General features: G+C 43.0%; 1 long non-coding RNA gene across 1 annotated transcript; it reads left to right on the top strand.

Annotated features, from left to right (window-relative positions):
- Positions 1-24,952: 24,952 nt before the first annotated feature.
- On the top strand, positions 24,953-47,407 carry LOC308422799. The gene is made up of 6 exons (XR_013975087.1): positions 24,953-25,045; positions 28,874-28,983; positions 31,949-32,405; positions 32,488-32,803; positions 42,603-42,728; positions 43,120-47,407. It is a non-coding gene; the product is annotated as an uncharacterized lncRNA (long non-coding RNA).
- Positions 47,408-72,089: the final 24,682 nt, after the last annotated feature.

Here is a 72,089-nt window from a genome sequence, read left to right as displayed (position 1 = left end):
CAGATACTATGGAGGACGTATTAAAAGTTGGAATCAACTAGAATCAGTCTTGGGCCTCCCATTTAACTAGCTAGTCAGGAGCTACAGTTCTCCGAGCATGCTTCTTCATTTATAAAAGAGGATCAAACCCAGTGGGTGTGATGGGGATACACTTCCAACCACAGGCTTCCGAAGACTGAGTAGAAGGGTCAGATCTCAAGTTTGAGGCCAGCGTGGATTTTATAGTGAGGTACTGTCTCAAGGAGCTAAAATAAAACAGGAGAAAACTCAAGTTTGAGATCATCGCAATGATAATAAGAAGGGTCTTAAAGGTTATTATGGTCATTGTAAGTTAACATTAACTTTTGACTCTGTTCCTGTATTTACACATGTATAGGTGTAAGTCGAAGTCAGAAGTCCATGTCTTGTGTCTTCCTTGATTCCTCTCTCTGCCCCAGGTTTTGAGACAAGGGTCTCATGTGGAGTCTATATCTTGCCAATTTGAATTAGATTGGCTAGCCACCATGTCTCCGAAGATCTTCCTGTTTCTGCCTTCTTGGCTTTGGGATTATAGATGCATGCTGCTATTCTGTGTGTGTTGTATGTGTGTGCGTGTGTGTATTGTGTATTGTGTGTTATGGTATGGTGTGTGTGGGGGGGGGGTGGCATGGTGTGTGTGTGTGGTGTGTATGTGTGTATGCTCCATCCAGCCATCAGATGGAGGCTCTCATCCCTCCATGACCCCAATTCTTCATTTTATATTTGAAGACTCACTTTCCATCAAGGTGTCTTTTGTCAAGTTTAATGACAGGGCTCAAAAAAGAAAGAAAGAAAGGAAGAAAGAAAGAAAGAAAGAAAGAAAGAAAGAAAGAAAAGAAAAGAAAAGAAAAGAAAAAGAAAAAGAAAAAGAAAAAAAAGAAAACAACCAAATATGCAAACACAAATCTTGTTCTTTTTCCACCCTGACTAGAGTGAATGTGAATCTCTGAGGCCAAGGTCTTAGCATCTGGGGATGTATATCCCGAAGATATGTCACCCTACGTGTAGGTAAACACTTGAACTAACGTGCATAGAACATTATTTTATTGCTATGAAAAGTAAAATCCAAGCACACAATAGAAAAGGCCTAATTAGAAAATTCTAAGTCCTACTAGTTCATCTAGGAATTGACTTTTGGTTCATTGCTGTTGTTTGATTCAGACTCATGGATCCAGAAACAAGAAGTAACCATGGCAGTTGCAGAGAGAACAGCTCTGGGAGTGTCTCTAGCTTAAGCTCAAACAGAAGGAAAAAAAAAATCTAAAAAACTCTCAGATACGTTAGTGTGTATTATGTAAGAGCAAATAAACTAACAAAGATAATTAATAGAAATACAGTTCACCTAATATAGTCAGAATTCTGTTTCTATAACAAAATACCTGAGACAATTTATGAAGAGAAAATGGGTTTATTGAATCCACAGTTTTGGGGGCTCAAAAACATGGTGCTTATATGTGCCCAGTCGTGGTACACCACCTGACGGTAGCATACTGGGATGGTAGCATGTGTAAAAGGTAAAATGGGTGCATCTCAGACTAGAGGAGGAACAAGGACACCAATGGGGTGGGAAGAGAGGGGTAAAAAAGATAGGGAAGAGAGAATGAGACCCCACCACCCAATAATCTTCATGGGCAAGCCCAATGACCTGAGACCCTTCCATAAGATAGGACTGTCTGAGGTTGTCTCTACCTCCCAGAAGCACTACCTGGAGAACAAACTTTTAATTCATGGGCCTTAGAGGGATCATCACAATCCAAACTAGTCATTGAATAGCACCAGCTGTTTGTTGAAAATCATCACCCTTCCCTGCCCTCACACAGGCCACTTCTCTGAAACAGCCTCTTGATGTAGTCCTGGCTAAAGGAAAGTAAGATGACAGACATGCCAACGTCTACAGCTCAGTATTGCACTTGCTCCAGAAAGTTCTGCGTGGTCTATATTTTGTGTCTGACACATTTGCTAACCAGGTATTTGTTTTCCTTTCCCCAAATCATTTTTGCTTAATGAGATTCTTACTCTAGCCAAGACTATAGGCTGTTGTTCGCAAACTGACAGCAAGGTAGGTCCCGTTGCTGCAGAAAAACTCACATGATTCATCAAACATAAAGAGGCTGAGCCGGTGCCCACAGAGAACCTTTCTTCCTATGTTCTAGTGTCTAAGACATGGAAAGGTATTCCACATACTACCAAAAGAGGAAAGTAAACACAACCACAAAGCCTTTGATCTACAAGCTATCCAGCCTGCAGAAAAACTAGGGCAACAGGGGCACATATATCATGAGAGCAACCAACCGATGTCTGACTTGACTTAAGGCCCACTCCAAGAGATGGAACCTGTACCTGGCTCTGCTTAGGTGGCCAAGAAGCAGAGTTTAGACTCAGAAACCTGGGGTAAAATAAAATACTACTGCTCTAAAAAAATAGTAACAATAAAATTACCATACACACACACACACACACACACACACACACACACACACACACACATAGATCAGTGCCTTGCTCAGAGGCTTCCTCCTGCAGTCAATGGAAACAAATACAGAGACCCACAGCCAGATATTGCACAGAGAGTGAGAGACCTTGGGCTCAGTTGTAGTATACTATCTGATGGTGATGCTTTGTGATAGTAGAATGTGTCAGAGTGAAATGGTCACATCTCAGACTAGAGGAGGAATAGTGATGCAAATGTGATGGGAGAACACATTGTTTGGCTCTAAACAAAAGGTGTCCTGCTGAAGAGGAGGAAAGAACATAGGAGCCAGTGGGTGGATGGAGGACACCAGGAAAATAAAGTTCTCTAAAACAATTGAGCAAACTTTGTACAAACTCACAAACACTGAGGCAGCAATCACAGGCCCTGCACAGGTCTGTCCCAAGTCCCCTGCTTCTACATCCTAGCTGTCAGTTCAGTGTTTTCATGAGATTCCTGAATGTTGAAATGAGCAGGTCTCTGGTTTTTGTGCCTTCTCCTGGGGATCTTTTATTTTTCTCTTGGATTGGCTTGTCTAACCCCAAAGTGACAGTTTTGTTTTCTCTTAGTATATTTTATTTTGACACTTTTGTTGTTATCTCCTTAAAGAGAGAGAGAAAGGGAGTGGACCCGACGGGAGGTGAAGGGAGAGAAACTCTATTCAGATTATGTTGTATGAGGAAATACAGCATATGTTTAATAAAAGAGAACAATACCAAAAAAAAGATGGTTAACAATTTCTAGCATAAGACACAGAATAAATAAGTGAACTCATAACAGAAAGATTTTTATCAAGTTAACATTTCTTAAGCTCTACACTTTCTTGGTCAGGCTACTATATTTTTTTCTCTACTAGGAATCACTAATGTAGTCTAGATAATCAAAAGTTAGCCAAAACAACTTTGATTTCTTTGGTGGGAGGAGCAGGAGTAGAGGAAGGAATCTGCAGAGAAGACTAGAGGAGCTGTAGAGGCCTTTGGCTCACTTTAAACTCTTAAGTAGAGAGAGAGAGGCTGTAGGCATTGCTCAGTGGTTAGAGACTCTGACTGGTCTCACAGAGGAACTGGGTTTGATTCCCAGCACCCACATGATGGCTCATCATTACCTGTATCTGCATTGCCAGGTGACTCTGAGTCCTCTCTTGTCTTCCAAGGTCATTGATCACACTTTGCACAGATATACACACAGGCAAAACACCCACGCACATAAAGTAAAAATTAATCAAGACAAATAAAAAATTAGGTAAAAAATTACAACTTGGATTAACAAATAGAAAACTTTGTAAGGACATATCACGAAAGAAATTGAGGTAGTTCCAAGGGCGCTCAAGGAAAAGACAAGATCAGTAGAGGAAGGAGTTCTGAAGGAAGAAAAGGCAGGAGGGCAGATGAGGTGGCACCCTCTGTTGCACTCTCTGCCAAACCATCCCATGTCCCACCACACCTAAGACTCACTTCTAAGCAAAAAATTCCAGACTTCATGGTGGCAGCTTAACAATATAAAATGAGATGGATTTCTTTTCAACTTGTTAAGATGGTCCTTTTCCATCCGTGGAGCAGTTCCCCTCCTCCTTTCTTTCTGAAATACCATCACACCTAACTCACCCATTTTGTTAAGCATTGTCAGTTTAGCTAAAGCCCAGAAGCTGATCATGAGCTTGAGCGTTTGCACATAAAGAGAGGGGTGTGAGGCCAGCTATCATTTCTGTCTCGGGATTAAAACTGCAAGGAAGCAATTCTTATACTGCAAAAACAAGATTACTTTTTGGCTTACACCTTATTATTACTATTTGAAGCTTAATTACTCTGTGTAAGTATTCCTGCTAAGTTATTTGCTCTTTTTTCATGTTGGACAGTACATGTGTGAAGACACATAATTTCCTCATTAAAGGCTCTTTCTAGTTGTGTCTGTGTTACCAAGTTTGTGTCACCAAGTTTGTATCACCAACTTTGTGTCACCAAGTAGAAATGCCTTTGGCCAACTGAAGGTGCATTTAGTTCTTTCGAGATTCTGACAGATCACACTTCCAAAACAAGACACAGTTTTACTCCTGCATGGAGGATGACCGAGAAATCAGGTAACACTACAAGGGGGGAAATGGTCTATGTATCTTATAATCACAGTGGAGGGAAATGGTGACATGGTTTTAGAACATTAACTATTTTCTTGTGAAGATTTCTTTCACCCCGGACATGTGCCAGTAACCTAAAGATGGGCAAAGCATATCACTCATCGGTGCTGACTTCCCCAGGGTAAAAACATTGACACAACTGAAAAGTAACAGTCATGGTAAGAAATGGCACTGGTGTCATCAGAAGACATAGCATTGTCTCAGCCAGTGAAGGACTGCGTACACAGTGGTAGACCGCTAAGACTAGACAGAAACTAGGAAACTCTTGGAACCTCATGACACAAATAGTCCACTGTAGTATATCATGCATGTTTGTGACCATGCTTGTGTGAACTAAACCACCCATCTGGCAGTTATGCCAATGTACACCATAAAAATTACACACATACAAAAATACATGATAATGATGATGTTAATCACTTCGGGGAAGTCGTGACAGGAACTCACACAGATAACCACATCACAGCCACAGCTGAAGACAGACCGAATCTCATCCCCACATCCCACCTGCTTACTCATGCTCAGATAGCTTTTTTTACTACTTGTCGGTTCAGGGCTAAGCCTATGAAATGGTCTTACTTGTATTCAGGGCAGACCTTCCCACTTCTGTTAATAATCAAATACAAGTCCCCCACAAACATGACCACAGGCCAAACTAGTCTAGATAATTCCTCATTAAGACTCTCTTCCCAGGTGATCCTAGGTTTAAGAAGATAGCTAAAACTGACCAGCACAATTTATCTTATTTAGCAGGGGTGGGGATGGAGGGGTGTGGGGAGAGAGCTTACTGTAAACATGCTATGTGGCCCTCCAGTGGACCCTTTCATTCTGCATTTATGTTTATAGTGCGTGTTGTTAGCATCCGTTCTCTGGTGCTTGATTTAATCTCAGGTTTTTGTTCATCATGGGCCCTAAATATAAAAATCCACTGCTAATGGTTACTAGCAAGAGGTCGCATGGAGTAGTTGACCTGGAAATGAAATATCATGTGATTAAGGGCTATGGAGGTAGAAAATCGATGATGGTTATTGCTGTCCAATCAAGCATGCCCCCGTTTGCAGCTACGGTCTTGAAAAATGTGTACAAGGGGATCGAAGCTGTTTAAGGATCTGATTTGTGAAAGACCATAGAGAGAAAGCTGGGGGTAGTAATCCTAATACTTGGAAGATAGACAAAAGTATTCAAAAGTGTAGCATCATCCTTAGCAACGGAGTTAAAGGCCAACCCGCACTCTCTGAACCACTAATTACTAGAAACTAAAAACTGCCTAGATGAGGCTCTGTAAGATCTGGAGGAGCCTCCAATGGCCTGGATCAAAGACCGTACAGAACTACAATGTATCTCATCCGCAAGACAATCGGGACTACTTGCTAAGTGGAAACTCGGCCCACCCACACTGCTGAGGCTCCAGGTGGTTTGAGCTAGTCAGGGACTGTTACTTTGTTGCTCAATGTAAGAATGAATAATGGGTCTCCCAGGGCTGGTGGTGGGAGGGAGCTACCTGTAGAACAAGACCGTCAGTATGGATGACACCTCTCTGCTCTGCAAATGGAGACCTGAAAGCAGTCCCATCCGTAGAGAGGTAGAGTTAGTGGTCACTTCACGGCTTTAAGGCAAGGCGAGAGTCTTCTGTAAAAGCAGTGTTGGTACAGGGCTGTAGATCAAGGCCCTTTGCGACCTGGCATGTGGCATGGTGAGGACCCCAGGAACTCCCAGCATGGCCTTCCAGTATGTCAATATGCATACTAACGGTGGCCTGCAGGAATAGAGAGAGGGCAAAGGTAATCCAACTCTGCGCCCTGGTATCCCACCGACTTGCTATGCCAGAACAAGACCATTTGGAAAACATAGTTTTTGATGTTTTGTTTGTGTAGCTGTTTGTATGCAAGTTGACTCAATGATGTCCTGGTGATGCATTTCAAACTCAGGGACATGTGGCTGTACTCTGGGCCTGCACCATTCTTTGTATCTATCCACACCTGTGAGGTGTGGGCAATCATTTTATATGTGAGCTAACTGAGGCACAGAGGGTTTAAGACATGGCTAATCAATGTCAGAACACAGGGAGTCCAGCTCCACGCGCTCATGAATATATAGCCTTTTGATCATGGTGCCTTCCATTTGAAGTTTGCCAACAGGTCTAAACGCTACTTTAGAAACTGCTGGTGGCACACTTGAGCTTGCTTCTAGAGCTTCGTTTGAGCCAGAACTTCACTCATCCACGCTGTGCTAGGTTGCTTCCCAGCATCTGCACACCCCCTGAAAGTTTATAACGGACTCGGCCACTTGAATCGGTTACTGTCAACTCCCATCAGCGTTCTGCCCCGAAATGCCCACGTGACACCGTGCCGGGCTCTCAGCCACCCAAGGCGTGTATTATCTGAGCTAGAGCTGCCTTCGTGCCTTCCCTTCACACCCGTCCGCCTCATTTGTCTGATCTCCTAACTCACCGATTCATAGGGCTGCTGTGGGCTCCTGAAGCCTCTCCAGAATGATCTGATCGCTGTCTCTTCCTTAAGCTTGGCCCATTTGCCAGGGCTTATTATGCGAAGGCCGGTGCTGTTTTTAGTACAGTGCCCATCTCAGAAACTCCCCGAAGGATCGGAGGAGTGGCATGTTTATGAAAATCTTTCTCCATACATCACCGATCTGAGGCATAATCTGTAAGCACACACGTACAATGCCTGCAGCGGTCACATGTTCCTCCTCCCACTTCTGGAAAAAATATTCAGAACCCGAGCTGGGTTCTTGCTGGTGACGCAGAAGATTTCAGGTGAGCAGTGGATGCAGTGACCTCTGTGCTTTGCAGTGTTTTCATTCTGCAGCTTGCGCAGCAGGGACCCTGACACCAAAAGCTCTGATGGCCCGAGGCTGTGTTGGAAAGAAAAAGAAATAAAGACAGCCTGCCCTACTTCCAGCTTGTCTAGTAATCCATGTGCAGTAAGGAACATGGGTTGGGCGAGTCTGTGTGGATGAGCGACCTCTAGTGGTTGCAATTGGGAAGTGCTTCCCTGGCTTTGAAGGCTGCAAGATAGGTTTGCGTCTACCCTCAGTTGCTTGGTAGGAGGATTTAGATGAAATATAAACATGCAAACTTGAGGAGCTTATCCATCAGCCCGAGGAAGTCTGAAGAACACACAGCTTCTCTACTGAGTTGATGGTATAGGAACTTACAAGAATGCTAAGTAGGTAAATCAGGAAGCTGAGCCCAGAGGGACAAAGAAACTTTAGAAAACAATTGGAAGTCCGTCTTTGGATGAGAGAATAGCCCAAAGCAGGCAGGAGAGGGAAAGAATCCCTGATGATGTAAAAAAGAGATTTTAAATGAAAAGGATCAAGTCATCTGAGGTATATTGTGTTGTCTGAGCTGGGGAAACAGTTCTCACTGTGTGTGTGTGTGTGTGTGTGTGTGTGTGTGTGTGTGTGTGTGTGTGTGTGCCTGTGTGTCTTTGTGTGCCCATGTATATGAACGTGTGTCTGTGTGTGTGAATGTATAAGTCTATGTGTGTGTGTGCCTGTGTGTCTGTGTGTGCGTGTCTGTGTGTGTTTCTGTCTGTATGTCTTTGTCTGTATTTCTCTGTGTACCTATATGTGTACCTGTGTGTCTCTGTGTGTGAATGTTTGTGTCTATATGTGAGTGTATGTGTCTGTGTGTGTATGTATTTATGTGCCTGTGCATGTGTCTGTGTGTTTTTAAGTGTATCTGTGTGTCTGTGTACATCTGTGTGTCTGTGTCTGTGTGTTTCTATGTACCTGTGTGTGTGAATTTGTATGTTTGTGTGTGAGTGTGGGTCTCCATGTGTGAATGTATAACTCTATGTCTTGTGTGCCTGTGTGTTTGTGTGTGTCTGGCTGGCTGTGTGTCTTTGTCTGTGTGACTCTGTGTGCCTGTATGTGTGTCTGTGTGTCTCTCTGTGTGAATGTGTGTATCTATGTGTGAGTGTGTGTCTCTGTGTGTGAATGTATGTATCTATGTGTGAGTGTGTGTCTCTGTGTGTGAATGTGTGTATCTATGTGTGAGTGTATGTGTGTATCCGTGTCTTATGTGCCTGTCATGTGTCTGCGCATGTGTCTGTGTCTGTTTATGTAATTGTATGTATGAGTCACACACACACACACACACACACACACATACATGCTCAGCAGCATGCTTATGGAGATCAGAAGATAAATTATAGGAGTTGGTTCTCTTAGTTCTGAAGCAAGTCCATGGAATTAAACTCGGGTCATCAGGCTTGGTAACAAGGACCGTGACCCCCACAGCCACCCCACTCATTGGCTCCACCTATTAGAAGGTGACATACCCTTCTTAGATTGCCCCTGTGGAAAACTATCTCATCTCCTAGCTCAGGTAAGTTCTTTATTTCAAATGTATGTGTGGCACATTTTGTTCCAATGACAAAAACATCAGGGGTTGTAAGCTCAACCTCATCATGGCTGAATAGTTAACACGGGTGAGTGAAATAGAGTGCAGGGAAGATTCTGGCATTCCAAGGATGCTGATTTTAATTTTCAGCTTTTAGTAACGTTGGCCAGCCTAGAGTAATGAGTAGAGATGGGAAGAATAGAGTTTATGAAATAAAAAGAAGTAAAATCTGTGGAGGCAGGGGAGTCCCTAAAATAACCCAAAAATAAGACAAGAATGAAACTAAGTTCAGTGCAATTCAGCATCCAAAATTTGAGAGTCTGGCCCCAGTTGGTTTATTTAAGGACAGCACACTTTTGGGGAAAATTCTTTCTGATAACAATTAACTCAATCCAAAGTATAGAACAAACTTAAGGCATGTTTACTTTGAGATTCTTTACAAAATGTATCTGGCTTCTTTCACAAAGATGGATACTGTTGACTGAGAGATAGTGCCCAAGATTCAGGATCTGTGGAGAATGACTTTTACATAACGCCTGTGGGTGTCAGGATTGGACTGGCCCTAAGACAACACAGAAGCCACTTAGGCTGTTGTAAAGCACACATATTGTCTCTCATAAGAATGGGTTTTATGTCCTGGAAGCAGTGATCAAGATTTAGGAGGGTATGGGTCTGGGATAGCAAAACATGAATTCTAGAGGATATGGGTAAAGCCTGGCTCAAAAGATACCAAAGGGTCTCCGGGTTGTAAACCACAAGCTTTCCTCCCAGCATTCTCGGAGAACAGTGAAGCGTCTTCTTCCTTTGAAGAGCTAAGCCGCCTGTTTAACTTTCCCCAGCTTCTCCGGTGCTTATCTGTAAATGGACGTTTTTGCCCTCTGCAAAAAATGCCTGTCCAGTGGTCAGCAGTTCTGGGGAACTGTTATAATCAAGATCACAGATCTGGACTAGTGAGATGGCTCGGTCCACACAGGCGCTCGTGGCCAAAGCTGATGATTTGAGTTTGATTCTTGGAACCCACTTGGTAGAAGGAGAAAACCAACTCCAGAAAGTTGTCTTTTGACCTCCATACAAACACCATGGCACATGTCCACCCACATATGTACCCCATCCCCAAATAAACAAACAAATAAATAAAGGTAAAATTATTTTAAAAAATATAAGAAGCACAGGTGTACTACCAAATGACTCACATCTTACCAGCAGTGTGGTCTCATGAGAAATTCCGCCATGTTGAAAGAATGGCCAATCATTTTTTAAATAAAACATGTGTGTGTACAGTGAACTATTTGGCCTTACGTCCCCACTTTATAAACTGAGATCCAGGTTGGCCAAGTTTAATTTGAGTGCTTTAGATTGAGAAACCATTTCTGACAATTCTCGGGGTTTGAGGATGCCTCCTGGCTTTGGTTTCTGTACTTATCTCTTGTTTATCTCTTCTTAGGTGTATGGGTGTTTTGCATGCATTTAGATCTGCTTACAACATGTGTGTGTGATGCTGGTGGAGGCCAGAAAAGGGCAGATTTACAGGTAGATGGGTTGTGAACTGTAAGGCATGTGATGGGAATCCTGCCAGAGTCCTTTGGAAGAACAGCCAGTGCTCCTAACTGTTGAGCCATCGCTCCAGCCTTTTTTTTTTTTTTTTTTTTTTTTTTTTTTTTTTTTTTTTTAATGAGAACTGTTTATGAGACTGTGTTGTATAATGGCCACACTGGGAAAAGCCCAGAAATTTTTGCTCCCACTCTATTGTTCCTGATGTGGGGGGTTTATTATTCACATCAATGTAATTCTCAACTGTATGAGGGTCTGTTGGGCTCAGATGTAGCACCTCGCTCTAGAACTCTGCGATTCCTTCCCCCCCCCATGAGAGAAGATTCCTGTTCACCTATCCTCCCTCTGCTCTGACGGAGCTTCTTCTATGGGCTAGCAGCCTGTGAGCCCCCAGGGCAGGTGCAGGACCGTTGTGAAGCTTAGCCACACAGCAGAACAAACTGGTCACTTTTGCAACAACAGTCATGTCAGGCCATCCAGCCTCATTTTAATGACCCCAGGAATGGTCACAGAGGCACAAAGTTCTAAGATGGTGGGACAACTGAAAACCACTAGTGTCTGTAGTGGCAGGTTTGTGAGATGTGAACAGTGGCAAGCTAAGCCACAGAGGAATTGAGACCCACACACATCACGTATAGACTTATCAAGACATCTTTCCCCATTTCCAACAAACCAAAGAAAGCCAGAAGCCTGGACAATATAAAAAGGTTGTGTTGCCCAACATATCTAAATGCTATCACCGGGCCTCATCAGCTTAGCTGGAAACCCAATATTTCTGTGATAATCAGGCACCATGGGCTAACGGAACAGGATGACTCCCACTGCACAATAATACACAGTCCAAAATCTAACCCACGACAACTCCGTCTCTATTTCACATAATTTTATATCTCACCTTTCATATTCATTCATCATGAACATCACTACCTTAATTTTTTCTTTCTCAAATATTGAATTTACATCTTGTACCTTGAGTCCTGGATTTGGGGCTGATTTCTTTGATTTGGTACCCAAGACAAGTGCCTCATTTTATCCTACTTATTCTAGTCTTGGAAGGGAATGCAAGTGCTCTCTCTGCTTGGGTAAGTGAGTTATCTACGTTGAGCCTTCAGTCTCTCATGGGATAAGATGTGATTGATTGCCAGTGCCTCTCTTTAGCTTATGATTAAATGAGGTCAGGTAGTGAAGTTCATAGCACAGAGTGGATACTTAGTAGATGCTAACATGGGCTGGCAACTATTTCATACCAAAAAAAAAAAAAAAAAAAAAAAACCAAAACAAAACTGTAACAGTTGCCATGGTTTCCATTTGTTGACTAATTTCAAGAAAGCTTGGATTTAAAGGTTGGGGTGTGTGTCAAGGATTAGAATCATACACAATCTTTAACTAGGGTTCTAGGTTACAGGTGTTAAGTCTCTTATCTAAACCTCAATCTAAAATATTCATGTATTATCACTGTCTGTTGATTACAGGTGGTGTGTGTGTAAGAAAGAGACAGAGACAGTGACACAGAGAGAAACAGACAGATAAAGAGAAAGAGACAGACAGTGAGACAGAGAGAGACAGACAGTGAAACAGAGAGAGACAGACAAAGACACACACACACACACAGAGAGAGAGAGAGAGAGAGAGAGAGAGAGAGAGAGAGAGAGAGAGAGAGAGACCTGGTGTGTATTGTTGCTAATGGGTTTGAAGAAAGCGACCTACAGATTTAAAGCAATAGATCACTCTTCTGGACAGAATTTTAATGACAGTGAGGTGGGGCTGGATTCTGATAAATGAGAGCAGCAGGGAAGCACCTCTTTCTCCATTTGGATAAAGCTTTCAAACAGGGCTGGGTAAGGGCATGAGCTGGTGTCTTAATGAATAAAGTTCTTACCATGCAAGACTGAAGGCCATTGTTTAGACCCCCAGAACCAACAAAAAACAACCAAACAACGAGGCCAATGGGCTTAGCAGTCTGTACTCCTACTGCTTGGGAGAAAGTCCAAAGCAATCTGGTGACTAGATCACCCAAGTCAGTGAACTTTGGGTTCAGGAGAGAGACATTCTCAATAATAAGGTAGAAATCAATTGAGAAAGACACAAAATGTCAGCCTCTGGCCTACATACACATGCGTGTACATACACATGCCAATAAAATAATAATACTGAATGTATAATAAAATATAATGGGCCTAATGCAAAACTGAAAGCTCGGGACCTCTTGTTAAACTAAATAGTTATCAATAATTTTAAGACAACAAAGTACTAGGCCAAATGTGGAGTCCTTCTGAGCACAAGACGCGATTTCTTACATGGAGCATGTAATCAGGAAGCTCACCCTACTCTCAGAACAGGCCTAGACTGTGGGCCCATGGCCCTATCTCAAGTAATGTTTTGCCAAGTTAAATTATTGGTGTTAGTGGGACCATTTGGTGTCTGTGCTGTTTGTAATGAAAGCCAGTGGATTACCTATGACCACTGAGCCCTCAAGTTGTGGGTACCGTGACTAAATCTAAAGTTTGGCTTATCTGTAGTTAAAATTTTAGTGTCCCATGTGTCTCCCAGATTTCATATTGCCTGGCACAAGTTGGGTGTCAACTTTGCCCAGCAGGACCTATTGCTGCTTTAGTCATTTCTCAGCTTCTGAGCCGAGGGAGAGCTTTACACGCAACAGATATCAGGGCAGCTCTTTCTTATGCTTTAATCAGCCTATTTAAATGTTTCTTCAAGCTGACAGGTAATGCTGCTCCAAGTAGTTTCATGAAAAAGACATGGCCCAATCTGGCAGATATGTATTTTTTTTTTACATTAAAGCAATTCTTTTTAATTGCCTCTAAGCTATATTGGCAACTCATAAGTTAAAAGTTTTCTTTTTCTCCTTTCATAGGGGGTGATTGACAGATGGCTTTTAGGTGCTGTCTGGGTCTTCTCAACCAAAGTGACTCTTGCCTTCCAGCAGACTAGTGCTTCCTTACAGCTTGCTCTCCCTACTGGCAAAGCTTCAGGTGTCTGGCTTCTCCTCGAGCAGTTAACCCTCGGTATGAAGACATCGTGATTTGGGTTGCTGGAAGGAGCCTGAACGGCAAGCAAAGACTTAAAGCTGAGCCACCAGGCTGCAATTATGAAACAGAGGATCTCCACCCTCCACCCCCTGCCCTTGTTCTGGATTTGGGCTGAGTGAAAGATCCACATTGTGAGTCTCCAGAGGGCGTCTTCTGAGTTCTACATGTTACTGTTTGGTTTTGAAGCAGAATTCTTAGGGCATTTGGTGAGAGAGAAAGACAATAAGAAAAATAGACAAGGAGAGAAAAGGAGATGTTCAGAAAGTGGTGGGAAATGAAAAGAAGAGTAAGAAATAAAAGGAGAGAGGGAGAGAGACAGATAGACAGACAGAGAGAGACAGAGAAAGACTTTAAAATCTGGTCTCTGCATTTAATAAGGAGAAATGAGGTGACACCAGGAGGTCAGGGGATGAGGAATACAAAAAGAGCTACATTAAGACAAATAGCCCCTGAACCAAACCCCAAAATTCCACCTTAAAAGAATTTATAAATGCCAGAGAGAACAACCCACGGTTTTCAGGAGTGTTTTTATTCCTCTGGGTCTGCAGTTGGTTCATGACTCTTGACATGAAAGCTCAGTGCCCAGAAAGGATTAAACATACTCCAAATGGGACACCCCATGGCACACTGGAAACAGACCCTGGACTCTCTGTGATGTTAGTGGAGCAGAGGGGACAGTGGGTGAAAGGTGGGGCCAGACATGGGTATGAGATCAACTTGTCAGACATTCTGGTGAGAACCGATTTTTATCCTCTGCAAATAAATCCCAGACAGAAGAAACTTTTGTGTTAAGAGCAAACAAAACCCCAGACTCTAAAAGTGTTGGGGCAAGGGCCAACTTTCCAGGTCAGGAGGACAATGTGTGCTCAAATTGACCAAGCACTGCTAAGCCATCTTCTCGGATGGCTGTACTTCCCTCTGCCAGTCCAAGGTGGTTCAGTGTCTACATATCTGTAACAGACTCTGTACTGTCCGATACCATTCTAAGGAGACATGCAGTGTTGTTTCATTACTGCTTTAAAATGCATTCCTCCAAGTAATGAAGGAGTCTGAAGATCTCTCCATGAGTTTGCTAGTTTGGAACAGTCCAATTCTCATAAAAATCAGGCTTATATCCACTTTCTGATTTCTTGGAGGTTTTTCTGGGTTTTTAATTGGTTAGAAAAATCACTTTTGTATTTTCAATATTGGACACTTGCTGGTTCATCCTTGTCCCAATTGATACTGTCTATGTCTGTCTTTGATGAAAAGTCCTTCTCCTCCTTGATACAACTAAGCTCCTCTCCCAAAGGCCCACAGGCAGACAGTGTGTTGGCTGTGGAGATGAGGAGATAGTGAGAAAATACCCATCCCTAGAAGATTAGATTAGTAGAGTGTGACAGACAAGGGGAACTATTTTAGTCATGTTCTCACTGTTGAGACACTGCTGGAGAGAAGCAACCAAAGAGAAGAGAGCTTTATTTTAGCTCATGGACTTGAACAATAGGAATAGTTCCTATCTCAGTGGCCAATCAGAAAGCAGAGTCCCTAGACTGGAGCCAAGGTTGGATGGATAACCCTCCAGTGCCACTCTACGACACTGCTATGTCTACTAGCTAGGCCCCATGTCCAGAGGATTCCATTGCCTCCCCAATTAGCACCAGTAGGACAGGGACCAAGTAAGCAGACACATGACCATGTGGGGGACTCTTCACTTTCAAACTGCAATAAGTAGTAAGTCAAGGTCAGGAACAATGGACTCCGTGCACACAGAGTGTTAGGGGTAGGCCTTGACTATCCTCTGAGAGGCTGCACCCAGCAGCTGACTCACCCAGATATAGACACCCACAGCCAAACAGTGGACAGAGCTTGGGGATTATTATGGAAGAATATGAAGAAGGATTGCAGCCCCTAAGGGGATAGAAACTCCACCAGAAGACTAACGGAGTCAACTGATCTAGAACCTTGGGACTCTCAGAGACTAAAACACCAACCAAAGAACATACACAAGCTGAACCTACGCCTCCCTTCACATATGTAGTTAGATATGCAGCCTGGTTTTCATGTAGGTTCCAAACAACTGGAGTGGAGCTATCCCAAAAGCTATTGCCTGCGTAGGGAATATGTTCTTCTAGCTGGGCTGCCTTGTTTCACTCCAACAAGGCCATAGTGTCACTCCCTGGGCCAAGCATATACAAACCATCACAAATGCCAAAGATAATCAAGATACACACCAGTGAGTGAACTGATGAAGAAAGTGTGAAATTGTGTGTGTGCATGTGTGTGTCTGTGTGTATCTGTGTGTGTCTGTGTGTACATGTCTGTGTGTCTGTGTGTGCATGTCTGTGTGTGCAGGTGTGTGTATCTGTATCTGTATGTGTCTGTGTATACATGTCTGTGTGTACATGTCTGTATATCTGTGTCTGTGTGTCTCTGTGTACATGTCTGGGTGTCTGTGTGTGTCTGTGTCCATGCATGTACACAAGTATACCATGGCATATCTCACTTTGTTGTTTGTAGCTAATCCCTGTGTAATCTAGGCTAATTGTCCCTAAGTACATGAAAATTCTCTTATCTCACAAGCCATCTTGCCATAGAAGGACAAGAATGACAGACACAAGGCTTTACATAGGTCATACAGGTGGGGGTTGGGGTCTGAACTTAGGTCCTCAGCTTGTATGTCTTCCCTAGTTCGTAGCATTTGAACCAGACAGTAGCACATATCACAAATGAATAACCACCTCTAGTTCTTCACCTACTCTGAGACAGGAGGTCTTCGTCACCCTCACTGAACCAGTTGGCCCATAGCATTATTGGAAGTTGTGTGAAGTATCTCACCGAGTGCTTGCCTGATTTGAAGCATTATGTAAACACTACCTGCTGTTCTTGTAATGAGGGCCCTCAGACCCATGCTGTTCAGCAGTAACAGGCCTAACTCCACTCCTTTCTCCCCATCCATCATGAGAGTTTGGGGGTCCTGGGATCCCCAGCACAGTAGAGCTGCATACTCCTTGGGCATTTTTCCTTTCTCTTGCTTGGATTCTCTCTACATAGGTCTTGTATCTTGAGACTGAGAACCTCAATGACGTAATCCCCTGGATAACCCTGAATGACCCATCCTGCATTCACCCATCCTTAGTGAATGGAGAATTTTTGGTGGAGGAGCTCAGTCCCAGCTGAGCACTGCCTGCCAGCCAGGCTCGGGACAAAGCTTCTCCAGGTTCTAAGCATCTGCTTTGGAGAGAACTGGACAAAGAGGGGGTGGGACTTCAGATGATGAAGAGCTTTGGGTTCTTGCTCCTGTTCTCTTCGGAAAGAGAGTTGTGTGTTTCTGGCACTAGGCAATTATCATTTGTGAATGCTTTTTTTTTCCCTCTTGTGTCATGTCAGAGGAGCACACACACAAGCCTTGCTAGCAAAGACTGTATTTGGGAACTACAGGCGCGAGTCAATCTAGTTTTTAAAATGATGTTGCCATCTAAATTCTATTAACCCTACAATGCAATCTCCCTTTGACCAAAATATTGCAATTTCCTTCTCTTTTCACTTTCTTTTTCTCCAGCGTAATTTGATTTCTGCTCTCTTTGGAAGATATACAGTAATCAGGTTAGGCCATGGCCTTCTTCAGCCTGCCCCTACAGCGTGCTCCCTTTCTATGTCAGACCATTCTCTACTTCTTCCTTAATCCACTTTCTGCCCAGTGAATATCCCAAGAAGAACTGGACAGAGATAAATCATTTCGCCTCAGAAACTTATCAGGCTGTGGGGGGAAAAGGCAACCACCTTCCAGAACTCAGGAAATTATGTTAGCCTGAGGTACTGGGTCTGTTTATTTCCTTTATCTCAGGGATAAATTTCATTGTGAAGGCTGGGTCTGACTGAATGGCCCAAGAAATCCTGAACATGAAGAAAGTGCCAGAAATAATAAAGGAATGTGTTTGCTATTGCAATAGTCCAAACTGGGTTTTATAAGAAATTATATTTGGTTTTTATTTGTGGGGAGGGAAAAATGTGAATCATATAGGTTTTAAATAACGATTCTGCCACCTCAGCTTCTTCTTTGCCATACAGACTTCTTTGCCAACTTCAGAAAGCCCAGAGAGTAATTGATTTAACAAGACTGAAGTAATATTGCTTTATCTGCAACTTAAGATGTAAACAAATATTTCTTCTTAAAACACTTTTGATGTTTGGTCTAATAACATGCATCAGATTGCATAAAAACAGACACACCCATGAAAAAACTCTGGCTTGCTTTGTTCTTTCTTTTTCAATGTCTAAGAAAATGAAGAATAGAATGATGAACCAGAATGGAGTGAGTGATGGAGACCAGGTGGAATGCTTATTTTTCTTCCTTCCCTCCTTCCATCCTTCCTTCCTTTCTTCTTTCCTTTCTCCCTCCCTCCCTTCCTTCCTTCCTTCCTTTCTCCCTCCCTCCCTTCCTTCATCCTTCCTTCTGTTCTTCCTTTCTATCTTTTTTCTATCTTTCTCTCTTTCTTTCTTGTGTGTATATGACTATGTGCCCATGTATGTGTGTGTACGTGTGTGTATGTATGTATGTAAGTGTGTGTGTGTATGTTCACACATGCATGCATGAATGAAGGCTTTAGGTGTTCTTTCTCAGGAGCCACCTGCTTTTGTTTGTTTGAGGGAAAGTTATGGAGCTCACACATTAGGTAAGGGTAGCTGGTCAGTAAACTCCAGGGATCCTTCTGATTCTGTCTTCATTCCCAGATCTGAAATTTCAAGTGCACACTGTCATGTCTAACTTTCTATGTCTTCACACTTGTGCAGCAAATGATTTACTGTTAAGCTGTCTACACAGCCTTCTTTCTTATGCACTCTGGTGACACCTTGACTTGAAAGAAAGGGCTGTAAGATGATGCCTTTATGTAGAAAGGTAGGTTCTAGATAAAATGAGGACTGTCATTGGATGAGAAGGAAGGATGTGCAGGAACAAAGTTTTAGAAAGAGAGAAGGAGCCGGAGTGAGGAGAAGGAGTGGGAAGCAACATGGTGGCAGATGTTAAGATTTTTCTCTGAGTATAAACACGGGTCACTATGAAAGCAGTGAGGATCACCCAAATCAGAGAGTACCTTCAGTGTCAGTGTGGGGCCACTGAGATAAATTCACACAAGTTCCTACGGCCCGACAGAGCCAGAACTAGCATGGGAGCAACCACCTGGGTCAGGGGGAGCCAGGAAAATCGTGGAGCAGTATGTGTAGGAACTGGTAACTCCACTTTTTTAATATCTACCCCCAACAAAGGGCTTCTAACTCGTACACACACACACAAAACATAGATAGATAGATAGATAGATAGATAGATAGATAGATAGATAGACAGACAGACATGAAGGAATAAAGGATGATAGAAAGAAAGAGAAAAATAAGAAAGATCTAGTTAACGGGGCTGTGTTTATCCTTTAGGAAAGAAAGATGTAGAATAGCAGATAAACTTTTTATTCTGGCAAGTCTAGCCCATACATGGTCGGGTAAGGGAAGGGGAGCACTATTGTCTAGAATTATTCAAGGAGCTGTTGATTGAGAAATGCTGTGATACTTTGTGTATGCTTGGCCCAGGAAGTGGCACTATAAGGAGGTGTGACCTTGTTGGAGTAGGCATGGCCCTGTTGGATTAGGTGTGTCACTGTGGGTGTGAACTTAAGACCCTCATCCTAGCTGCCTGGAAGCCAGTGTTCTGCTAGCAGCCTTCAGATGAAGACGTAGAACTCTCAGCTCCTCCTGCACCATGCCTGCCTGGGTGCTGCCATGTTCCTGCCTTGATGATAATGGACTGAACCTCTAAATGTGTAAGCTAACCCCAATCAAATGTTGTCCTTAAAAGAGTTGCATGGGTCATAATGTCTCTTCACAGCAGTAAAACCCGAACTAAGACAAATTCCATCTCCAATCTCGGGCATCCTGAGCTATTCACTGGCTTCACAACCTGGTCAGCTTACTAACTTCTGCAACCTGACTTCACACCCTGCCATCCTTATCCACTGGAGCCCCACTATGCCTGAAAAGATGCACTTAAAACTGGATGACCATGAAGGATATCTTTCTGATAGAAAATAGATTACAAACTCCCTCACTGAGAGTCCAGGAGGTATGGCTCCCTGTGATTCAAATGTGGAGTCTCTGTTCATCTCAAGAACAGCCATGGGCTAAAACAGTCATATAGTCCCTTCAGCAGAACATTTTACCTCCTTGCTAGTATTAAATTTAAGCCTGCTGTTGACATGATAAGTAAATCTGCCTAAGCTTAGCATAAGCCAACATTAACCATCTTTCTGGATAAGTATGTATATAAGTATGTATGCTTGTATGTATGTATGAATGCACACATGTATCTCTCTCTATCCATCTATGTATTTATCTATCATATATCTAATCTGTCTGAATAGCTATTGTCTGTATCTATTGTCTGCCTGTCATCTATCATACATATATCAGTCAACTATTTACTTTCTATCTATCTACCTATTTATCTATCTATCTATTGTGATACATAGATCCAGCTACTACATTTTGCTGGCATTTACCCTGTATTTACATACTTTATCATAGCACAATACTGCAGGATATTTGATCTCACCATTTTAGATGGGCAGGATTGCTACAATAAAATGTATCTTCAACCATAGCCACTTAGTCTGTGTGGCTGTGGAGACCTGAGCATTGGAAGCTGGGCGGAGCGGGAACTTCTACACTTTGCAAAACAGGCTTGAACACTGGGAGACTGTGCCTCAGACTGCAGGTGATGCCTTTGGACGGTTGTCAAGCTGTAAAAATGAGAGTGTGAGGATGCCTGTGGAGGGAGCAGACCAGTGTTAGAGAATGGAGGAAGCCGAGAGCAAGGGTGGCATGGTAATGGAAACACCATCTCAGTGCAGGCATTCTCGGTGCAAATGCAACAATGGGAAGGGTATCTCAGAAGCAGGTAATTCTTCCTGTCCTTCTTACCCCAGCACTCATACTGCCGACCTCTTGTTATTTTAAACTAGAAATTTTCTTTCCTCCCTGCTTTTAGCATTTATGTCTGAACACTGGGGTGCTGTAATAATGCACTTGGACAATGGGCTACAATGGAGGCATGGGGAGCCTGCTTCCTTGATCACAAAGGCTATTTTGAGATCTTTTATATAACTAGAATCACAATGTGCGGCATACAATGTTGCTATGACTGGCTGTTTTATTTATTATTTACCTTAAGAAGTTTGACTGCCTTTGTTTAATAAGTGTCCATCTATTTACTTGTTCAGATTTAAAAAAATGATTTTGTTACCAAAATGATATAAAACCAGAGTCAGTCACTCAAAGGCCCATGTGGAATCTTCTCTCCATTATCCATCCCTACAGTGACGGAAGAGGACTTGAGTCCTCATGCTCTTACTAGTTGTGAAATAAGCCTGGGGAAAAACCTTGGCTGAAGTGAGATGACATAGTGCTGGAAGGAGTTTGACCTAAGTCCAGAGCTGGCCTTTGCCTTCTTAGATCTTGCAATACACAGAAGAGGATAACATAGGCACACATTGATGGTATCCTACCTTGGTTTCCTTCTGGGGAGAAAAGAATCAGACACAATGAGAAGATCTACCTATAAAAAAAGAAAAGAAAACCACAGAGAGAGAACCATGGAATGCTAAGAGAAGTTCCCATCCTCCTGCCTAGAAACCTAATTCTGGGGTAATAGGCAGATCGCTTTCTCCCTTGGCTTTCAATACATGCAAGTCTATTTCGATTTGCACTATTCAATTTGTACACCCGTGAACCCATGTACATGCATACATGTTTGCACCTCTGCCCTCATCTCTAGATAAGCAAGAAAGAAAAGAGAAGAGAAACTGGGGGGAGATAAGGCAAGGAGGAAGGAATGGGAAACTGAGAAGCTACTGGAAACAGAATGCAAGAAAGACACAGTAAGGTACAATGACCCAGAGGCTGTGGGCCACCATGGTTTGAATATGAAAGACTCCTAAAAGCTTGTGTGTTCCAACACATGTTCCCAAGCTGGTGGCACTCGCTATGGAACCTTTAGAAAACATCCTTGGAGGAGGGAGTACGTCATGAAGGAAGGGCTTTGAGGGTTTTATAGCCTGGCCCCACTTCCTGTTTTCTTTTTCTACTTCCTGTTGGGATGTAATACAATCAGTCTACTTCTTGTTCTTGCCATCATGGATTCCCTGGTTATTGCCTTGTCTTCTCTACCCTGATGGGACTATTTCTCTGGGTCTATGAGCCAAAGTAAACCCTTCCGTCCCTAAATTGCTTCTTGTCATGGCATCAGGAAGAAAACCAGGACAGTAATGAAGCATAGAAGACACAGAGGGAGATTCTCGTCCTATCTGTCTTTCTGCCTGTTTGCTGTTTCCTGTTCAGACCAGGATTTGCTTCGCTATTTTTGGTGGGAATTGTCACATAGTCCTGGAGTTGAGTGAAACAAACTCTGGGGAAGAAATATAAAAGAAGAGAATAAGGCAGGGAGAGAAAAGTCTGCTACCATTCCTTGTCCTGGCCCCCTTGTTTTACCCCTGCACGGGATGCCACAGTGCCAGAGAGAACTGCGCTTTATCACCCACTTCATAAAGATTGAAATTACCCACCTTTGGAAAAAAATACATTTGTGATAGAGAAAAAAAATGGTTGTGTTCATTCATTGGGGTCTGCTCTGCAATAAATTTCCATCTGGTTAACTTCTAAATAACAATACATGCTGCAATGAAGGCTGAAGGGTACTTGAGATTGGCTCCTGTGATACAAAAAGTATCAGGATCCACACTTCTATTAAACCTGGAAGGAGGCTGCTGATATAAAGAAATAGCAAATGCTGGCAGTGGTCCTTTATCTGTGTGCACAAATATTTGGAAAATCAGCGACAGGATATGAAAATATAAAGACTGGCGTAAAAAGAAAAGGCATATTGAAAACATAAGTAGGAATTATGTGACACTGAGTCAGGATGAAGATGTCCTAAGGACTTGAGGAAAGTATGCCACACCCCCTCTTAGCAAGGGATATGATGACCAGATTTCAAACCCTATACCACTGAAAGTTCTCACCTAATTTGGATCCTATGTTGAATAACCTCTCTGTGATTCTTTGGCTTCCCAGATGGCTGTGCTAACAGAGGCAAGAAGGCATTTATCAGATCAGGGCCAATGCCTGAACTATTTAAAGTTAAGCTTTCTTCTGCTGCCAAATAATACAGTTGGATTTTATGGATTTGTTTTAATATTCTAATTTTTTTTTAAATCTCATGTCTTTGAATTAAGGAATTTAAAATGCCTTTTCTTGGGGCTCGGTAAAGTGCTCGCCGTGTAAGCAAGGGGGCCTGGGTTCAGAACCCCAGCACCTATGTACAAAGACAGACGTGGTGGTGTGTGCCCACACCCTCAGTTGTGTGGAGGTGGAGGCAGGATGTTGAGCCAAGTGGCCAGGCAGCCTGGTAGAACTGGGTAGCTCCAGACCAGTTAGAGACCTTGCCTCAAACACAGAGGCAGAGAGCAATGGAGGAAGATGTCTTCCACCTGTCCTATTAGTGGATGCTCATTCCTGCTCAGTGGTCATTCTTCATGTTTTGACCAATGTAAAGACCTACTGGTAAGAAGTGTCACCCATCCCTTTATCATTTCCCTCTTATGTCCCCTTGAGCGATGTGTCCGTTACAACCTATTGAGCTGACACAATGTCTTCTTCACAATCTATCTTCTTCTTCCTCTGAACACAGTCCTACCATCTCTCAAGTCTGCCAAGAACATCTGTTGTTCTCTCTTTACATAGCACTTGGTACTTTAGTCTACAAGGCCCAGGATGGGTTGCTTCAGCCCCATCTTCCTGTTAGACATAAATGAGTTCTACAAGGGCAGGCAACATGTCTCTATATTATCCATGATCCAACTGAATGGAGTGTACATTTGTGCCCTGCACACAAATGGAAACCTGTGGGAAGGAACAAATCAATGAATTTTTCAGTTTGCCCTGTTTAGTGTCCTTATTACGAATTAGCGGGTAGGGTTGTAGAACCAGTGTATAAGAGAAGAAAGGTTCATGGAGAACCAGTTGCCTTTCTTCTCCCTGTCCTCATGGTTGTCTAAATACCTATACTCAAAACCTTACCAGTGAGGACAGGACAGGACCAGGGAAACAATGTGGCTTCTGATGCCTCCATCAGGTGACTCAGGGACTTCAAAGGATTCCAACAAGGTTTTTCTTGGACTCTGGGCCAGGTTGGGGAAACATGGAGAGATGGTGAGTGAAATGGATGAGGCAGCTCCTCACAGTTTACCAGGAAAGCTGGGGCTCGTAAGAGGTAACAAGTGTGCAAAAGGAACGTGGTGGGAAGAGATGCAGGCTCGGGCCAGGAGAAGCCAGCCTTCCTGTTTGCTGAGGGCTACCAACAACTGGCTACACAAATGTCCCAACCTGATCCACCCTTGCCTGGTTATGTGTTTCCACAGAAGCAACAAAAGTCCAAAGCACTTGAAGGTTCTTGAATGAACAGGGGCTAAGAAAAAGCAAATTTTCATCATTTTTATTACAAGGAACTTGCTCTAGACAGAAACAGACACCGCAATGCCGAGTTTCTTAAAAAAATAAATAACTATCCTGCTGTCACATTAGAAGCCAACTGGCTGTTAGATCCTCTTAGGTAATTTGGCAGCTGTAGCACAGTGCATGTTGAGGAAGGTGAGTGTTTTTCCACTCTTCTAGAAGGTTGGAAGCAGAAACAGCAACACTTTTTTTTCCATCCATCTTTCCATCCTGCCCATCAAATTACGCTTGCAATTCAATGCTGGACAAAACATCCTGAGGATGGTGAAGACAGAGAACGGGGTGAGCATCTGCAAGGCGAGCATCTTGAAAGGGCTTAAAGGAGGCATGTGCGAGGTCCACATGAATGCTGTAGTCATCAGAAAACGCAGCACATTTAAAAAAAAAAACGCAAAATAAACACCAGCCCGTGAACTTCCTCTGTGCCTTCATTTTACTGGTCCAAAGGGAATTTGTGTTTTAGCTGCAAGATGCGCTGTCATAGCAGTCTCGGCAGGGCTGACAGTGCCAGGGAAAGGAGAAGGAGTTAGCTGAACACCATGTGCTCGCTCTGTGACAAACCAGGGCATTTCTGCAAGCAGCGAAAACTTATACAATAGCTCTGTCCATCAAACAGGTCAGCTATTCATGCCAACCATTAGCACAAGGCAAGCAAGACCCGCTACATTTGCCAGGGTTTCGGACCAAGGGCATAGCTAGGCGAGAGGAAGTAGTGGCGTCTAGCCACAGACTTAGCCACTGCTATGAGATTGGCTATTAATAGTTGTGTTTATACCAGGGAGAATTGAAGCCGCAGCAGAAGGGGAAACCAGAGACATCACATTGTAGTGGAGCTAATTTTGGAAGAACGGAGCAAATGCCGGGGAAGCAAAGCAGGATAAAGCTATTGAGGAGAGAGCCGCAGAGGAAATAGAAAGTGTTCACAGGTAAATTAATGCATGGCCAACAGCATGAGAGCTGCTCGGTCATAAATATCCCAGCAGAGGGAGAGAGAGCGAATGCGGATTAGGGAGGGAAATCAATGGTTAGAGAAACAGGCATTGTAGAGCACAAATTTGTGGGAGGATAGGAAAACCAGGACTGACAAAATGCTCTTTTGAGCATTGACAAATGGAAATAGAAATGCCCAAAGACAATCCTTTTGCTGAGCAAACGGCTCTGTTTATGCTTCCCTCCTGGGGCCTGTCAGCCCTTAAAGAGTCTGCTCTGTGCTTATGTGTCTGCTGTCCACTTCGGTTCCCCGGACTCACCTCATGCTTTCCTGTGTGTACTCTTGACTGAAGGTGGGACATTGCTTTATCTCAGGTTAGTAAGATGGAGCAGAGGGGAGACCCACTTCAGAAAGTTACTGAAGATGTAGGTAGCCGGCTTCCTCGCCTGTTTTCATGCCCTCCTCGTGAGAACAAGAAACAAGGGGGTGGGGGGTGTCTGAAGTTACTAAGTTCTTCTTATATACAACACCAGGCCACTAACCATGTTCCTCAGCTTTACGTTGCTGTAACAAAACACCTGAGATAATCAACTTAAAAGAAGGAAAGATTTATTTAGGCTTTCAGTTTCAGAGTCTTCAGTTCCTGCTCACACAGTGAATTATGGCAGAAGCACAGAGAGGAGGTCTGTTTGCCTCCTGGAGGCAGGAAGAAGAAAAGAGAGAGGAGAAAGGACCAGGATCCCGAGTCCCCTTTCAAGGGAACACCTGCAAAGTAACTAGGTCCAATTAGTACCCTGGTTTGTGGATTAAGGTCTCAAAACAAGCCTTGGGAGGACATTCAGGATCCAAACCAGACACTGGCAGAAGGACAAGTGGGTTTGTTTGCCTTGGTGAGCCCTCAGAGGCTCCTCCTGAGTAAGTGAGCTAAAGGCCAGGCGTCCTCCTGTGACTGTACGCAGAGAGAGAAGGCACCACGCAACCACCAGCACTGAGACCTGGCTCCTAGTAGGTGAGGCAAGGGGAACACTGAAAACTAAAAATGAGAATTAGGAAAATTAAAAAAAAAACTTACAGCCCAGGGCTAAAGCTCTAGGTAGCATAGCAAAACAGGAGAATAATTATAAACTGTCTACTGGTTCACAGAAATCAAATACTTTAACCAACAAACACAAATGCCCTGCGACCCCTACAGAGAGCACTAATTGTAAGGGCTCATCTTTATGAAACTCAGGAATGTCAGGATCTATACATGCTGGAGAGCTCTCTTTTTCTTCTCCCTGCCCCCCAGGGAGGATTTTATTTGTTTGTTCGTTTGTTTACTCTTTTGAGAATTTCATGCCTGAGTACTGTGCTCACGTTGTTTCAGGCCCTCCCTCTCCATCCTCCCAACTCTTTCTATGTCTTCCCCGTCCTCCCTCTTCCCCTGTCCTGACCTCTTCTTACTTAAGTGTCATTGTTATACACACATGTGCATACACACATACATACATGTAAATCAACCATCTGAGCCTATTGAGCTCGTGTGTGTGTGTGTGTGTGTGTGTGTGTGTGTGTGTGTGTGTGTGTGTGTGTGTGTGTGTTTAGGGCTGATCATCTGGGATTGGATTACCTGTCAGGGGGCTGGTCCCTGAAGGAGGCAGAGACTCCATCTCTCAGCAGCTGTTCATTGCCCATAGCTCTTAATCCTTTATTACCAGAGCTCAGGAAAATTATTTTTAGGATTTATAGTTACTAATTCTCTACCTCTCCATCTAGAGGCCGGGATAGGAACTACTGGCATGTAGGGACTCCCATAAGCTCCACTGTGCTTGGAAAAGAGCACCATAACTGATTGGAATTTTGTGATCCAGATGGGTACGTTTCCTCGTCAAGAAATCTGATGCCTAAGATCCCAGAACGGAATCCAAATCCTAAACCAGTGTGAAGACTAAAAACAGTAAGGTGACTCCGATTCTGGTGAAAAAAAGACCATCTCTAGATTTGAGGGTGTCAATGATTGGAATAAAGACAAGGACTTGATTTAAATGATGTCTTCCCTGACACAAATGTCCGTCCAGTGCCTCAGAATGTACTCTTAGGTCAAATGAGGTTGTTTTACACATAATTAGTTAGAATGAGCTCATGATGCCCAAAAATTGGCCCTAAAGTTTGTACCTGGTATTCTTACATAAAGGCCAGATAAGAACAAGGAGACTGACACCCCCAGCAAGGAAGAAAAGATCACAGAGAGACAGAACAGAAATAAGAAGGTTGTAACCACAAGCCAAATGGTTCTAAGGAACACCGAAGGTCACCACAGCTAACAAGGCCAGGGAAGAGGTCTACCATGGAGCCCTCAGGAAAGTCTGGCCCTGCTGGGAACTCAATATCAAAGAGGGCCATAGCTATCTTGCTTTTCTTTGAGGAGGTCGGACTCCTTCTTTCATCCTCTTGGTCCTTAGCTTTGTGTATCCTGGTGCTTCACCGAATCAAGAAGGCTCAGGAGCTCTCTGTGTTGGTTTCACTCAAACTCCTCCACATCTCCTTTTCCTGTGTGTGTGTGTGTGTGTGTGTGTGTGTGTGTGTGTGTGTGTGTGTTTCTGAGTGTCTGTGTGTATGTGTGTCTGTGTGTGTGTTGGAGAAAGAGGATCTTTGTGTACATGTTTATGTGCATGTGTGTATAGAGGCCAGAGATATATGTTAAAGGTTATTCCCAGTGTCTCTCCATTTTATTTGTTTGCTTGTTTGTTTGTTTTGAGGCATAGTCTCTCACCTAACCTGGAGCTCACCTATGAGACTTGACTGATTGATTGGCTGAATAACTGACTGACTGATTGATTGATTGATTGGTTGACTGGCTGACTGACTGATTGATTGATTGACTGACTGACTGACTGACTGACTGACTGACTGACTGATTGATTGATTGATTGATTTTGAGACAGTCTATCATTGAGCCTCAACTTCCATGAGGCTAGATTTCCGGGCCATCAAGCTTTAGGGATCCTCCTGTGTCCACCCACCTAGCATGGAAATTACACCTGGGCACCACTGTACCTGCCTTTTTATATGGTTTCTGGGAATCAGATCTCAGCTCCTTACCTCTATGCATCAAGCACTTCATTTAACTGAGTCTTCTTCCCAATCCTCCTTTCTATTTTCACAAGGACCCATGACATCTAAGTCTTTCTCTACTGTCCTGATGACAGTATGATGATACGTATATTTCTATATACATGCCACATACATCTTTTATTCTTTCTGGGACCAGGACATATCATTTTTCTCATCTAATGGTGCCTGTTACCTTTAGTAGCAACCCTATCCTGTACATTACTTTCTAAAAGGTTCTGGGAGAAACACATGGCATTTAGTGGATCTCCCAATGTCTGTAGCCTGGCTTTTGATTCTACCATTAGCCTAAAGCCATCTTTGCCAAGATGGCTGCCATGTGCAATAGACTTTCTGCTCCTTATTTTGCTCAACCACATTATGATCTCTGGTACCATCTCTTCCTTTGAAATTCTATTCTTCCTTGACTTAACTGACATTGGGAACACTCTGTCTAAATTGCATCAAGAATACCTAATGCATGCTGTCCCAGACAGACATCTAAATCTCTGCTCTTTCTCCTTGTACTCACATCCCACAGAGACTCCTAATTTAACAACCTCCAATATAAACTATCAGCTCTTCTATATGAAATGCTAAGTCAAACTGACAAGTCAGCTCTTTCTCATCTCCTCCTGCTTTGCTGCTAATTTAACTATTGTTTCTTGAAGCATCAAGTGTGTCCATGTTTTCAGGGGACAAAAATCAGTAAACCCGTGTCTTCCTTTAACAGTCAAAGGAACGCTAGAGGTCCCCAGGAGGATATTGGGGCAGGATGAAAGAGACCATGATTATCCAAAGGAAGAATGTGATTGGTCAGCCAGGAAAGGATCCCATGAGTAGGTAAGATCATTTTGCTCTCAAATCACTGCTGGACTGCTCTAGTCAACAATATCCATGAGGTCATCACCCCACAGGGAGCCTGGGGTTTTTCTTAGAGTCATCTTCTTTATCCATCTAGAGTCTTGTCTAAATAATATATGCAAAAATCTCTCAAAATTTATCCCTGCTGTTCAGCTCAACTTCCATCACATCTCCAGTTCTAACGGCAGCAGAAGTAGACAAGGAAGTCTTCTACTCTGTTCATGCCTGACTCCCCAGGAGACAGCAGTCTCTGCACTTACTGGCTACTGGAATCAAGAATTCTCCAGAGATATAACTGATTCACTAAGCCCCAGATCCAACCACATTCTTTCCCTGTTTATGACTCTCCAGGTGTCCTCCACAATCAGTCAAAGGAGAGGAGCAGGGCAGATGGGTCAGCCAGTAAAGCGCTTGCCCTGGAAGCACAAAGAACTGAGTTTGCTCCCTTGGACCCATGTGTTTCAAAAGCTGGCAAGGTGGCAAACACTTGTCATCAAGGGGGCAGAGACAAGAGTGTCTCCAGAGAGAACCTCTGGGAGAACAGCCCAGTCTACTTGGTGAGTTCTAAGATAGTGTCTCCAAAAACATTATGGGCTGCCAAGATGGCTCCGCAGGTAAAAGCACTTGCTGCCAAGCCTGCCAACTAGGCTTTGATCTCTGGATCTCACTTGATGAAAGAAGAGGACTAACTCTCACAGTTGTTCTGTGATCCACACATATGTGCTAAAGTATATATGTGCCCTCTCCAACCCCACATTTATATTTAAAAAACAAACAATCAAGGCAGATGGTCCCTATAAAACAACAGCTGAGGTCTCACTCTGGCCTCTCCATGGGATCACACATAGATACACACACAGACACACACACACACACACACACAGACACACACACACAGATACACACACACACAGATACACACACACACACACACACACACACAGACACACACACACACACACACACACACACACACACACACACACACACAGAGGCATTCACAAGTAAGAAACCACTTTTGGTAAAACAGCCCTTCACCATGCTGATAACCTTCTGAAAAATTTTACCAGCATCATTCTCATCAACTTTCCCATCCAGTTATTTCAGTTACAGGTCTGTCAAGCAGACATACCACGTTCTTTTAAGTCTATGAGCTTTTGATTGTTCTGTGCCTTCCCATGAACTGCATGCCCCTTCTGATTCTTAAGATAAACTCATGTTCATCCTCAAAGAATGAGTTGTGGATTCTTCATCTCTCTTTTATGCATCCCATCTGACCAAATAAGGTTGTGACTTATGCTTGACCCCCACAGCTCTCTGGCTCCTTCTGTGTTTATCTCTAACTATGTCTCTGACATATTTACATATTCTCTTACTCCATAAAACCATGAACTTCATGAAGACAAGGAGCCGGAGGACAAACATCAGCCTAATTAACATGTGGTGTCACTCTGGAGTCACAGAGAAAACCAGAAGTACAAAGACAGCTGGATGGTCCTTCCTCCCTCCACGCATGGCCGTCTCTCTGGGAAAAATTGCATTTTGTTTTCAGAAGGAGGCAGTCAGATGTGTAATATATTTAGAAAGATTTCTATTAAAATGGTTGGGATCTTTAAAAAATATTTGGAAATATTTAGAGGATACACTTTAATTATCTGAGGACTCATCAGTACAGAACATTCCATTGCCTCCCAGTGCAAGATCAAAGGATGCAGGCAAAGGGGCAGAACGTGCAAAGACTCCCTCTGAGCCCATAAGCGGTTACACACTCCACGGGTGATTTGCACTGTTGAGCCCACAAGGGAAAACTAGAAAGGTGATGGATGAAAGCTGGGATGTGGAGGAGGCTAGGGAACGTTTGGTGGGCACAGCGGTCATGCTGTGGGAGGGACAGAGTCAGGAAACCCGAAAGAGAATGTTCTTCTTTCAGACGGGAGAGCACCTGTGGCTGATGTTGATTTTTTTTTTCATAATTACCATTTCTCCCATGACTATCTCCTCCCTGATTAGAAGAACACAATTAGGAATATTCATAATCTTAGTTAAATCAGTCAACTTAAGAAAACACTCTATAAATTTCAGTGAAACTGGATCACGACAAAAAGGGAACAAACATGCCTGGGGTCGAGTATCCTTAGGAACAAAGCGGTCAGCCTTTGTAGAGATGAGTTAGTTGGAGTTTGCCTTGGGCTAATGCCTCTTCTGAAAACTACACAAAATAAACGTGGTTCTTAAGGACAGACATTAGCGACCCTGGCATGCTGACATGCACTTGCAACTCAAGGACTGACGGCAGAAAGACAAGAAGTCGTCTTCATCTAAATAGCAAGTTTGAGACCAGCCAGAGCTACATTAGCTACCCTCCCTTTTTTTTTCCAAAAAGAAAATAAAGGATGGTTCTTTTTAAGTGTACCGATTGGTTATTTTAATTGACTTTTAGAAAAATTACAAAGGAAAGCAGCTTTGTCGTGATTTCAGATGTTTAACATCAGTTTAGAAAATTTTAAAAAAATGGGGCTTGGACTCAGTTTAGTTCACCAAGTGCTGGCCTTGTAATCAGAAAGACCTGAATTTGATCCCTAGAATTCATGTCAAAAAAGAAAGCTGGGTGTGGTGTCACACACTAGTGATACCAGACCTGGGGACACGGATCTCTGTGGCTTACCGGTCAGTCAACCTAATCTACACAATTGACTTTGGGTTCAGTGAGACATAGTATCTCGAAATTAATAAATAAAAAACAAACAAACAAAAAAGTAAATACATATCATGTGGATGGCTCCCGGGGACCAATATCTGAGCTTTTCCCTTGGCTTTTGATTACACAAACAACTAAAGAAAACAGTGGATGCCTTCAGAGGGAAAACAGTGATGTTAATGTCACATGACCTCGCAAGGGGCCAACATGCTGACAGATGAATGTTTATATAACTAATATTTGCAGGAAACGTGATGAGAACAATGCTCAGCCATAGTCTACAATCTGCCTAATGTCACAGTGAACAGCCTAATGGTTCTACGTTTGCCATCCAGTGTTAAAGAATAAAAGAAAGAGAGGACGATATGAGAAGAGAGGAAGCGAGTAGGGAAGGCTTTACATCCAAGTCCTGCAGGCCAAAGACTGAAACTTGGAGAAGTGTTTAGAATGCTGAAGGCCCGGCGGTGAGCAGGAAGACTCAGATCTCTTCTGTTTAGAACTTGGCTCTCATGAGTGGCCTGGGGAGACAGGCATTGCATTTTCTGGAGGCATACAGAGCAGCAACAGGCACTTGGCACCTTTCTTGTCAACATCTTTCACAAACAGCACGTAGAGGTGGTTCAGTTGAACAACAGATGACCATAAAGCACTCAGAGCAGAGCTCTCTTTGTGGAGACAAGAATTCTGGAGGCTTTGACAAAAGGTAAGGGTAGAAATTTTTTTTTAACTTGTCTTTTCCCCTTGACTGAAATAACCCCTTTTGACGGCATGCTTCTCGTTGATAGGGGTTTAGCAGAAGACTCCAGAAGGAAAAAGAGAAGGGTGAAGGTATTGCTGAGGCATTTCTTGTCAGTTCTTCAAAAGATGGCTGAAGTAGTAGTGAGAGGGCTCAGTGGACAAAGTGCTTGTCACTCAAGCCTGTCAACCTGAGTTCAGCCCCAGAATCTACATAAAGAAGCAGGATGCGGTGAGCCCATGTGTGACCCCAGCACTCCACAGGGAGATGGAGATACAGGTACAAACATGTCCTGGGATCTCCCAGGCCAGCTAACCTGGAGCAGGCGGTGAGACAGAAACAGAGAGGCCCTGCCTCAAAACAAGGTAGGAAGGAAAACTGCCTCCCTAAATATTTCCTCTCATAGTCACACACACACACACACACACACACACACACACACACACACACACACATCTGCACTCAGGCACATACGATAATAATGATAATAAGTCAGTTTAAGTTTAAAATGGATTGCAGAAGGAGGGGCTGGGGACTACCTATGCCAGAATAAAGACGCAGGAGTGACTGTTTCACGGTCTTGTAGGTGGCTCTGTATTTCGAGTCCTTGGATATTACTCAGACTCATCTCTGATCACCCGAGCTCGAATTACCAGTATCTTTAGGGGAACTTGGACTCTCGAGGTTCTCATGACTCAGCTGGTTCTCAGTTTCCTTGGAAGACTTCTCTGGTTCTTGTGGTCTGAGTGAGGCCAAGGCTCTGAGTTCTATAGTACTTCCTCTCCACCTCCCATCTCTTTCTCCTTCCTTTCTGTCTCCCATCTTCCTTTCCTTCTTCATTTTATTCTTCCCTACTCTAATTAAAATATTGCATCCTTGAGAAAACACCAGTTAAAGCAGAAACCTTGTCCATCCATTGTTTTAGACACCAAGCACAATAGTAGACAGAATCCCGGGTTTCATGGAGAGTCCATGGGAAGATATCCGGAACTCTAAAGGCATCTCAAATCACAAGCACCCATAATTTTGATGATAAAATGCTCATGACGATAATGAAGTGGATTGTGTCACCGTCAAGGAGAACAGGTTTCTTGCAAATGGAAGAGAAAGAGAAACTCTCCAGGGCGATGGTTGTTAAGCTGAGATCATGGCAACCCAAAGAAATGACAAATGGAAAGGTCAATCCGATGAACAACAACAGTATATGCAAAGGCCCTAAGAGGGGCTCTCTGGTATTTCATGAGCATAATCAAGGTCACTGTCCTCAAGTGGACATGACGTCAGTAAACTCAAGATAAAGTAAAAGAGGGAGGCAGGCACCTGGTCCCAAGCACCAGGATTTACAGACATGAGCCACCATGTCTTGCTTCTATGGGTGCCAGGGACCTGAACTTAGATTTCCCTACTTGCACACAGGCAAGCAGTACACCATTAGTAGCATCTTCTTGCTACTAACAGGTCACCGTCATGTAGCTGGACTTGAGAGTCGTCTGTGACTCCTGTACCACCTTTCCAACTGTGTTCGGTCAGTTCTTCCTTCCCTTCCTTGGGCCAGCTGGACTTGCTCTGTTTTCAATGTCCCCCAACTGATTTTTGGAGTCATCCCTTGGCATCTGTGAAGGATTCCTTCCAGAATTCTAAAAGATACCAAACTCCATGTACACTCAAGTTCTATCCCTAAAACTGCATGCTATTCACCTAGCAACTAGGCATGCCTAATACATTGCAATGTTATATAAATAGTTACCATGGCTTAAGGGATAATAACAAGAGTATAAAATGTCTGTGCATCTTTGGGGTTCTCTTGTTGTGCTAAATTTTCTGAGCAAAGTTGATTAAATCTAAGTTTGTGGAGCCCATGGGTAGAAATGGCCAATTTTTTTAACTGATTTTATTGGATATGTTTTATTTACATTTCAAATGTTATGCCCTTTCCCAGATTCACCTCCATATCCCCTATCCCTCCCCTTCACCCTGCTTCTATGAGGCTGTTCACCCACCACCCACCCCACCTCCCTGCCCTGACACTACACTGGGGCATCGAGCTTTGGCAGGACCAAGAGCTTCTTCTCCCATGATGCCCAACAAGGTCATCCTCTCCTACATGTGCAGCTGGAGTCATTGGTTCCGTCCATGTGTACTCTTTAAATAGTGGTTTAATCCCTGGGAACTCTGGTTGGTTGGTATTGTTATTCTGATGGGGTTGCAAACCCCTTCAGCTCCTTCAATTCTTTCTCTAACTCCTCCATTAAGGACCCTATTCTCAGTTCTATGTTTGGCTGTGAGCATCCACCTCTGTATTTGTCAGGCTTTGGCAGAGCCTCTCAGGAGACAGCTATATCAGGCTCCTCTCAGCATGTACTTCTGGGCATCAACAATGTTTGATGGGTTTGGTGGATAAATATGGGCTGGATCTCCAGGTGGAGCAGTCTCTGGACAGCCCTTCCTTCATTCTCTGCTCCAAACTTTGTCTCCATATTTCCTCTTGAGAATACTTTTGTTCCCCCTTCTAAGAAGGACTGAAGCAGTCATACTTTGGTTGTTCTTATTCTTAAGCTTCTTGTGGTCTGTTAATTGTATCTTGGGTATTCTGAGCTTTTGGGCTAATATCCACTTATCAGTGAGTGCATACCATGGGTGGGGTTTTTTTGTTTTGTTTTGGTTTTGGTTTTGGTTTTGGTTTTGTGTGTGTGTGTGTGTGTGTGTGTGTGTGAGAGAGAGAGAGAGAGAGAGAGAGAGAGAGAGAGAGAGAGAGAGAGAGAGAGAGAGAGATTGGGTTACCTCACTCAGGATGATATTTTATAGATCCATACATTTGCCTAAGAATTTCATGAAGTCATTGTTTTTAATAGCTGAGTAGTACTCCATTGTGTAAATGTACCACATTTTCTGTATCCATTCCTCTGTTGAAGGACATTTGACTTTATTACAGCTTCTGGCTATTATAAATAAGGCTGATATAAACATAGTAGCATATGTGTCCTTGTATGTTAGAACATATTTTGGGTATATACCCAGGAGTGGTATAGCTGGGTGCTCAGGTAGTACTATGTCCAATTTCCTGAGGACCCATCTATACCACTCCTGGGCATATACCCAAAGGAAATGGCAAACTCTTAATAGCCTTCTCAGCTTATCCATAGTCTCTGCACATCACTCTGGTGGTCTCTTTCAAGAACCAATGTGACACTAGTAACAATGACTGAGTGGTTGAGTGAGTATGAGTCTCTCTGGGGCAAATACACACATGTCCTTTCTAGGTAGCAGCAGCCTTCTTGATATGTTTTTCAACAACTCTATGTCATATCTTTCTGCATAAGTCTTCTTATTTTCCTAACAACCTCATAATATCCCTTTGACTATAATCACTACTTGGTTCTAGAACATTCTCTACCTTTCTCATTTCTCTGTCTTCTCAAGTTCCTTCTTCTGTTTACAGTGCCCTATTTCTTGGGCAAAATTTTCTTCCTTTAAACCTCAGCTCAAAGGAATCCTCTTCTGTAGGTCTAAGTAATCCATTGTTAGTACAGAGTACAAGGCACTCTGAACTTTGTAACACCAGTGATGTGTTTATAAAAAGATAAGGAGAGAGGGGATATGTTCTTTGGAGCCTTGGAGAAAGAGGGTACCTCTGGTGGGCCCATGTTGAGGTATACCTTCCTTCTGTGGGACCAGCCACATGACGGAATAGTACAGAACAGAGTTTGTTCCGGGCATGGGGAGGGTGATAGAGGCAAAGAGTAAGAGAAAAGAGGAGTAGAGGAGAAGAAGAGTGGAGTAGAGGAGGCCAGCCATGAGCACATGGAGAGAGAGGTAGGAAGGGAAAGGGAGAGAGTGGGGGCAAGAAAGCAAGAACAAGAGAGTGAGGAGGGGCAGGCAGCCCCTTTTATAGCGCCAGGCATCCCTGACTGTTGCCAAGTAACTGTGGGGCAGAGCTTAGACAGAATGCTAACATTCATCACTTCTTGTTTGGGTTATGAATAGTTGTGTACCTTTCAAGAGAAGAAATAAATTCTTTATTTTCAATGTCTGATACCAAAATTAGTATAAAGTACCCAAAGGATATCTATGAAATAGATCAACCATGAGCTCTCTTGGCCCTCCCGTACTCCCCTCCCCCATTTCCCACTTATTTCGCTAACCAGCTTCCTTTTCCAAGCATACAACAAAACAGTAAACACAGAGATGCCAAATTGCAATCCTGTGCTGCTTCATGGTCCCCGTGGGTTCTTCCTCGATCACAGCTCTCGGAGAAGGGAGGAGCCACTCACTCAGTGCTATCTCAGCACAGTAGCTACTGAGATCTAGCTTACATTTAGGCCATAGGGTTTCACTTTTCACATCTTAGAATGGCACAGCTAAAACAGCTTGCCATACACCTTGCTTTGAATGCAGGCCGCTTCTTTTTTGTTCAGGAAGTGCTGATCCATTTAAAAACAGAGTCAATGATAATTAATTCCTCTTAGTTTAGAATCAAACTGAATAACTATACCATTGAAAAAAACCAAAGGGTTTGAACCCTTTGGTTTTACCAGCACAGAAACATGCTAATGGGAAAATGTTCTTTGCTGTATGTGTCTGTGCTTGACCAGAGTCAGTAATATTTGTAAGGGAGAGGTTGGCCTAGCTGCTTAGACAGAAACTTGCCCACCACCATCACAAAACCAGAACACAGACTGAAGGCAGCTGCCAATTTGAGCAATGAGCTTTGGTGCATAACCCTACTTGCCAAGCAAGCAGACAGACAGAGAGCAGGTTTGACTCTATACATGTTCTGTGCTTTCATTTGAGTTGCTGATCTCTGCCCATCTTTGCCCAGGCAGAAGAGAGACAGCTACCTGAGCAATGTTGTGATGTGGCAGAACTTGAGGTGCCCGGCTTCTGGGTCATGCCAACCTCATACCTACCAATTTTTATTTTGTCATCTGGAAAAATCAGGGCATTCAAGTGGAGGAGAGGCGGCTCTATAAGTTCAGAAAAACCAAAGACTGCTGACAAGGGGGTGTGGCGCCTGTCAGAGAAGGCTGCACAGAAGCAGTAGACTGTAAGAAGTACCTGAAAGATTGTACAGGGTTGCAAAAGAGGAGCTGCTGAGGTGGGTGGGGGTGGGGGAGGAAGCACCGAAAGGGGTTATTAATGTGCAGATGAAAGAGGAAAGCAAGTAAGCCAACTAGATAGGAGAGCAGAGTTCTATCAGATCTACAGCATAAATCTTTGGTCACCTAGCACTGAGCTTGTCCCTACTACAGCTGAGAAGTAGAAGAAAAATGGCAAATTTCACATCTCCAAAGACTGCCATAATTGGTGAACAAACCACACTTGCACACAAAGCCAAAGTGTCGTGAAGTATGTCATGGCCAGAGCCGGCAGGTGCCCAAAGCTTTCACTTCTTGTTGCCAACTGTATTAGTTGAGGCGCCAGACACAAGTGCTGATACCATGGAGCTGTGTGGAGCCGTAGCACTGCCTTACCAGGCTCTTTCTGCTCGTATCTTCTTGAAAGGGAGAATTCCATCAACAGGCACAGTTTAAGTAGAGGTTTGCCAGAACACAACACTCTAGGGAGAGATGGGAGGGGGCGGTCCCCAAAGAGGGTAGCAGCATAGTGGGGTCTGTGCCATTGATTTAAATGTATGTATTTGTGCATGGTTATTTTTATTTGTGTGGGTGTGTGCATGCGCAGACAAGGGGTTTGGGGAGGGTAAAGATGTATGTGAGGATGCATTCACAGGCCAGAGGTCAACTTCAGTTGCTGGGCCTTCAGCACCCACCATGTTGGCTTTTGAGATGGTCACTCACTCGGACCTGTGACTCCTTGGCTGATTATGGTAGACTGACTGGTCCACAAGCTCCAGAGCTTTTCCTCCCTTGGCCTGCCCAGCAGTGGGGCTATACAACACCGCGTCTGGATTGCTATTTAGTTGCTGGGGGTCAAGCTCCAGACCTCATGCTTACACTACTGATGGAGCTAGGTTCCAGTTCCATTTTATCTTAATAAAATGTGTAATGAATGTTAAAAAGTGAGAAGCTTGTTGATTGGATTGGATGGCACCTTTCTCTTCCGAATTTAAGGTGGATCATATCATTAGAATATTTCTTCCAGTTGTCCTCTAGAAAAACCTGACAAGGGCAGCAGAGCCGAGGGAAGCAACTGGACATCAATCTAAGTGATATTGTTATTGAAACCAAGTCAGCACCATACATAACAATTACAAAAGATCCTCAGTGCCTTAATTTCTAATGTAATGGGACCACCTAAGTATAGCTTTGAGTAATTTAAGCCCAGAGTCATCTGACTGTTAGGAGACATGGCTGCCCAGATACAGCTGTGGTTTTCTTGGTTACCTCTTGTTTGTTCAGTATCATAAGGACTAGTAAAAACTTGATCAAAGAAACTGTTTGGTGACTAGGGTTCCTCCCTAAAATCATTTTAGAAAAATTGCAAAGTATCTAGGAATTACTGTTGCCTAAGATGCTCTCTCCAGGCTTGGAAATCATAAAACCCCGTTAGTTTCCACTAGCAACAACCTAAGAAGAGCAACCATAAAAGTTAACATACAAACTAGTACCCTCCTCAGGGTCAACAGGAACGCATACAGCCAACAGAGGCTATGGAGACAAACGGAGATCTGCGGTGACTTCTGTTCTGTTCTCTTCCCACTTCTCTTGTTTCTCACTGATGATCATTCAGTCACCATGTTTGGAAGCTGCCCTGCTCTGTTTACTCCCAAACGCTGGGGTCCTGCCATACGACCATATTGCCTTCATCTCTTGCTTCCGTGTGATGAGGGTTTCCAAACGTAGCTTTCCAATCTCCGTCTCCTCAGCATTCTCCTTTTCTCCTAATAGATTGACGTTTCTAAACCATATGTTTAGTCATTCCATTCTTCTGCTTCAGAATGTCCCAATGATCTTGCATATGTACATATATATTAGAATATATTAGACTGTATTTTATATATTATATATTTATATATTATGGTTTATATAACCATATTTTATATACATTAGAATACTATATTTTATAGAGAAATATATATGCATGTATACATATGTATTAGAATAACTTCCATGTTCCTCGGTCTGGTTCCCACTTTCCCCTTTAACATTGTCCTCTTGCCATTTCACACTTCTACAGTGCACAGTGCAATGATGTCAAGCTCATGACTTCTACCCACCTTCCACCAACAACATTAAATAACCTAAATAAAGGCATAAATCCAGTGACTGCCAATAGCACAAACTCAAAGTTCCTTAGTAGATATCTATAAATGTTAACTTCTCATCATTCTTACTTTGCTCTCAATATTCCTGGTACCTAGTTACTTCCTTCTACTTTGAAAGGGTGTTGAGTTTGAGTTTTCTGTGTTAGTCAAATGTTCAACTAATTTGTGTCTTTATTATCAGTAAAAAAAAAAAAAAAAAAAAAAAAAGCAAGTCTATCACTCTTACTCATGTGCCCCAAAGGGTTATTGAGAAATGGCATAAATTAGTATTCTCAACACAAAACAAAATAAACTTTCAGTAAGTGTTAAGGTTTTACTATTTATATCATTTTCTAACCATCAACTTCTTCAAAAAATAACATTTTAACACCAAGGGTTATTAAATTAATGATATTCTGTGAACACCTAGAGTATTCCACAAACTCGCTAGGCACTGAGGAGTAAAGATGAGAAAGGTTGTCACTGTTTTCAAGAACATCATGAAGCAATCTTCCATGATACTAAATGTAACTATATATCACTTCAACATAATTTACCAAAATTATCTGTTTATATGGCACCTTCTCAGTGAGATTACATGATCACCGAAGGCAGAAATGAATATATTAACTTTTTTATTTAATTGTTTTTAGATTTGTTGTATCTATTTATAAATTGGGGAGAGGGAGTCTATCATGGTATACATAGAGAAGAAGTCAGGACAATTTCAGGAAATTAGTTCTCTGTTTCCATGACATAAGTCATGTGTACCAAATTCAAGTTATTGGGCTTCGCAGCAAGTTTCTTTACACACTGAGTCGTTGCTCAGATTGTTTTGTTTTGATTTTCTAGTTAGGGTCTCTCTTGCTGTGATGAAATATTACGACCAAAGTATCTTGGGGAGGAAAGGCTTTTTGTTGTTGTTGTTGGGTTTGGTTTGGTTTAGTTTGTTTGTTTTGCTTATGCTTCCACATCACTGCCCATCATCAAAGGAAGTTAGGACAGAAACTCAAACAGGGCAGGAACATGGAGGCAGGAGCTGATGCACGGGCCATGGAAGGGTGCTGCTTACTGGCTTGCTCTTCAGGGCAGCGTAGGGATTGCTCCACCCACACTGGGCTGGGTCCTTCCCGTCAATTACTGATTAAGAAAGCGTTCTACAAGCTTTCCTACAACCTACACTTATGGAAACATTTTCTCAACTGAGTCCCTCCTCACTGATGACTATACCTCATGTAAAGTTGACATAAAACTAGCCAGCACAAATCTATGTTCACTTCTACTGAGTATACTTCCAATTAGTGCTTGTCAAGTTGAACAAATACAGTTTGTCTTACCCAACTCTTGGTCAATATTCAGCAGGCACATCCCAAATTTATCAAAAAATCAATCTATCTTGGATCTAAAATTGTCTTGTTTTATATCTGCTGTCTGGAAAAAAGTTTTACTGGGTTTTCTATAATCTCTGATCTTTATGTGTAAAATCTTTATTAATTATGTTCTAGCATCATAGATATTACAGATGGAAATTAAACATTTATTCTCCTTAGCTTTCCTGGCAAACCCCATAAAATAACCATAGTCACTGAGTACTCTTCAATGTGTTTCAATCAGAGTCCTGAACTTTGGATCAATTTCAGCAAAGATCATCAAAATGTTAAGCCATCTATCAATGCATCTATCCATTCGTCTACTAATCTATTCATTCATCCACCCATCCATCCATCCATTCAGCTACCTTTCTCATCCCCCCTTCTACTATTCACCCCATTCATTGATCAATCCATCCATCCACCTTCCAGTCATTCACTAATATCAACTATTCTTAATTCTATGATTTGAATAGCATTTACATTCTGAACTCTTGTACACTGGAGCTATTTCTTAAAGAATTTCTGCCACTAAATATAGGAGGAGGGTGCTGGAGGTTAGCTCAGCCATAAAAGCACTGACTTCTTAATTATCCATTTGTTTCCAGCACCCACATGCTGGCCCACAACTGTCTGTAATTCTAGTTTCAGAGAATCTAATACCCTCTGCTGAGCTCTGTAGGCTCCTGTACACATGTAGTATATATGAACTCATGGAGACATACACACACATACACTTAAGTAAAAAGTAAATAAATGTGAAAGTGAGGGTAGAGAAGATAATATTAATATTAATATCTACTTTCTTAACACATGTTATTTGCACTTTATCTAAGTAGAAACTTTTTAGCAGAGTTGAAACTAAATATGTCGTATTTCTGGGTAAGATTACTTTTTTAAGGAGACCATGATGTTTTTAATTGCTTTGAGAAAGCAAACATGAGTGAACAGATATGTTCTAGTAATTTAATGAAGCTAGAACCTTGGGACCTCAGGAACAAATGGAGAGAAATGATCTTATGGTTCTAAGTTAAGCAGTGTATTCCCCACTGCTCACTTGGCAAATTGTAATCATTACTAAAGCCAAGTGTGCTAATAACATTAATAAATCCAACCCCCAAAATCGAATTTAATTGACTTGGAATACTTGCAAAGAATACCAGTCATGTAGTAAAGGGGAAAGTGCTTACCGTGAACTCTCTCTGTGGGTGTACTCTAATGGAAGCAAGACATCAAGAATTGCTCCCTTCTCTTAAAAAAAGGGGGGGTATTTTAAGCTTTAATTATATGTGTATCTACATGTGCATCTATGTGAAGATGGCTGTGCAGGTCCGAAGAGGGTGTCAGATTTCCAGGAGCCGATATGACAGGTGCACTCTGGATGCTGGGAGCTGAACCTGGGTCCTCTGAGAGAGAATCATGCACTCATAGTTTCTGAATCATATATCTAATTCCTGAGCATCACTTCTAAGAAGTCACTACAAGAGTAGTTCATCACCATACGTCAAGGTGTTCAAGTCTCCCAAACTCTGATCTCTTTCAAATCAAAAAGGACAAAATTCAGTCCTCTGTGTGTCTTTTTCTGAGTAGTTACAGAGCAACACCTGCTTACCAAGGCTTGGACCAGCAGCACAACTGACAGCTGAAGAATCCCAAGGGCAATACGGAGATCTGATATGGTCTGTGAGGAGGAAGAAAGCACACGGTCATCCTCATGTGAGCCAAAGAGCTTGAGCATATCAATACTCTCGTGAGCTGGACTAGCTCCATGGTGCAGTACAACTTTATGCTGTTGTCTAGTTATACAAGTCTTGTTATACAAGTCTTGAGTGTGTATGTGTGCTGTGTGTATATGTGCATGTGTATATGTGTGTATGTGTATGAATGCATGAGGGGTGTGTGTGTGTGTGTGTGTGTGTGTGTGTGTGTGTGTGGTATGTAGGTATGTGTATGTGTGTATGTTTGTGGTGTGTGTGTGAATGCATGTGGTGTGTGTGTGTGTGTGTGTGTGTGTGTGTGTGTTTGTGTGTGTGTCATGTATTTATGTGTATATGGCCAGGGGTTGACACTGAATATCTTCCTTTATTTCTCTTTGATTTACTTCTAGAGACAGAATCTCTCAGTAAACCTGGAGCTAGGCTGTGTGTCTTGGAAACCTTTGGGTTTGTGTCCTCCAGCCCCTCTAGGTCTGGGATTACAGATATCCACAGCTGGGTGCCAAGGACCTGAACTCAGACCTTACATTTTCATAACAAGCACTTGACCTACTGAGCCACCTTGTCAACCCCGGTATTTCTTTTTGAGATTATGCTTTAGCTTTGGGGAGTGAACTTGGGGCCTCACATGTGCTGTGCATGCACTGTAGCACTGGGCTGTCCTCCCTGCCCTTTACACCGTCTATTTCTGCAGGAAGTATCAGGAAGTCAGAGGATGTAGGGCAATTATTGGACCTCTGCCTTCCTTCTGCGGGCTGCGGCCCCTTATCCAGATCTCTACACAGAATCAATATAAATTGTCTAAAGCTAAGCGGCTGATGACATCACTACAGACCAGCTTGCTCTCTCCGAACAGAGACGCTGAGTTTCCAGATGTTTCCCAGAGAACAGACCTCGAGCCCCACACAGCATGTGCTGTCTGTCTGTCTTCCAGGAGCAGCAGCGTCTGCAGCGGCTGCCTTCTTAGGAGTCCTTGGCAGCATGTGTCTCTCGTCGTCAGATAGGAAGTCGCTGACAAGTGGGACCTCCTCTATGGAGGTCCTTCAGGAGATGTACAAAAGAACAGCCTGTAAACACCCCCCATGGCTCCTTCCTGACAGATACGACTCCCTGTTGTTGGTTATTTGTTTCTTCACAAGACTCCCCAAGGCTTTCTCATTAGTTGAAGAACGTGAATGCTGTTTTCTGTTACCTCATCCATTGGTTTCGCTCCCTCGGTTTGAATTCTGTTTTGCCAATTACATATTCTAGAACCATCTAACTGAGGAATCATCACCTCAACAGTTCCAGGCCTTCCATCTGTCATTCAGAAGCAGCCATCTGCCTGAAGGGGACAAGGGGACAAGGAGCCAGACTGCTGGGCATCTACCCTCAGGAGCCTCTGAGAGACCATTTGTACCAGGACAGCTTTTCAGTCCTGGAATGAAAGCAGCTGCCATTAACTGGGTGGCAACCAGGGTGTCCCACTCTCCCTCCAGATTATTCATTCTTCATAAACTCTGAAAACCCCAAAAGAATAAGGATTTTGTGGAGTAAACTGATGCTTTTATGGGTCCAAGAATGGCACAGTCTGATGACAAAAGTTTCAGAGAGGTACATGCATCCTGCTGGAAACACTGAGGACAGGGTCAGCCATCATTATCAAACTGGTTACATCCTGAGGAATGAGGGGAGGAGGTGGAGACCAGGCCTCAGCTATCAGGACCTTGACCAAAGTAATTCTGATGACTTTAGAAGGTTAGTGATATCCGAGCCTGGTGTTTATATGTTTCCAGTGAGAACTATTAAAGCCAACATATGGACTCTGACCCACCCCTTTAGAACTGTGTGCAACAGCCGCTTCAGAGTCTCTTGGAAGACTTCTAAGTGTGGTGGAGAATCCACCTAGGTAGCTGTGAGGCAACAGTGGAGAACTCTTAAAACATATGTAACAAGGAGTGGTCTCCAGAATGATGAGAGAGGGCAGTGGAGACTGTGGGAAATCTTTCCTTTTCAAGCATTTGCTTAGCTCAAAATCAAAATATCCCCAGCTGGGAAACGGCTCACCAAAATAATAGTAAAGATTAGCTCCAAGGAAAAACTACGTTTTACCTATTTAGGTGCACACTTCTTAGCCAGGAGTGCCCAGTGTTGTCAGAGTCAATGGGAACGGGGAGTCTGGGATGCTCAGAGGACGGTAATTATGCATGGCTGCAAAGTTTGTATAGTGGAATACAGGGACCTTTGGAAATGCTTACATCCAGTGACACAGTAATATACCGTCTGGGTAAAATTCTAAAAATATATCCTGAAATGGATAAAATATGAATGTGGAGATGCTCTCCATGGGCTTATTCATTATCACGCAAAACAGAAAACTTGGATTAATATTCACGATTAGGAATTACTAAGAAAGAAACTGTGTTGGGGGGGAATTCTAAATATAGAAAAATATGTATGTGCAAGTATTTGGGGAAACAAAAGCAAATGGTGAAATGCCCTGGACTGTTGTAGTGTGAGTGAACCAATATAAGGGTAGATGGAATTAATTTATTAGTTAGTTAATTAATTAATGTGAGTGATTGACAAAGAAAGCTGGATGAGCCACACCCATTGCATTTCTGAACTCACAGAAGCGGGGGTTAGTTACCTGTGCAGGAACTGGACTAGATCTAACTGGTGGGCATTCAAGCACAGGTGGGGGAGGGGTGCATGAACCTCCATTCCTAGCTGAGGAGCAGTTAATGGCTATGGGGAGGGTCATTTTCTTCAGTGTGTAGCTGTTGATAATTTTCTCACAATCCAGTAAAATAACCCCACATCCATTACCCTTTACAACCCACTAGAAGTAAGTCTGATTAGTTCTGTGGGTTGTATTGAAAAGAAGAGGCAGAAGTGGGAGGGAGATGTCTTAGGAAGAAGAAGGGGTCTTCAAAGAAAATGGGATGGAGAAAAGAAGAGAGTTATGGCTGGGAAAAACAAAAATACATTATAATCATGTAGAGAGTTGCCAACATATTTATGTAAATGAAATAATTTTTCAAAAGATAAAAAACGAGGTTTGAAAGATGGCATAGTAATTAGTGTATATTGTTCTTACAGGGGACCCAAATTTGGTTCTCAGCACACAGGTTAGGTGGCCCACAATGGCATGTAACTCCAGCTCAGGGAAAACAAACCATCTTTTGGAATCTTAGGGCACCTGCATACATACCTGTACACAGCCACACAACACAGCCATACACACACACACACACACACACACACACACACAATACACACACAATTTTAAAAGTAAAATTAAAAAAAGAAAGCAATTAGTTTTAAAGGGTTGCAAAGTCTTTCTCAGAACCTGATCTGGGAGAAGGTCTTTTTTTTAGCTGTAATACGAGAAGTATGGCCTCTCCCTGCTCTGATGGAGATCTAAAATCTTCATTTATAGAATTAAAATGCTCTGCTTCTGGCTTATCTCACTACAGCACCTCCTTTCATCCCCATAGAACTCTAAGTTAAAGGCAGAAATTCAAGTACACCCATACACGCACACACACGCACATGCACATGCACACACACACAGACACACACGCACACACAGCCCTAGTAAGCAGTAAGTATAGCTCTCCTAGAAAAGGGACTGAGCAAACATTGTCTTTTCAGATCCCAAGACTCTGATTCCCAAGACTTTCCGTAATTATCCTCTGTTTAATAAATATAACCAGAGTCCTGATTATACACCCACACTCAGGATTATCAAAAATCTTTAGGAGTACACTTCATATCTTCCAGTGTTTGCCATAGCTGCAGAATCAGAAGGTTTAGCTGAGCTAATATTGCAGAATGATAGAGCTTACCAAGATTGTGAGCATAATTCTCTGAGAGAATTTCACTAACTGTATTTTGGTGGTGAAATGAAGCCAGGAGAGTATCACAGCCTTCTGGTTTTGATTGCTAGAAAGTCTACCTTTATGTACGAGTTTCTCTCTGGGGCCCAGGAGTGAAGTACCTGCATGTGACCATGGCTGCCCATTTTTGTGAAAGTATAATATTCATTTACAGAGTCTACATGTCTCATAACACTTTCCGTGTCTTCTCTATTGCAGCTAAGTATATTTATCAAACATGAATGCTGGAAATTCTCTCTTGTAGTTTGCGCCATTCTGATTCATTCTCTTAACAGTGGTCTTAAAGCTTTCATATGATGTCTAAGATTTTTCCTAAAGTATTGGTGTTTTAAGGCATTTTTAAAGGTTACAAAGGTGTCCTTCTCGCATGCACATACATGAGCACAAGTCCCATGTCACAACATAGTGCCTTGATAATATCTAAGAGATTTTTGAAGACTTCCCATGTTAGACCCACATATCAGATGATGATATGTCACCTGCAGAAAGAAAGGAGTTCCATGGCTTACCTGGCTTCTCAAATGCAAAGAGGAGGGGACAGGATACAACTCTCCTTTGTACCAGAAGAGAATAAAATCTACTTTATTTGGACTTACATTGGTGATTTCCTAGTTATTGGTTTTGATTAAATGAATCTTTATAATTCTGGCCAAAACTTTAAACAGATGTTTTGCAAAAAAAAATGTAAGACAGGAAACCAAGGCTAATGGAACTACACTCCCCTGAAGTTAATTCCTGAAAAACACACCACAGTCAACAAAATCAATGATGGTGTACATTGTCAAAATGTGTCCCTCGAAAACCAGTTCTGGGGCTTGAGAGATCAGCAGCTAAGAGCAGTTGCTACTCATCCAGAGAACCTGAGTTCAGTTCCCAGCACCTCAGCTGCTGACTTACAACCACCTATAATTTGAACTTTTATGGAATCTTAGATCTTTTTTTGACTTCTAGGGGGACCTGTGTGCCTGTGTGTGTGTGTGTGTGTGTGTGTGTGTGTGTGTGTGCATGTGTGTACACACACACTAAATAAATTAATTAATATAATAATACTGGTGAAATACAAAATCTTAGCAGTCTTGTAAACTTTTCTTACAGTAGTTCAACTTTTTTCCTTTTTTCCTAAAATATGTAGAAAGTCACTGTTCCTCTCCCATGTCCACTACTTGTCAAAAGCTTATGATATTCTGAATGTCTTCTCCCAGCAAAAGATGGTGGGGCCTTGTCAGGGTCCTACTCCAACCTTCAGGTACTGAGGTGGGAACAGAGTAGGTGGACCAGAGGCTGATGAACTTTGGCCCATTGCATTCTCTTACTGTTTTGGGGCCCAGAAGCTTCTGGCCATCCAGTCTTCCTGGTAGCAGTAGGGGATTAGAAAAAGAAATTTGATTACTTGAGCTCTTTACTCTTTTCCTTAGGGGCCACTTGCTGGCCAGGCAAGAGGCTCATTAACACTTCATGAGCCAGAGGGAAAAAAAAAAAAAAAAGCCCAGAACACGCACAAACTCTTGGCCAGGCTTGACCATCAATTTCATCAATTTCATGCTTACAAGTATACATTTATACTTATATACATACAGATATAACTACATATGTACATACATACACATATACATACACATATGCACACATACACATATATACATACACAAATACATATCCATCATAGACACATACCCATATACATACATATACATATCCATCATATACACATAGACATATATATATATATATCCAACATATACACACATACATATACATCATATACACATATACATATACACACACACATATATATATACCATATATATATATCATATATATACCATATATATATATCATATATATATGGTGTGTGTATGTATATGTATGTGTATATATATGTATATACATACATACATATATACACATTTGAGTGGATGGAGCAGAGCTCCAACAACTACAGTCATTTTTTTCACCCAGTCTTTTTATACCTTCTTAAATAAAAGTTTTTTACAAAATTACATAATAGATAAAATGTTATACAAAATGCAGTTACAGGAGGATGACTGTAGTAAGTTCTAAGCAGCATTTCATTCTTTAAGCTCATTATAAGTTCAAAGCAACGGTATTATTTGGCCTTGCTTTATCATAATGCACACCTGTGGCCTCATCCTCGAATCTGACTTAGAATGAATGGGTTTTGGTTATTTATCATTCTATGAGGAGGGGGCACATTTCTATTCTTGATTCTAACTTCATCATATCATTCTGGCAAAACAACTAATACCCTCTCTTTAAACACTTTTTCTAAAACTATTTGAATCAAATCAGAAATTCTATAAAGTCATTAATTTATTTAAACAGCATTATTATATGAAAGTATATCTTGATCTGTAGAAAGTTTACCCAATAGAATGTGCTGGTGCCCAGGAATCATTAGGCTATGTAATAGTGGCAAGAAAGGCATACCAGCAGGGAGAAGCAATCCTGGCATGAAGTCTCTTGGGTTCACCCATCCCAGCCACACAAAACAGTGGGCCATCTCCAGGAAACTCACTTGCTTGCCATAGCGTTTCCCACATGGCTTGTGCCAGAGCCTGAGCTTCAGCCAAGAGATGGGGGTAAGGAACGGAGGCTCCCAGAACTAAATGGGCAATGGCGGGGACAATATCATTCTTATTAACACACTTCGCAGTGCACTGTGTGGTGGCATTGTTTACAAAACTAAGTACTATATTGTTCTTGGTCAAAATTATACCCAAAATCCCAGTTTAGTCCCTTGAACTTTGTATTTCCTGGGCATTTGATGATGACTTAAACAAGAATGAATGATCTAAAGACATTGGTCATGGTGTTTCCTTTACAAAATTGAGAAAAGATCAAGATGATGGTCTATTCTTATCCTATTTGTTCCAGTCTGTTTTTCATTGCTTTGACAAAGAGCTGAGTGAAATAATTTCAAAGGATCTTAGTGACTGCTGCTCATACTTATGGTGTTGCTGCTCACCCTTAGTTAGCCTTCTAAAAAATCATGTGAACAGAACCTGTGGTATTTTTAATTAATCTCTTAAACATCTCTCAGCCTAATCAAGTTGACAAAATTAGAATACACACAAATTGTGTAATTAAAGTAATTTTAGGGCTTCCTATTCTGCTGTTAGGACTTCCCACCTTTGTGGCCTATTTGCAGTCTTTTGACTTATCATCTGGAGCATCGTATTTATCTCAGGTAAGCTGTGGCTAGTGATGCCTGAACACGTGTCCTCAGCATCCTATCTATCTCAGGTAAGCTGTGGCTAGTGATGCCTGAACACGTGTCCTCAGCATCATATCTATCTCAGGTAAGCTGTGGCTAGTGATGCCTGAACACGTGTCCTCAGAATCATATCTATCTCAGGTAAGCTGTGGCTAGTGATGCCTGAACACGTGTCCTCAGCATCATATCTATCTCAGGTAAGCTGTGGCTAGTGATGCCTGAACACGTGTCCTCAGCATCCTATCTATCTCAGGTAAGCTGTGGCTAGTGATGCCTGAACACATGTCCTCATGAGAAGATTCCATTCCTTTCATATGTAAAGAATAGTGATTTTTAAAAAAGCATGTTATACTTTTTTCCCCCTTTTGCTCATTTTAAAGTCAAGTTTTTACTAGATTGTCTGGGATGCTACCTGAAGGTGCCACCCACATTTGGGATGACCTTCCCACAGCAGTTAATGTAATAGCACAGTTCCACAGCCAAACTTCCCTTTTCAGAGACCATGGAAATGAGCCACCTTGGAGGTAAATATCTAGATACACACACACACACACACACATACACACACACACACAAAGATAAGAAAAAAATTAAAGCAGATGCAGACAAAATACACCATATTCATGGATTGAAAGAATTTATATTATTAGAAAGTTGGAACTGGGACTGTGGAAATGGTTAATTGGATAAAATAACATTCTAGAAAGCCAGACAACAGAGGTTGTAATATCCGTGCACCCAAGAATGATCAGAGCAGAGACAGGAAGCTCTCCGGAAGCCCTGGGATATGCTAGCCTGGTTAGTGCAGCAGTGAAGAGACTTTGTCTCAAACAAGGTGGAGCAGCAAAGACTAATACCTGAAGGTTGTGCACACACACACACACACACACACACACACACACACACAATTTTTATATTAGCCTTCCTACAAAGTCAATTTTATTCCTCACTAAAATTTAAGTGTTATTTTTCACAGAAGTAGAAAGAAATTAAAAAATGTATGTGGGTTTTTCACATGCCTAACCTTTACAGATGACATGTTTGTGCTGTTTAAAGCCTGAAAAATTAATGTTTTCCTGTAACTTCCTTATCAGTCACGGTCAGTCCATTCACTTACTCTTTGAAACTTCACTAAGGGAAAGTGATGAGAAGGAGCTCCCAGGGCACGATAACTGGGACAGAAAAGAAATGCTATAAACAGATCCAGTGGGGCTAAAGAAGTTAATGTACTCATTTATGCGTGATTATCTCATGAATATTTATAAGCATATGTTTGGCTATTATACACATATCTATATATATACGCCCACACACATACACACACCCCTCTTACAAATATATATATATATATGTGTGTGTGTGTGTGTGTGTGTGTGTGTGTGTATGTATACACACATACACATATCATCATCATCCTGAGAGGCATAAACAGAAGAGTGTGATACAGGAGTGTCTAACCCATTTTAAAATGGCACACTCCTTGTGCAGGTTTCCCACATATAGCACATTGTTTTACTTGAGAAAAAAAGAGAAGTATTCTTGTGGCTTATTTTTGTGCAGGATTAAGGGGCAGGTGAGAACAGAGTTCTTGGGAGGGCCGAAGGCAATGACATAGACAGGCCAGTGTTTCATGGTAGGGGCAACTGTTGACTATTAATTTTCTCTAACACCATGGAAAATTCTGGAAACTTTGTGGGTTCAACTTCTGCTTAATTGTCGCTACTTTTGGAGTCAAGGACATAAAAGGATGTCTTGGCTCTGGTGCCAGCTTCCAAGTCTAAATCCCACTCCAATCACAATACTTTGAGAGGTACCTACCATGGAGACTCTCATGTCAAATTGATGTCCTTCACCCTCATCAGGATGATCAAAGTTCCATGGTAACACTTTGTTCCATAAAGAATGCCTAGTCTTTTATTTCTGCATCACTACAGGCAGACAGTACAATAGAAACAATGCAAAAAAAGGGAGGCTTATTTCAGAGTATGGTTTCAGAGATGTCAGTTCATCGTGGTTGGAAAGGCGTGACTGGAGGCGCTTTGCATGACAGACCAGAAAGCAGACAGTATAGGATAGAACTATGTTGGGGGAACCTTGGAAAACCTCCCCTAGATCTCCACCAGTCAGGACCTACATTGAAAAGGGTCCAAATGCCACATAAAGACAATGATTGAAAATATGAACGTTCACACTATAAGAATCTCCACTTGCTCTTAAATGGCTAGATGGCCAACTGCTCATCAACAACTGTCACAGCTAACCATTCATTCAGTTTCTATTTTAGGGCACTAAGAGGTGAGAAGGGAGAGGAAAGAAAATGCCAGGATTATTGCCACACTGGTCATGGTCACTGTCCAAGAACTCCGCACTCAAATTATGGTCCTGCCAAACTCAAAGCTTCAGGATGATTGCAAGACACATTAGGGGCACTATCCTGCTTTCATCTATACCCAGTTATGAAGTGCTAATAAAATCTCAAGTTTGCAGGTGTAGCAAGTCAGAGACTGAGAAAGAGGTAGAGTAGGGACTGAGTCGGGGTCTTGAGGACTCAGGTCTCCCACAAAGCTTTTTCCTCATGCCACCCTGTTCTTTCACTGACGTCCGACCTTCCATCTCAAATGCCCTGCCTTCTCTGGTCAGGACCTCTCCCTTCGGACTTCCCTCTTCCGAGGGACTGCGAACCAAACCCTAATTCCCTCTCTCATTGGCAAAACTAGGATTAGTTTAACTCGGGTTGCTTTGTAGAGGGGAAGGGGAGTTCTCAAGAGAAGTCTCATAGGGCTGGACAGAAAGCTGCACCATCAGAAGGTGAGCCTCAAAGTCTGACAAGTAAAGAGATTTTGCTTTGCTTCAAAGAGCAGCACTGTGTTGGAACTGAAGTGCAGGAAAACAGCAAAAACTAGGGTGTCACAAAGGATGAAGGTGGGGGTCACCCAGGTAACACTTTCCCCATCCCATCACAAGCCATGAGGCACATTTTAATGAAAGCTACAAGGCCCGTCCAAAAGTCACAGGCTCGCTTTCGGTCATGTAACTGGTGTGCTGCACACTGAATAAACCAGAATGCAACAAAAGGGTCAAGGAAATAACATTCTCAATGGCCAAGAGTTTCAGGTTTGGGTCTGTGTGTTGGCATTGTAAAATACAGCTCTGGAGGGCTGGAAGGATGTCTCTAGGTCAAGAGCAACTACTGCTATTCCCAGGGACCCACATTCAATTCCCAACATCCAAGTCAGGTAGCTTGCAACTTCTAATAACTCCTGCTGCAGGCAATCCAATACCTTCTGGCTCTCTAAAGGTACACATGCACACACACACACACACACACACACACACACACACACACACACACACATACACACACACACACACACACAAACATGTGTGCACACACCCAAATACACATGCATACATACACACATGCAAAGAAATCATACATATATACTTAGTAATGTTGCTATCAGCTTATAACGTGGGGCATGGCTCAGTGTGTAAAGTGCTCAATATGCAAATACAAGGACTTGAGTTTGCTACCCAGACCTCTTACAAAAGAGCCAGACTCTGTCTGTAAGCCCAGCACTGAAAAGGCAGAGTTAGAGAGGCCTTGGCACTCAGTGGCCAGCCAGTCTTGCTTACTCATTGAGCCCGCAAGGCAACAAGAAATGACACTCGAGGTTATCTTCTGGTTTCCACTTGTACACAAATGCACATGAATATATACATGTAGTCATGCATATAGAGGAACACACACACACACACACACACGCACACACACTTAAAAAACAAAAGGCTAAACCCTTTTGGCTTGAAACTGAACTATGACATAGGGCAGGAAGCCAGGTAAGTTGTTATGTTAAAAGTGTTTCCTGCTTCTTCCCAGATGACTGGGAGCTAATGTAAGAATCGCCCCAGGCTGTGGTGTGACTGGATATGAATGAATTAAGCAACTTCCCTCCTGGAGATCTTCTACTTATAACCCTGCTTTAGAAACAGAATTAAAAAAAAAAAAAAAAAAACAAAACAAGATGGCATACTTTAAGATATTTTTTTTTTTCAGAGCAGTTGTTAGTTCAGAATGACACATGAGAAGTTATGGAGATTTCCCATATGGCCTTCCATCCCACATACACATAGCCTTCCTATTGCTAACTTCCTCGTCAGACCAGACTGACCAGCCTATATATTGATACATGGTTATCTCTATAAGCTCATCCTTTACATTGGGGTTCTTACTTGATGCTCTGTTTACTGTGAGTCTGTCCAAATGTGTAAAGGCATGGTGCAGAGTCACGTCGAATGCCTCAAAAGGGTTTCCAGCATCAGCGTCAGCTGCTTTTCTTCTAGCAGCAACAAGACCCTGGGCAAAAGTCACTGAAGGGAGAAGGGTCCACTGTGGCTCACAGTTTGAAGTTACAGTCCACCGTGAAGAGGAAGTCTCAGAGGCAGGAACTTGAAGCAGTGGGTCACACTGTATCCACAGTCTGAGCGAGATGAAGGCAGGCAGTCAGCTCACGCACTACTTAATTCAGTCTTGGGATCACAGTCCATGGTGTAGGGATTTCCATAGCTAGGGAAGGTCTTTCCACCTCCATCAAATCTACAAAATGTCTTGTAAACATGCCTAGAAGTTCACCTCTTTGCTCCTGTCAAGTTGCCAGTCAATATTACCTATCACGTTATCCTGAAAGTCTTCCCCACTCTCCCTGTCCGTTGTCCCATTCCCTGAACTCCTGTAAGTCAATGATCATACCGTTTTCATATTCTCCTTTTCCCGGACTGCCATCAAATTGGAGTAACGCAGTTTGCAGCCTTTTCAAATCAGCTTCTTCCCCATATGAATGTGCAGCTGAAAGTCAGCCGAGCCTTTTCATCCCTTGATGCCTCATTTCTTTGAAGTGCTGAATTACATTCTAAACTTGACATACTAGAAGCTGCCCACTCTATTAATAAAAAACACCTCGAATTCATCCAGTTTGGGGCAAAATGGGTAAATCCGCTGTACAGCTCTACTCAAGTTACTACATGGACATAAAACTTCAACTCTCTTGGGTGAACAACATCACTGCCCCGTGCGAAGAGCATGAGTTTTGTTTCTGTGAGAAACCAATAAACTGCCTTTCACATGGCCAGCACCGTTTGGCATCAGGTTTGTAGCTGAGCTTTGTCTGCTCTATATTCTTGCCAATATTTACTGTCGTTAGCATCCTGAAACTTCTCAGGCCAGTCTGATTGGTGTGTGTAGCCGTGTCTTCCTCTCGTTTTATTTCCCTAGTGACATATGATGTAGAACGCATTTTAGTTCATCTTCCACCATGATTTCTCTTTGACTCTCTTTGTGGAATCTTTCACGGAGCAGAATTTTTGTGCTTATAACATGTGGCCTATCAGCAACTGTGCCATGGGTTACAACTTCCATGTTGTCGATGTATCACTAAACTTAAAATTATCTGGATTTTTTTTCTTTTTTATGTTCTAAGTTCATAGTTTTGTGCCTCATGCTTAGGTCTGTGGCCTACTTTCATTAAAATTTATAAAGGACATAAACTATTTCTCAGATCACATTTTGTGGGGGAATATCTGGCTGTTGACCACCGACTTCTTTAAAGATCCTTCCCTCCATATTAGCTTTCATTTCATGGTTCTATTTCTGGGACATATATTCAGTTATATTGATCTATTTGTCAATTCATTTGCCAATACCATACCATATGATTACTGTAGCTTTTTAGTAAATCTTCAGATCGATACTGCCAAACTACCAGTTATTCAGTGTGTGTGTGTATGTGAGAGACAGACAGACAGACAGACAGAAAGACAGTCAGACAGACAAAGTCAGAGACAGAAAAATACAGAGACAGAGAAGCAGAGCTAAAGAAAAGACAGATATATATGATGGAGAGAGGAGGAGGAGTAGAAGGAAGAGGAGGAAAGAAAGAGGAAGAGGAAGAAGACAAGGAATGAAAAATTAAAGGCCTGGTTGCAGCCAGAGGAAGGACTCATCTCTAGAACTAAGAAAATGAGTCACTATGACCCATAACTTACCTTGAACAGGATTGTGTACATAGATGTACTTCTTGCTCTCTTTTAAACCTTAAACCTCATTCTAGTAACATAAAAATGGGCAGAGGGGTCGCTGCACCCTTTATCTGTTCCTCTCCCCAGTGAGCCAATACTGAATAAACCTTTCTCTACTGTGACTTGTCTAATTGGCCTACTGAGGATGAGTGGCCAAGCTCATTACAGCTACCAGAGCTTGACTTTTGACTCTTAAGTACCATTGCCAGGGCATCCAAAATCTGCAACCTGATGTCTGCCACTGCCTCCAAGTCTTCATTTTCCATTGCATTTTAGATGTTTTTAGTTTGGTTCCAGAAAACAGTAAAGCCATCATCTACTGCCTTTCCTTAGTTAATTTCGTAGTTAATTAATTAACTTAGAAACATTTTTCAATAATTCATATTTAACAGTTTGGATTCTCATTTATTACCCCCTCATTCCTCTAACACGTGTATGTGTCTGACCAAGAGAACATGTTTATTTGTTGAGGTATAGCAATTTTCTAATTTAGAGCTCCCCACTCCAATTCCACTCCATGTCAGTGTGAGAAAAATCTCCCCGACAGTTCATGAGGCAATTTCTCTCCAGAGACTCGGTGATTCTCATCCCCTGGTGTGTGTCCTGATACTATGCGCTTTCTACATTGAAACAATGGATTTCTTTGTGGCTGTTACATCAGCCTAATGGAGTAATGCAGACAGAATGGAGGGATTCCTGTTCTTGCAGTGTGGTATTCCCACCTCAACTACCAATCCATCACCTTTTTGGTCATTGCTTTCATTATTCAAAGCCCAATTTCTAATGTCCTGTTTTGATGATGTTGATGATGATGATGGTGGTGGTGGTGGTGATGATGAAGGTCTTTCTCAAAAAGTCAGGGTCTCCTGTCATAGAGCTCCTTTAGTTCCTGCTACTCTCATTCACCAGTTGGTCTTCAATTGTACAGATAGATGATACCTTCCATACATGGCCTATTCAGTAGTTTTGCTTGGAAGCAAGAACAATAGTATCTAACTTTTGTGTGATTCTCTTGTACTCTGTCTCTTTATGTCCTCCTTATCCTTCCTGTCACTTATGGTACAAAGAATGTTTAGCTATTGTAACAAAATACCATCACCAAAAGCAACTTATGGGTGATAGAGTTTACTGTAGTTCATGGTTTCAGGAAGAAAGGTCATAATGGTGGAGGAGGCATGACCCCACCCCCAGCTGAAAGGTCATAGCTCAAAGGAAATTGAGAGAGAGAGAGAGAGAGAGAGAGAGAGAGAGAGAGAGAGAGAGAGAGAGAGGAGAGAGAGTGGGGTCCTATCATACTCTCAAAGCTGTACTTTTTAAACCTACCCAGGCACCACCACAACAGGCAGTCAAGAGTACAAACTCCTGAATTTATGAGGAAGGTCTCACATTCAGACCATGAGATGTACCTAAGATGCGCCTTTTGAAAGTGTTACGCAAAGAATCAACATCAAAACTTGCCATTCCCTGCACAGTAAGGAAACCTGGTGCCTCTGTTTTGCTCTCTCGTGAAGTAGATAATGAGAAAGAAGGAAGCAGGAGAGATTTAGTGGAATCAGCGTTTTGATGGAAAAAGATGGGAAGTGGGGGCACTATTTCTCTCCAGAGAAACACCGTTCAGAGATAACCCTTGTAAGAGACAGAAATGGGGAGTGAGGGAGTGGAGAGATGTTCTATGCATGTCTCTCTGCTGATGACTAAAGGGGTAGTTCTCAGCCTGACAGATATTTACATTTCATTTACATTTACAGTAGCAAAATTATAGTTATGAAGTTGAAACAACAATATTTTTATGGTTGGGGGTCACTACAACATGAGGAAGTGTTGTGGAGTCACAGCATTAGAAAGATTGAGAACCACTGGACTTCAAGCAAAAGTTTCCAGAAAGTGGGGACTAGGCTTTTACAGAGAACGGCAGAATCAGGTCTGCTGAGCTAACCTGATGTGGAAGTTTCTGGATATGTCCTGTGATGCAGACTCATGTGATGTTTCACTGAGGCAAGACCCATGGGAGGACACGTGATGTTTGGAAAGAGGATAAATAAGACTCAACAGACAGTGACAGCGTGCTGCAATAGCTGGCTTTGCATAGTTGGCCTCACATCTTCATCTTCTCTAATCTTCACTTCCCTGAGAGAGGCATGGAAGAGAACTTCTTGCAACCTAGGTGGTTCTAGTCACTCCCGCTGACTCATGCTGATTCAGCAGAGGTCTGGGTGTTTCTGCTGGATCATTTCACCACTGAAAATTTGTTTTTTTTTTTTTATCCTAACATTATTGGACTGGGCTGCTGGTATCCCGACAAGAGGAGATTAGAATCACCTTAAAGACCAGATCTACATCCTCTTGTCCAATATATCGCCTTTCTCCCCTTGCTTTGGATGGTGGGCTAGAAGATGGGTCAAAGCATTTGAGAACCCTTGTTAAAGCAGATTTTGAAAAAAATCAAAGCCTACACTACCCCACTGTATTGAGCATCCCTGGGGAGTGTGACAGAGATAGATACAGGTATAAATCTGCAGTGCAGCCGCTATGTGCACCACCAATTGGTTGCATGTGTTATAGCAGAACTGAGTGGCATATTTTATGACCCTGGCCACTGGAACCCTGGATTGAACAGTGACTTCAGAATCATAAATCTACATTTTTGGATCACACCTGCATTATTTAACTCTATGCACTTGCTTGAGTATCATATGAGAAATGGGACTGACCAGTTGTTGATTATGTGTGATGCCTAATTTTGTGTTCAGCTGGTGGAGCTACTGTATACTCTGTAGCTGGTGAAGTATTATGTTTGGTAAGTATCTTAGGGTTTTACTGCTGTGAACAGACACCCTGACCAAAGCAACTCTTATAAGAACAGCATTTAATTGGGGCTGGTTTACAGGTTCAGAGATTCAGTCCATTACCATTAAGGCAGAAACATGGCAGCATCCAGGCAGGCATAGTGCAGAAGCTGCAAATTCTGCATCTTTGGAGGAGCTGAGAGTTCTACATCTTCATCTGAAGGCTTCTAGGAGAATACTGGCTTCCAGGCAGCTAGGATGAGAATCTTAAAGCCCATGCCCACAGTGACACACCTACTCCAAATAGGCCATACCTTCTAATAGTGCTACTCCCTGGGCCAAGCATATACAAACATCACCATGTACCTGGTAAAATGGGGCTTCTAGAAGAAATGAAAGGTGGGATTCAATAGACTGAGTAAAAGATATCTCAACCTTTAATGGGGATCTCACTAGCTAGTCCATTAAAATTAGCAGGACAAATGGGTAGAGGAAGGGTGAATTCCTCCTGCCCACTGTTCCTCTTCTCTATTCTCCTCCCTCCCAGTCTCTCACCTTTCTATCCCACTCTCTCTTCCCCTTCCCTTCCTCCTTCCCCCCTCCCCCTCTCTATCCTCAATCTAAATTATCAATCTCCTTCTAGCCTTGGATGGTGGAGTCTAGGTCCTTGAGCCTTCAGACTGTAAATCATCTCTTCAGTTCCCTCTGATCTCTGGCCTTGGTACTCAATTATCCTACCAATATTGTCCAATTCTCTTTATCACATTCAGCAACTCTACTGCTATACTTCTACATTTTCATTAGCCAATCAACCATTGTCACAACTTACCTACCTATCATCTACGTACCCACCCTTCCAATCAGCTATGGGCTATCATGAGGTTCACACCCAGGCGGGAAGACACAGCATCCTTATGTCTGCCTTACACATGTTTTCACCTGTACTGCCTGACTAAAGGAACACCCCATGTTGTGAAACACTGTGAACGGACAGCAAACACAGTAAGTGTTCACCTCATTTGATGGTCCTGTAAAAAATGCAAGACAACTCTGTCATTCCTTCCCATAGTCTCTGCCTGTTGCCTCTTTTGGGAGAATGGAGTTAGGAGGGAACTTTATAGTGCTCAGTTCAGAGAACAAGAGGATCCAGAGCATAGATGCCAAGTGAACCTGGTTGAGATTATAGACAGGAAGAAGTGGCATTGCTCAGGAAAACATGTGGCTCTTTCTTATCCAGGTAATCATGAGACTTGGCCCATGACCTTGTGGTTGCAGGTTAAAGGGGAAAACAGCAATGCTCCCTGCTAACTTTAAATGAAGAAAGTGAGCTCTGATCTTGGCAACACACAAATACAGATAGGAAGAGGGTGAACTGATGAACATGCCACATCTGGGGGAAGGAGGAGGGATGAACATGCCACGTCTGGGGGAAAGAGGAGGATGCTACCGTTAAGACGTCTTTCTGATGTTTCAGAATTAGAGGGTCCCTTGGTAGGCAGAAGTATAGAGATAAAGACTTTGATAACCGACTGGGTGATTTGACCACATTCTGCCTGAAGGAGTGGAGGAGTTAGGGAGGTGGGGAGAGGGAGAGAGAGATTCTGCCTTCAAGGTCTGCCAGCTACTGCAGGCCTTTGGAGTGACTATTGCCTGAATAATACAATCTTTTCCATAAAGACTCTGGACCACAAGACTTGTGCCAAATAATAGCCTCAGATTTGGCTCTGTCTTTGAGGGAAAGGAATGGAGAAGGAAATGTCAGGTACAGGGAATGTTGTTCATGTGTTATCTGTCTTAAAAATGCACAAACATAGCCACAATCTCATTCCAGGACTATGAACAGCAGAAGAAGATTTGGAAATCACATGAACCCTGAGGCACAGTTGCACACTTGTACACACACACACATGCATGCACAAGAACTGTAGAAAACATTGGACATGACTGCTGGTATTAACTGAACCCCAGAATGCTATGTCCAAGTCTCCAATAGCTCACAATGTGGCCTTGCATGGCAAGAAATAAGCATGGCTCTTTGCTGATAACATCAAGTTAGAATGGCATTAGTGTGAGACCTAATTCAACACTGTTAGTATCTTTATGAAAAAGGAAAAACGTGGACATAGACGCATGTGCCTGAAGAGGGCACCATGTGTTGGAACAGGCAGAGTTTGTTATTCTCTGCAAATCAAGGATCTCTAAAAACTCCCAGCAAGCATTAGGAGCTGGGAGCGAGGCAGAGAACCCAACCATCCCTTACAACCATCAGAACGAAACAGGTAAGACCCTTTCTCCTCAAGCTAAGGTATTGATCTCCTAGCCTTGGATGACAGAGTCTAGGTCCTTGAGCCTTCAGACTGGTTCTCAGAATGGTGAGACTGTATGCTCAACTGTTGAAGCTTCTTTGCCTGTGGATACTACATCCTGTGTCCGGAATGTGGATGCAGAATATATCCTGTAGATACATGGGTCCAGAAGGCCTGGCAGACATGAATGTGGATTCCAGAAGATTTTCCCCCAGACTGTCTTTGGTTCCAAATGAGCCTGGTAAGGAGGCTCTTGTCAGCTTACTTTCCCATGAGGTCAAACAGAAGCCTGTCATTGCTATTTCTTTCTTTCCCCTTCTGTTTGCTAGCCAGCTTTCAACACGGTCCTAGAGAATCTGGGGATGGATGGTGACAGAGAGGTCAGAGTGAGGATGGTGGGAGGAGCCACAAATAGTGATACTTGTTCCTGCATCCTGATTCCTGTCTAATATGTAGCACATGTGACCAGGAATATGAAACAAAACAAACCAGTGCCCTTGGTTTGTGTGATGGTTTGAATATGCTTTGCTCAGGGAGTGGTATTGTTGGGAGGGGTAGCCTTGTTGGAGAGTGTCACTGTGGGGGTTAGCTTAAGACCCTTATCTTAGCTGCCTGGAACTAGTCTTCCCCTAGCAGCCTTCAGATGAAGATGTAGAACTCTCAGGTCCTCCTGTACCATGCCAGCCTGAATGCTGCCACACCCCCACCTTGATGATAATGAACTGAACCTCTGAACCTGTAAGCCAGCCCCAATTACATAATGTCCTTTATAAGAGTTGCCTTGGTCATGGTGTCTGTTCACAGCAGTAAAACCCTAACTAAGACAGTTGGACATAACCACATCAAAATACCAACTTCTGAAGCCACAACAGACATCTTTGGGGAACAATTGGGACATGAGAAGGAGGGCATTTTTATTTCTCAGCTATATTTCGTTCAGTGTGCTGTGATGAGAAGGACATGGGGCATCACCTCAAGTCACTAGGAGGGAAGAAGAGAGCAGCTTTGCTGGCTGCCTCCATTTCTTCTTTCATTCAGTCCAAGTACCAGCCCCAGGGATAGAACTGCCCACATCCAAGTTGGTTCTTCCCACCTCAGTTAACTCTCTCTGCAAACACCCTCATGGGCACAATCAGGACTAACCCTCACCAATCTCTTAGGTGATTTTAAATCCAGTCACGTTGACAATGGAGATAAACCATCATGGCTGCCTAAAAAGTCTTTCTGTGTGGCTGTCCTAGAGCACAGGGAGGGTTGGCTGCTATGTTGGTTATTTTCCTTGTTGCCATAATAAAACAACTGCAGAAACAAGTTAAAGAGGAAGAATTATTTCTGCTCACAGGTCCAGGGGATATAGCCCAACATGGCAGGGAAATTACTGGATAGCTAGTCACCCATGTGGCTTACTAAGTGGCTCATGCTTAGCTAAGTGTCTTATACAGCATCTCCTGCTTAGGGATGGTGCTGCCTGTATTAATTATCAAGACATACATACCGTGTAGATATGCCCTAGGCTAAAGTCAGGAACCAGAGAGAGTGGAGGGGGGAGGAGAGAGGGGAGGAAGAGAGAGAGGAAGAGGTGAGGGGGTACTTATGCTCACCTTTCTCATTCTTTCTCATTTTTTTTTTGTACAGTCCTGGACCATAGTCCACGTTTAGAGTGAGTCTTCCTGCTTCAGTTAACCCAACCTAGATAATCTCACACAGACATGCCCAGATGCTTGTTCCCTAGGCAACTCTAGAGCCCATCAACTTGACAGGCATTATTAACCTTCTCACTTGCCTTGAATCTTTAGAAAACAAATTACTCACACATAGTTTTGCAGTGTAGACCCAATCTGTCCCACCTCTCAGCATTGTCCCCAGGCCTCCCAAGGTCTGTCGCAAGTGTAGACACAGCTGGTAAGCTAAACTTTCTTGAGAGTGTAAACAGACAGGAGCATGGTGCTTGCTTGCTTCATAGCAGGTGGATGCTAAAGGCTCCTCATAGGTCGAATCTGGAGTAAACTGTCACTTTTGTAGAACCCTGGACATACACGGGATTTCTGGGAAGCCAACTAGCCAAGGTCCAATTCCAAATGATGAGAAAATTGGAATGTGATTTGAAAATCATGCCATGACCAGCTTTGCCTTCCACCGTTATAAATTCTTGAAACAAGAAGTGTTTCCACTTATTTCCCAGTCTCCGCGTGGCTGCCTCTTTAGTCACACACTGCTGTTAATATGACTCATGAGCAGCTGAAGTCAAGTTAGCATGAATGAACATCCCTTTCGTGGCTGTTATCTCCGGATGAATTTAGCTCCAATGTCCAAACCGTTAGAGGAAAAAAAAAACCTGGCACAATGCGCCTTCCTCTAGAAGAAACATGTCTGTTTTATGCATGCATATATTAGGGGACATTAATATGGTGGCTGAAGATCCAAAAAAGAAAAAAGAAAGAGAGAAAGAAAACAGCAACAACAAAAACCAAAACTGACTCCTACCCAGCTCGTAAATTCACAAATCCACTTGGAGTGGAAAACCCAAGTCTGCCCCCTGAAGGAATTGCACAAATGAATCACAGGATGCGATCTGGCTGGGTGCCTGGAGGCTGCTGAGGTCACAAAACTCATTACGGAGAGAACAAGCCTCAAGCCAGGAGCTCCTCTGATTGGCTTCCCCACAGAGTGGCGCTTCTCCCTGCCTTTCCCACCGCCCCACCTCTGCTGATTAAGAGCCCTAAGTACTGCCTGAGTGTGTGACTTCAGGAGTCTGGCAGAGACTCATCATGGACCCCTGCGTGACGACGCATCCTGGTCTTAGCCAGGCTGTTCTTGCTGTGTCTAGAGGTGCCTCGGCAGTTAATGGGAGTGATCTGCTCCAATTCCTGCTATTTTCGGCTCCTTGGCTTTTCTTAGCCATGGATTTCTTCTCCTAAATCCGCCTGACTGAATTGGAAGCCGCCCAGAGTCTTATTCTTTACAAATCACATTTGTGCATCGAGGGTATATATTTGTCGTCACCGCCCACGCTCCAGCCACTTTCTGGGAAGTGTGGGGCCAGTCACGTGACAGCCTTCAGTGTATTTGCGCCTCTCTCTCTCTCTCTCTCTCTCTCTCTCTCTCTCTCTCTCTCTCTCTCTCTCTCTCTCTCTCTCTCTCTTTAATTCTGTTTAAAAACATAATCTGCATTACAAATTGCACCGATTCCTGTGTGGAGTAAGTCATCATTCAATAAAAAGCACAAATGTGTGCCTGTCACATTCCGCATAATAAACTGCAAGTAAATACATCTTTTCTTAGTCCAAATCAGTCAGGAAACGATGTCTTTATTTTCTCGGTTATGCACCAAGTTTGCAATCAGCTTTATTCTTGATTTCTCTCAGGCCAAGTATACACAGCTTAAGAGCACTCCAGAGCTGTGCTTTTACCCACGTTGTTCAGACTCCTGAGGGCAGGAACGTACATTAATTTCTCCACACCTCCCTACCATCGTCATCCCCAGCCAGCCCACCAGCTTGCCCTGGTACTTCTAGGAGAGATTTAACACAGTGCTCTATCCTAGCTCCTTTTCATTATCAATTTGACCCGGCCTAGACTCACCTGAGCAGAAAGGCTTTAGGTTGGGGCTAACCCAGATCAGACAGGTCTGAGGACATATCTAAGGGGAATTTTCTTACTTATCGATTAATGCCAGAGGGCCCAGCTCACTGTGGACAGAACTGTCCCTAAGCACAAGGTCCTGGGCTATAAAACACAGCTAGCTGAGCATGAGCGAGAGACTAGCTAAGCCAGCTTGCAGCAAGTCCTCTGTGGTTTCTGCCTCAAGCCCCGGCTTGAATCCCTGTCCTGACTTCAGGGATAGGCTGTGCCCTGGATGTGGAAATCAAATGGATCTCTTTCCTCTCTAAATTGCTTTCTGTTTCAGTGTTTATCGTGACCTCAGACAACAAACTAGAGCAGTGTGCATAGATAAGACTACATCAGGAAGAGGCACTGCACCCTACCTGCCTGGGTGGCTGGGGTTCGAAGCTTGTAAGGGAATGCGGTCTAGAAAGGTGGACTTGTTAGAATCGGCTTCTTGCTCATATTAGATGCGATGATCTTGGGGATATTATTTAGCCTCTGAGACCTTCAGTCCCCTTATCTACAAAATGAGGCTAATTGACACCTTGCAACATAAATGCAGTATCTCTAAATGACTTGTATGGTATGTCGGTTTTGAGGTCCCCGCTCAATTAAGTGCTAACTGGTGGTACAGGCGTGTTCATCACTAGTGACACAAGCGTGCCAAAAACAGAAAGGCAAGCCGGCTGAATTGTGTGAACTGTGGACGCTAATGGCAACAGTTGGGCTTGCTGCCATCATGTGATCTCTAAATTTCATAGTAAAGTCGGCCCTGTCATTCTTCCCCCAGAAATAAAGAAGGGACAGGAAGGAAGCCAGAGTTATGTTTCCGGTTTGTATTCCCAGCTGAGGATGTCCTCAACACACACGCACACAAAGCTGAGTTTGAATTCTCAGAACCATTGTCAATACGTAAACCGCCACACAAAACTATAACCCCAGCACTCCTGGATCTGAGAAAACCCCCCAAGGGAGGGAAAGAAGAGGAATCTTGGCTCAAAATGGAAGGTTAGAACCTATGCCTCAGGTGGTTTGCTGTGCTCTATTCACCTCCCCCCACATTTCACACAGCTGAATGCACATGAGAACACGCACAGAGATAAATAAAAAATGATTAATTAAGTTTGGACTCCTTTATCAAACGTTCCTAACCACCCCACTTACACTCAAACCATCAACTTGGAAAATTCTATCTAAATTTAGATCTTCTTGTCTTGAGTATTTCTAATTATTTATGGCCCAGATCCCCCCCCCCCCCAGGGAGGTTTGACTGGGGTAGCCTATTGATCACAGGTTTCCAATCTCAGGCAGACTCAACACCTCTGTCATTTTGTAGGCATTTCCCTTAAGTAACATGAATGTCAGTGACGTGATGGTTATGCACATGAAATCAGGGGTGGCGACATGGTGGCTGGGCACGCAGTGCAGTCAGTAACACGCTCACCTAGCATCTCTGAGTCTCTGGGCTCAGTCATCAGCATTGCCTAAAAGGGCATAGTGGTGCAGGGCTGTAGCCGAGCACTCCAGAGGTGGAAGCCGGAGGATCAGAGGTTCAAAGTCATCCTGAGCCACAACAGTGCTTCTCAACCTTCCTAATGAAGACAACGACCCTTTAATATAGTTCCTCATGTTATGGTGACCTCCCTCGGCCATGAAGTTGTTTCATTTCTATTTCCTAACTGGAACTTTGCTGCTCTTGTGATTAGTAATGTAATTATGCACACTCTGTGAATGGGCCATTCATAACCTACAGGTTGAGAATCACCAAGCTGCCTAATATCTTGTCTCTGGGAGCAAGGAGAAACACTGCATGATCTGCATTTAAATTTTGACCCTGCCCTTACTGATGTGACTTAAATTGGCTTGGCTTCTCTTTGGGTGTCTTTTCCATGCCTATAGGATGGAAGAATTAATTCCTCTTATGATCTACCATTCCTGAGTAAGAGCTCGATCGCTCTAGTCCATGCACAGCAGGAAGGACGCCGCTGGATGCAGAATGAATGTTTCATGGATACTAACCAAGCCTTCAAGGTGAACTACAAGGAACACTTCGCTCTCTGATGTCATCTCAGCTTCTGCGTGCTTATTTGTCTGCCTTCTTCTTCACTGTCCCCAGCAATAGGAATGGCACATGGTGGAGAATCAATACTCTCGATGGTAAAAGCTGACAGAGTGTCATGGCATGGTGTGACATAAGGAGACGCGCCGAGAGGAAACAAGTCCCAAGTTCCTAGAGACTTTCTGTCTCTTTCCCATGTGTCTCTTCTCTGCCCCTTCCCGAGTTCTTCCTTCCCCCTGGCTCTGTCCCCGTGCCTCAAACATAGCTTCTAACCAGTGTTTCCATGGGTCCTTGTGACCCACACATGCAACCTCATCAACTGCTTCAACTGAGAAGAAGAAAGGCCACCGTAAACACCCTGAAGAGCATGGTCGATTTTAAGCCCGCTCAGTTGAGAAGAGCAATGGATGGACTATAAGAACCAATGTCACCATAAAGATAGTGAAGTTGTAAAACATGAGCAGGAAGGAAAGGGCTTTGGTTGAGAGTGTCTCTGTCAACCACACACATACACCAACACACTTATGCCTCAAAAAAACAAGAATGCTGTAAGGCCCAGCACACACCCATGGCATGCTCTTCCATGGCTAACACCCAGGCCCACAGAGATTGGCTGACTCTGTGGGCTTTCTAAGGCATGTATCCGTGCCAGTAGTTACAATAACTCACCCCTGTCTCTCTACCCAGGTAAATGCCCATATGTTGGACACCATTCCTCATTTATCCTCATCTTAGGGCCTTGAGTGTTCTCATCAGTGAATTTCAATGTAGTCAGACCAGAGGTGGTATGTGTCTCTGTTCATCTATAGCAGCCCTGATTTAAAGTGTCCCAGTTTAGACATCACATTTCTTTGACTCCACAGTTACACTCAGCTTCCACCGTCAGCCCCAGAAGGAGTGCAAGAACCATGAGTGTTAGTTCTCCTATTCCTGGATGCCAGCCACTGATTCTTCTCAACACAACAGTGAGTCAATAATCCTGGCGGGTCTGCTTCTAAAACCAGGGAAAGGGGATAAAAGAATGCCAGCGTACCAAGGTTATAGGGCAAGGTTGGAATGAAGAATAAATATAATGAGTTGTAATAAGATAAAACAGGAGTCTGAGAGCCGTGTATGATGTGCATGTATTTTCCTGTTGAGAGTAGATAGAACCACGAGAAGCTGTCTATACAACAGATTCCCATCACAGCCTATGTGCCTGTTGAATTTCAATTGAAAGGATGCTGCTGAGTGTTTATGCATTCTTCTGCAACAAATAGACTTAAAAAATCTAATAACACCATACACAAATGTGCCTGAGTGAATACAGAGGCACACAGGGATGTTGCTTGCCGTGTACAAGTTCTTGTCGAGAATGTGCTCCCTGGGCAATCCTGCATTTACACACCTACTTATTGTCTTTGCTCTTGTGTCTTTTTTGCATGCATATGAGTGTGCACTTTTTCATATGTACATGTGTGCTTGAGTGTATGTGGGTAAATGTGGAAGTCAAGCATGTTCCAGAGACCCCTGTGTCTGCCTCCTATGCATAGAGGTTACATTTAATTCAACATTTACATGAGCATTGGGGGTACAGCGGCTGGTCTTTCTGCTTCTGAGGCAAATATTTTACCTGCTAAGCCATCTCCCGAGCTCCAACACACGCTGTTCTTGGCGTTAGGTCCTGAAGATCTATTTAGTGGCCTCCAAGGACCCTCTGTGTCCTCAGATCCTGAGTAAGATTCTAATTCTTTGAAGGATGAAACAAGCTTGGTATTTTTCTTGTTTCGAATTCTACCCACCACATAAGTGATAGGTGAGCATTTTCTACATGCAGATAATCGCAGAATCACAGTGGCTCAGTAGTAGTCTGTTCGCCCAGCATTCATCCCTCAGCACTACAAACGCAAAACAGAATGAGGCAAAGACATTTAAAAGCTCAAGTAATTATGTGTCTTTTTTTCCTACACAGCAAAAAGCCTTGCACATATGGAGAGCATGAAGCAAATGTGTATGGAATATAATAAGTTCAATAAATAAAAGGCAGGTGCTTGATGCATTTGAAAATGCTTGGGGGAGGAGCAATGGGGAAATAGCAGGGTGAACATGATCTGAAGGGGGAAAGGAGAAAAACACAGAGAGTCTTAATTAAGAATTGGGGAGGGAGATAAATATAGAAGGCAAGAGGGGGGTATAATCACAGCAAAGTCAGAAATCATATTAATGACTGTATCCCTAAAAATATATCTATAATACATGTAAATTTGTGTATACATATACACGCATGGTTCAAATAAAATTTTCCCATCTAAGCTGACAATATACCCTCCTCCCAAAGCTATAGACAATCTAGTAATAACCTTACCAGGCATGAGAAACCCTTTTTTAAGTCATTGGTCAAGGATGTCCGAGAGGCTCCTAAAACATTACAGGTTATCGCTATTGCTCTTGGCTGCTGCCTCCCCTACCCTCTCCCCCCAACAAAAAAAAGTGAGAGTAAATCCTTGTTGCTGAAGATAGACGTGAGCTGGAGCCGACTCAGAAGCCTCTTCCATGAGGACTGCTTTCACAGAACCGAAAGGTGGCATGTAAGCTTCCGAAGGAGGGCCCGTTCCTACCTGGGTAGGCTACCTGTGAGCCACAACGAGGACCAGCGTGACACAATAACCTGAAGGGTCCGGAAGTGGAGAAAATACCAAAAACTCTCTAAGTGGATGTAGGGCCCACTTAACAGGAGATTAATCATGGAAGCCTAGCCAACTACCCACACTCAATGAATCCATGATCTTTGAGGAGAACCTACAACCACCTCTTTACTAAGCCAGCATAATCTCTAACTACATTCTTGTCATTATGCCCACAGATAAGTGTGGTCTTTATCCCTCATCAAAGAACTGTCTCTTTACAACAGAAAACCACAACCAATCAAAATGCAGAGCTATGAATCCCTACTCCAAGAGGGAGTCTATAGCACACTCCTGCACCCAAGGCCCGGAGATCATAGCAGAAGAGAGGCTGGAAAGATTGTAAGAGGCAGAGCAACAGGAAGTGGCTAGATGGTGTCTCTTAGAATATGTCAGAGAAGCTACATCCATGAAGTCTCACTAACATGGCTGCCTAGACATGACCTGAACAGAGGCAATGCCTGAGGACACACTGGCATGATAAGGGGAAAGATCATGAGGCTTCAAGCCAAGACAAAGAACCAGAGACAGCTACGGAATACGTAGAGTGGGAGAAATAGTCTTCCCTGGGGAAGAGCATGCCAAATTGGTTACCCAATACCAAGTGGTCAGCACTGAGAACATACATACAAATAACTTTATATAGATTGATTGGGGTATAATTAAAAAAAAGAAATGCTGCTGGTTCTGGTCCAGTTAAGAGAGTTGGGTCTCAGTGTGATCTTAACCACTCCTACAAGGGAATGTATAAAATGTGTGTAGAGTTCAAGCATGTGCAAATATCTGTCATCCGGCTTTGGGGACCATCACAGTGCATTAGAAGCTTCAATACCACCTTCATCTTCCAGGAAAACAGCTATTATTCTAACTATATCGTTTTTGCATTCCACACTTAATTTTTAATTTGGAACAGGACATTGGTATAAGTTGTGAAATCGGAATAATCTTTTCCCCCCTAGGGCAAAAAAATCAAATAATCCATTTTTCTGAAACAAACATTGAGACTATAGTGAGTACAGATGTGGTACTCCTCTACCCTACCAATATTCAGGCCACACCTATCGCTAGCTCAAGAATGGAATTTTTGATCCTAAGGAAGTAATTCCCCCGCTGAGAGCATCAGTACTAGTAATTTTTGTTTTTAACCCAACAAATTCTACATAAAACCACATCAAAAAAGGTCAGATCTGATTTTTTTTCAGTTTTTAAAATTATGTGTATTACTGTGTGCAGGTGTGTGCATGTGATCGCAGATGCCTGTGAAGGCCAAAGAAGGGTGTCAGCTCCCTTAGAGCTGGAATTAGAGGCGGCTGGGAACCATTTGGAGTGGGCGCTGGGAAGCAAACTTGGGCCCTCGACAGGAATAATAGGCACTCTGAAGCACCGAGTCAGTGAGCCCTCCTACTGGAACTGTTGGTGGAAGTCTACTGACTTGTCATCGACATTACTTACACACAGACACCAAATATGTGCATCACCTCATAAATAAGGACTTAGTAAGTGTCCGAGTTGGGCTTCTATTACTGTGATAAACACTCTGAACAAAAGCAAGTTGAGGAGCCGGAAGAGTACGCTTGACTTACAGCTCCACAGCAGTCTATTGGGGGGGGGGGTGTCTAGATGGGCAGGAACAAAAGTGGGGACCTGGAGGCAGGAGTGGAAGCAGAGACAGCAGAAAAACAGAGCTATTAGCTTGCTTCCCACCACTGAAACCTTTTGTATAAGCCAAGACCTCCTGTTCCAGGTGATGTCACCTCCGATTGCCTCGTCCCTTCCACATTGATCTCTAGTCAAGAAAATCACTAGTCAAAAAACTTGCCTACAGGACAATCTGATGGAGGCAGTTCCTCATGTGATGTTCCCTCTTCCCCGCTGACTCTAGCTTGTGTCACCTTGACAAAACAACAAAAATCACAACTCACCTGAACTCTTTCTCTCTCCACCCCACACCCCGTCTACCGTCTCTCTCCTCTCCGTGCTCCATCCCTCCTCCCCAGATACCTTAGCCACTTTTCTCAACCACAGGCTCCCTACTCTGATGATTTTCTTCACGATGGTCCAGGAACCATAGTAGCAAATGACTAGGGACTAAAAATCTTTAGAGACGTTACTCAGAAATCATTCTTTTTAGCTGCTTCTCTCGGGTATTTTGTCACAGCAATGGTGGGAAGCTGTTTAAAACCCAAGAAGGACCTGCCTTTTATCTTTTTTGTGTGTGTCTGGCAAGGTCTGTGTGTGCTCCCCACAGAGGGTGGGGGTGGGATGGGGTTGGGGCTTGGAACAACATGTGAAACATCATAACCTTCTCACTTCCTGCTCTTCACGAGTTCTCCATGTTGTCTATCTCCAAGGGTCCTCTGTTCTTGATCCCTTGCTAAGAGTTTGGGAGTTTGCCCTCATTTTGCAGGAGCAGTAATAGCTAGAAGCCTTTTCTTTTCTTCCTTAGTATGTGGATTTGGCTGAACATGATTACAGCCATCTTGAGTCATCACCTCCATGGCTGTCCCAGAGTGACCCTGGTCATTTGCCATGAATGCTTTCCCAGCTCCCTATAAATAGACAAGAGCATTAGAGTGTCATGTGGAGCTTAGAACCAAACTCTGGTGCCTGGAATGTGCCCGAGTCTTAGCTTAAGATAAACCAGGCACAATATGGCTTAGATGGAGCCATTTTTATCCTGACTGATATATGTGCCCTCTCTGTTACCCACCCAAAAGCATTCTTTCACAGAAGGACTTAGTTTCTGAACAC

The sequence above is a fragment of the Micromys minutus genome (genome assembly GCF_963924665.1).
Source record: "Micromys minutus genome assembly, chromosome: 1".
In the NCBI taxonomy this organism is placed as follows: Eukaryota; Metazoa; Chordata; class Mammalia; order Rodentia; family Muridae; genus Micromys; species Micromys minutus.
Note: the sequence above shows the minus strand (reverse complement) of the source record. Positions and strands in the feature narration are given on the sequence as shown.